We start from the raw sequence: 72,089 nt of genomic DNA on the forward strand, positions 1-72,089 counted from the left end.
GTGGCAGCATCTACGGAAGGCACTGTGGCAGCATCTACAGAGGCACTGTGGCAGTATGTACAGAGGACACTGTGGCATTATCTAGGGGTGAGTTGCATTATCTACAGAGGGCACTGTGGCATTATCTACAGAGGGCACTGTGGCATTATCTACAGAGGGCACTGTGGCATTATCTGCAGAGGGCACTGTGGCAGCATCCACAGAGGGCACTGTGGCAGCATCCACAGAGGGCACTGTGGCAGCATCCACAGAGGGCACTGTGGCAACATCCACAGAGGGCACTGTGGCAGCATCCACAGAGGGCACTGTGGCAGCATCCACAGAGGGCATTGTGGCAGCATCCACAGAGGGCACTGTGGCACTATCTAAAAAGGGGCTGCCCAATCTTGACATGTGTGTCTGCCAAACACTGCCAACTGAGCCACCGGACTGCATTTAGTGACACTTAACCTGGATTGTTGAAATAAACATGTGGAGAATTCTCTCAAACTTTAAACCCAACGCTATTATTATAGTAATATAGTGTTATAGCAGTTCAAATAACTAATTGATTAACAATAATTTTGTATTGTATCAAATTTTAAAGCAATGCGGCCCGTCAACTTCCCATTTTTTCTATATGTGGCTCATTTACCCGGCCGAGTTTGAGACCCCTGATTTAGATCAACATTTTTCATTTTCACAAGGAATAAAAAATAAAAAGCACCCCAACATTTGTAAAGCAATTTCTCCCGAGTATGGTGTATGTGGTTATAAACTGCTGTTTACATATATAGGAGAGTTCAGCAGTGGTATTTGACTTTTGGAGTGTAGATTTTGCTGGAATGGTTTGCAGGCGCCATGTCACATTCACAAAACTCCTGATGTACCAAATAAAAAAGCGTACCCCATTTTAGAAACGATACCCCTAAAGGCATTTATCAAGGGATGCAGTCAGAATTTTCAAAAATTAATATGCAGTGGATGATGCAAAGTAAAAATTGCAATTTTTCCACTGATATGCCTATTTACAGCACAATATGTGCCCAGCTTGTGCCAATGGAGAATCTTACCCCATAAAATGTTAAGTTGGGTCTCCCGGGTATGGCAATGCCTTACTTGTAGACATAAACTGCTATTTGGGCACACTGTAGGGTTAAGAAGGGAAGGAGAGCCATTTGGAAAATACATTTTGCTTGGTTTTGTTTGAGTATCACCGTTACTTCAGTTTATATTTTGGGGGGCGGCGTTAGGGGGGATAAACTGGGCAAATTGCCCAGGGCCCCATTCTCTTAGGACCCCACCCCCCCCGGCTGGGGCCTGGGGAAGCCTGCGCCGCCCGGCCCATAAATGTTATAAACATTTATGGGCCGGGCGTCACGGGCCCCCTCATGCTCGGTGGCGTCGCTAGCCAAGCAACAGCCACATTCACTTGTATCTGCATCCTCTGGACGCGGATACAAATGAATACTATAGGCTGCAGGCCACGTGAGGCCTGCAGCCTATAAGGTGCTGGGAAGTCTCCCTGCGCAGGCCGGCGTGATGACGTCACTGCATCATGCTGGTCTGCATATGAATCCCGACCGGAGCCTGTGCAGCGCTCCGTCCGTTGTAGGAACGGTGCAAGGTAAGTACAATATAATTTTTTGGGGGCGGCGGCTTTATGGCAACATACAGGGGGGGGGATTGCTCTGTAGCACTATATACAAGGGGGGAAGCTGTGTGGCACTATATACAAGGGTATCACTGGAAAAGGGGTGCACAACGGCGCAAACATAGGGAATTACCCACGTAGGATGTGGAACAGGCAAGATAGTGATACATATGCTCACCTGGTGATGTCGCGCTAGGAGCATGACAACCTTGTAGATATGGTCTTTGGAGTGGTGGATTCTTTCAGGGAACTGCAAGCCACGGGTTGTACCGGAAACAAAGGCTTTGTCCGGTCCTTAGAACGAGAGCAGTAGCGAAAATGGCACCTTGGATAGGTGATGATTCAAAATCAGCCCTTGGATCAGCGCTGTTCCCTTTGAGCCTGGTATAGTGCTGGTTTTTAGTGTCGCATGGCAAGGATGCAGACACTATGTAGATCAAAATTCTTTAATAACAAAAACAATACAGGCGACGTGTTTCGGAATCGAACCGGCTCCTTCCTCAGGCAGTATGAAAGAGATAAATAAAATGTGAGAAGCAATACATATATTTATACAGGAGAAAAGACCAGGAAAAAGCACTGTCAGTGAGAGGGGTCACAGGTCACCTGTCACATAAATCATCAATAATATATAATATGAAAAAATGAATGTGGCAGTGAAGAAATAACTGTGGTATGAGTATGTCATTATTACAAAACACCGTAGTAATGCTTATCAAGGGATAAAGTTACAAGATACTGATGAACGGCAGAATACCGTTCTTCTAGCATGGCTGGTGAATGGACCTGCTGAATAGCTTCTTTACGTATATAAATATATAAGAACAGACTCAAATGAATATGGGGTACAGGGGGGGTCGTTGAAGAAAGGGGGGAGGAAAATTTGTTTTGGGGAGAGGACTGCTTGATACAATAAGACGTCTGAGCGGCTAGTGTTTCTTGTGAATGCGCCGCAGCTAAGCGGCAGCGCTCCTTGGTCATAGGTGAGACGTCCTTAGCAGTTTTATTACCACTTTATAGCATTTTACCTAATTCAAAGTATTTATATTCCAAACCCCCAAATTTTTTTAAGATCATTCCTTCTTAAGTTTATTCTTTTATGTAAATATGATGGCATAATTTTATTTACACACGATGACATATACATCAACATATGCCTTTTTTGTTGTGATTTAGTCATTACTTTACTTTATTTGAAAATATTGCTATAACATTTATCTACGGATTATTTTTAACTTTCAATTTTCCACTTTATTTGGGACGTGATCTTCTCAAAACTGACACAGTTTAACACAATATAATGCAGAGATTTTTTCCTTATTCAATTTAGATACACAGTAATTAAAAAGGAATAGAAATCTGCCACTACGGACACAAAGTGTCGATTAATTACAAAACCCCTGTGTAATGCACAATAGATTTGAATACTGTTATTATCTAGACACCGCAATAATTTTTTTTTTGTCTATTTAGAAGAGTGTGAAGGATGATTTATTTGCTTATATTCTCTGTATGAAATTACATTGTGAATTATCAAGCACGATGCCGAATTACTAAGATATGTAATATGTGAAAGTGATGATAATGTTTAAATGATTTAGTTTCGTGCAGCAGCCATCTTGTCTGGAGTTCCCATCTTGGTTCTTTTGTAGTGAATAGAAAAGTCATTGTTCCTTTAATATAAGTAATGTTGATTTCGTATGTTTTATCTTTGACCTTGGTTCCCATGCAAAGATGGACAGGGAGTGAGATGGGAGGATGGCAAGTATGCGTGAGGGAAGGTCTCCCCCATCTCCACGAGAATATTCTGTCCAAGAGAGAGATAAGACACTTGTAAACATAATGTGTGAAGAATTATAATGATGTATTTTATTGTATGCTTTTTACTGAATAACAAATATTGTTACATTGTCTCTGATTGGTTTACCTCAAGCTTACACCCCTTCTGAATTTCAGTTTAACAGTTTGAGTTTGGTAATAAATCCTTCAGAGGAGCATTTTGAACATTTCAGCGTGTCTGTGTGTTTTCTTCTCCTCTCTCGATATATATCGGTGAAATATCCTAATTAGGATACTGACTAATGGAGTCTGGCCTTGAGAGTCTGTTGGGACTCGTATAAATTTCAGTCTAATATATTTTGAGCGATGGATTTCCACGACAGTAATGGTGCCGATAAAACCCAGGAAGATTGCACGTCTGATAAGCTGTCACTGGAGAGGTCTGGCTTTGCATCTGTGAATTACAAAAAACCGCGGTAGGTAAGGAGCTTATTCTTACACCATTCACACATGTATTGCGTAAGCCTTGGAATCTAGCTGTCAGACGTCACTTCTTTATGGACGAGACTCCTTAGTCAGAGGGTTGAAAGATGGATCCAAAAAGGTATGTTGAAGCTTTTTGTGTGATGAAGGATTGCAGGTGTGTACGTGATCTTAAACTGTTGATATGAAAGACATGAGAGAATTTTTGCCAGCAATTATATTGTTAACCAAGTAAATTGTAAGACCTCCGCCTTTGGAATGCAGTGACGTAGCGCATGGCGGAGAGAAGTCGTAACTCACATGTGAAGTATTTGAAATGAAAAGATTGTAGTCTGGACTGTAAGGAAAAAACAAAACTTCTGCTTGCTGCTTTATTGTAGTGTCATTTGTTATTTAGTTGTGTAAAATTGTTGAGGATTAATAGTTGTTCTGTTACCCGTTTGTTTGGGAGGTATTACTGTTTGTAGGTGAGATAGTTGTGAGTAATATCCTGTAGTACCACAGGGGCTTCAATGGTTAAGTCCTGATAATGTAGAATCCAGTGCAAGGAGAAGCAATTGTGTCTATATTGAATTTGCACTCAATACCATTACCCAGTGCAACAGGGAAAACTTTGAATACTGTATTAGAAAATCATTTATATTTTCCTAACGCATTGCCAGCCAGTGATATTGTGTGTAAGGGTCCATAAACCAGTTGTATGCATTGCCAGGCTGGCATAAGGTGGGAATCAGTACAGACTGATTTCTAGCACATGTGATAATCCGGCATATACACTTTGATGTAAAATAACATCCAAGTAATTAAGTCTGTAGTAGTATAACATCAGACCGCTGGATTGAATACCGTTGTAATATAACATCCTGTATTCAATGAATGACCCTGACACTTACCCCAGGTGCCACCTGTGTCGTAGTAGTAATTACAGTGAAGAACATTGGTATTGGCTCAGACCCATAGCCCGTAAAGAAATTATCACCAACATAGATAACAGCCCCCTAAACTACAACCCACAAAGTGAACGGCTGAGCGGGGAGGATAATATATATATGTTACCAAATATAATTTGCATGTGAAACCATTGCAAAGTGCTAGAGGAAAGAGTTTGGGATATATGCTATATCACGGGCTGTATGAACTGAAAGACACCCGCCGGCAGCAAGTGTTCTGCATAAGTGAAGTGTTACCAACTCCTGCTTGAATCAATGGAGGTTCATGAATGTCGATTGTGTTGAAGAATTTGCTCTTGTAATTGTTGATTGGCAGCATTTTGTCTGTTCTTGATGTTCAATACAGTGAGGGATCAGAGGATCCTACTGCTAGAATGTCTGGAGGAACGACTTTTGATATCGTATTGGTAAGACAGTCTAGGAGATAGACTGGTCTGAGATATCTGTCGGCAAACGTGGCATAGCCTGTTTGCCTGGAGGTGGGGGATTTACCGGAAATCACCCTACTGCTCTCCGACCATGGGGTCAGGAAGAAGTTGGACAAAGATGCTTTGGGGCACGGGTCCCGGCCAACATTAGAATGAGCAAAAGGAGCTGGGGCTTTAATTGTAAAGTATGTGAAGGCAAAATAACACACTGTAAAAAAAATTGTTGAAGAGGCTGGCAGCCGTAAGAAGGATGTTTGCATGTGATCAGGTGATTACAGGTAGTTACAAGTAAGATGATGTGAGAAAGAACAATTTAAATACAGGTGTAAATTTTCATTGGAAGAGTGTAGAAAACGGAGCAGCCAGGTACATTGCAGTGACTAACGTGGGTCAGAACGGGGGGAGTGTAATGTAACATGTGTGATGAGACATCTGTGTGATGTGTGTAATGTAACATGTGTGATGTGATGTGACATCTGTGTGATGTGTGTAATGTAACATGTCTGAAGTTTGAAACTAATGGCCACAATAAAAGCAGAACTATATTGTATGTTTCCTATTTTTAACAGAAGTAATGTCTAAAAATGTTAGTGTTTTGTGTATGGGGTTAAAATCAGTTCCATCCATTTTTTTCATTTTTTATGCAACGTGTCTTATCTTCGCGCACGCGCAGTCGTCTGTAACTACACCAAGCGAGGAAAATATTACAGCCGGCTGGATCTGTTTGTAAAAAGATAAAAGCTATACTGCAGATTAATGTGTTATAATGTGATAAGATTTAATGTTGGAATGTTTTGAAGTCGATTCAAATGAATTAAAATATAGATATTGTGAGACGGGGTTTTGAAAATGTATGTGCCCCCTCTGTTCCTTATTTTTATGTACAGCTTATTGGTTTGCAGTAATTAATATTACCAGATATATTATTTTCTGTGTTATTGAATAACTAATTACATTTGTCTTGTTTTTGTTTTCACACATGAGGCGCGTGCTATGGTGCTGCCTAAATGTTATTTTTGAAAATGTGAGATGTTTTACAGGTAAATGGTTGCAGGTCATTTTAAAGATAAAATGTATTTTTGTCAGGAGAAAGTAATCTTTTTTGTTCCAGGCTGTTGTGTATTACAGGGGGTTAAACTAGTGCCCCCCCCCCCCCCCGATAGAGTGTCTAATTTTATTATGTTGATATGTAGTTTTGAACCCTGCTACATTACTTTCGCAGAGTCCAAATAGGAGGGAATGTTGAAGGGACTGATCAGGTAGTTTTGTTTTGTGTTTTATTTTGTTTTGAATTAATGAATTTGGTTCTAGGAGATCTACAAAATGTGTATGAGCTTCAAGGAGTAACCCAGATTAAATGTGTATGACAGTAACCTACATTTTGAGGTTTTTCTGTGTAGATGGTTCCAGATCCTTCCAGAACGGTGAATATGGCACTGGGTAAGCTGTGCTGTAGTCTACCACCCAATATGAGGTATTGTGTAAGAGACCATCCCCCTCCAGCCAATTTACACAGGAGGCAGAGGTGACGTCACTCACAGATGAATCTTTACAGATTTAGATGGGGAGAAGGCAAAACAAAAAAAATGTTTGAATATTGTTTATTTTATGCCAGATTTTAGTAACATATTTTGTTTGTTTTTGTATTAATCAGGTATTTACAGGACCTGGTGGGTGGGATTTACAAGTGTTCTGGATTATCAGATGAATGTGGAAAAATAAAACTCCACCCTTTTGAAATGTTCTATCTATATGTGACATGGGTTTCCAATGTAAATTTGTAATGTAGACATACTTTATCATATACAGCATGTGTAGAACAGGATATGAGGCACAAGGTAAATTACCCAGAAACCACTCTCACCTTCTTGTTCATCTCAAGGAGCAGAGCTGGAGGTGCTCGCTGAGGCTTGTAACCTGGCAGAAGGTAAGACGGCCGACATTTACACTGACTCTAGGTACGCTTTTGGCATCGCCCACAATTATGGGCCCATTGGTAGTAGGAACTTTGTTGGATCATCGGGTAAGCCAATTGAGAGAGCAAGAGAAAACAGACCTGACAACAAGGATATGTGCGGCCAGGTGTCAGTAAATTGGCTTGTCCCTGGATACAATAATGCCACCACTAGGTTTGTAGCAGCCGGCATGATGTGCGCACGGCATGACATAGGTAAAACAGCAAAGGTACCTGTGAAAAGTGCAGCCCGGCCAGATTAACAGTCCCAGTGACTGCAGAACATACAACTACCCGAGGTAGAAGTGTATGACAATGTGCTCGTGTGTGTAGACCTGTTCTCAGGGGGGCCTGAAGCCCGGCCTGTATTTTCCCCACTGCAGACGTTGTGTGTAAGTGACAGGGGAACAATGTTATCCCAAGTATTGACCTGATGTTTGTACAATAAGATATCAGCAGTTCTCTAGATGTTATTCCAAAGTTAGTTTGTTTAATAATTGTATTTAAGAAGTGTTGTGGGAATATTAAATACTGAAGTTAAGTTTTATGTAAACTTCTGGACCAGCCTCAGCATTGGACTATTAGAGTCATGCGTCAGATAAAAGGTACAGAAGTGGAATATTCCCATTTGAAAACATTTTTAGTTATTTGTTTTTTGTCGTTGTTATTGTGAAAGGAAAATTCTGTGCAGTGTTTGTGTGTGTGTGTGTGTATATATATATATATATATATATATATATATGTATATATATATATATATATATATATATATATATATAAAAAGAAGAAAAATGAGTTTGCATGTATCATTTCTAGTTATTGCTCAATGTGAACGTTTGATGTAAAGATGTTATTTGTTAATGTTTTTCTTCAAATTAATTATTTGATTAAGATCAATTAATGTTTATACAATGAAAAAGCTTGTTCTCCACAGGAAGAGTCCAACTGGGAGCGGAAGGCGTGAGAACCAGATTCTAACAGAATGTGGACGGATAAGGGAACGTGAACCGGTAAGACCCAAGGCACTCTTGATGGCTTTTGCATTGATGGTGTATGACCTCACATATGCCCCAAGACTGCAAGGATCGATTTGGTAAGATCTAATTGGTATGTCCCAGGCTTTACAGCTGTTGCTGCTAAATTCTGTTAGAGCTGTTTGATTTGCCTACAGAACAGTCCTGGCAGACCGGTGCCAACCTTATCATACCCGCCTCCCACAAAGAGAACAGACCTTGAGAGGCCTTCCCATGCAATACAAATTAGAGTAAGAAATATTGGTTTGTGACATTTGTCAGATAAACATGTGGAATCTGTGTATATTTTGGTGAGCTGGAAATGTTCCAGGCAATCAGCTCAGATCAAGGTACAAATCCTGCTGGAAAGCGTGACACCAAGTGCAAATGAAATGTACCCAATAATTACACATCTTCTAGGTGCCCTGTCCGTTGGAACAGAGAAGTTTTTCTTATATAAAAGGTGTTTGTTTGATTTAGTTTAACCTCTTAACGCCGAAGGACGGATATATCCGTCCTCTGCAGCTGCTAGTTCGCGCAGGAGGACGGATATATCCGTCCTGTGATGGCGCGGGTACTGCCAGTGTACCCACGCGATCAGCGGCAGGAGCACGGCTGTTATACACAGCCTGGCTCCTGCTGCAACTGCCGGAATCGAAGCGCGCTCCGATTCCGGCAGTTTAACCCATTAAATGCCGCTGTCAATAGTGACAGCGGCATCTAATGTGTTTGACAGAGGGAGGGAGCTCCCTCTGTCACCCCATCGGCGCCCCCGCAAACAAATCGCGTGTCGCCGTCGGGTTTCCATGGCAGCGGGGGGTCTAACAAAGACCCCCAGGTCTGTCTTCCGCAACTGCCTGTTAGGCGATGCCGGAGGCATGACCTAACAGATTACCTGTCAGTTTTACACTGACAGGCAATAATGCTTTGGTATACGAAGTATACCAAAGCATTATATATGCGATCGGCACATCGCATAGTAAAGTCCACTGGTGGGACTAAAAAAAAAAATGTCAATCAGTTAAATAAAGTTGGGGGAAAAAAAAAATATAATAATTACAGTGAAAATCAAATAAAACGACTTTTTTTGCCCAAAAAGTGGTTTTATTTAGTAAAAGTGTCAAAACAAATCACACATACACATATATGGTATCCCCGCGATCGTAACTACTTGAACAATAAAATGAACACATTAATTAAACCGCCGGATGAACGGCGTCCAAAAAAACCTCAAAAAACAACGGCAAAATTCTCTCTTTTCTCCCATTCCCCCCATAAAAAATTAAATAAAAATGAATCTATAAGTCCTATGTACCCCAAAATAGTACTAATGAAAACGACACATTGGCCCGCAAAAATCAAGCCCACATACGGCCACATCGACGGAAAAATAAAAACGTTACAGCTCTTGGAATGCGGCGATGCAAAAACAAGTAATTTTTTTCTAAAAGGCTTTTTATTGTGCAAACATAGGAAAAACATATAAAACCTTTACATATTTGGTATCACTGTAATCGTGCCGACCCATAGAATAAAGTTAACATGTTATTTACGCTGCATAGTAAACGGCGTAAATTTGTAACGTGAAAATCAATGCTGGAATAGCTGCTTATTTTCAATTCTCTCCTAAAATAAAGTTAATAAAAGTTAATCAATATATTGTAAGCATCTAAAAATGGTACAATTACAAAATACAACTCGTCCCGCAAAAAACAAGCCCTTATACGGCTATGTCGACGGAATACAAAAACAGTTACGACTCTTGGAATGCGACCATGAAAAAGCAAAAAATAATCCTTGGTCATTAACGTGCAAAATGGCCCGGTCATTAAGGGGTTAAGGGCCTGACATTGTTATTGTATGTACTTAGAACAACTTTTATAGTACGTAGATGTTATCACCAGATTAGTAACAATTGACAAGGGTTGGGGTTCCAAAGCAAGTGCCATTAAACATGAACTAAAAGATTTTTAATACAATGAACTCCATTACTGAGGTGCGGCAGGCGCAGCCGGAGCCAGTACAACGCGTTTGTCATGAACTGACGGCAGTGTCACAATTCCAAGCAGCCGCCCAGACAAGTAACTTACCGGAGGAAGAAGACAGATTAGCGGAGGGTTTGCGGGTCATAATAACACTCCATTATCCGCCTACGTGGGATCTCACACCACTCTCACAGCATGAGGTGTTGTGTATAGCCCGGTGACGTAAACTAAAAGAGACGGTGTCTGACAGATGAAAAGGACCAAATCAAGTCCTGATGACATCAGCAAAGTTCAAAGTAAGGACCAAAGACCTGAGTGAATCCATCAGCAGTATCAAGTGTTTTAATCAGAAGACAGGAGAAGAAGAGGACGATAATATACATGACTTGTCAATACACTGGTGGGACCCCATACCCTAACCGGACATTGGTGATGGCATCATATTAGTTGTGGCCCTATTGATATATTGTTTGAGTTTCATAATCATAATATATAATTTCTGTAATTTAATATGAGAAAAAGGGAGGTTTGTGAAGGATGATTTATTTGCTTATATTCTCTGTATGAAATTACATTGTGAATTGTCAAGCAGGATGCCGAATTACTAAGATATGTAATATGTGAAAGTGATGATAATGTTTAAATGATTTAGTTTCGTGCAGCAGCCATCTTGTCTGGAGTTCCCATCTTGGTTCTTTTGTAGTGAATAGAAAAGTCATTGTTCCTTTAATATAAGTAATGTTGATTTCGTATGTTTTATCTTTGACCATGGTTCCCATGCAAATATGGACAGGGAGTGAGATGGGAGGATGGCAAGTATGCGTGAGGGAAGGTCTCCCCCATCTCCACGAGAATATTCTGTCCAAGAGAGAGATAAGACACTTGTAAACATAATGTGTGAAGAATTATAATGATATATTTTATTGTATGCTTTTTACTGAATAACAAATATTGTTACATTGTCTCTGATTGGTTTACCTCAAGCCTACACCCCTTCTGAATTTCAGTTTAACAGTTTGAGTTTGGTAATAAATCCTTCAGAGGAGCATTTTGAACATTTCAGCGTGTCTGTGTGTTTTCTTCTCCTCTCTCGATATATATCGGTGAAATATCCTAATTAGGATACTGACTAATGGAGTCTGGCCTTGAGAGTCTGTTGGGACTCGTATAAATTTCAGTCTAATATATTTTGAGCGATGGATTTCCACGACAAGAGCTATGTAAAAAAACAAAAACCTTACTAATAATGTTTCTTTCACTTATAGTACTAATCCTGTAGAGCCTAGCAACGGCTGCTAAGGACGCCTCACCTACGACCAAGGAGCGCTGACGCTAAGCTCCGGCGCATTCACAAGAAACACTAGCCGCTCAGACATCTTATTGTATCAAGCGGCTTCTCTCCCCAAAACAAATTTTCCTCCCTCCTTTCTTTAACAAATCCCCCAGTACCCCATATTCATTTGAGTCTGTTCTTATATATTTATATACGTAAAAAAGCTATTCAGCAGGTCCGTTCACCAGCCATGCTAGAAGAACGGTATTCTGCCGTTCATCAGAATCTTGTAACTTTATCTTTGATAAGCATTGCTACAGTGTTTTGTAACAATGACATACTCATACCACGGTTATTTCTTCACTACCACATTCATTTTTTCATTTGATATATTATTGAAGATTTATGTGACAGGTGACCTTTGACCCCTCTCACTGACAGTGCATATTCCCGGTCTTTTCTCCTGTATAAATATATGTATTGCTTCTCACATTTTTCTTATCTCTGTGATACTGCCTGAGGAAGGAGCCGGTTCGGCTCCGAAACGCGTCGCCTGTATCGTTCTTATTATTAAAGAATTTTGATCTACATAGTGCCTGCCTCCTTGCCATGTGACACTAAAAACCAGCACTATACCAGGCTCAAAGGGAACAGAACTGATCCAAGGGCTGATTTTGAGACATCTACACCTAACCAATGTGCCATTCTCGCTATTACTATAAACAAGGGGATAGCTGTGTGGCACTATATACAAGGGGAGAGCTGTCTGGCACTATACACAAGCGGGGTCTGTGTAGCACTATATACAAGAGTTGGCTGTGTAGCACTATATACAAGAGGGGGCTGTGTGGTACTATATACAAGAGAGGGCTGAGTGGCACTATATACAAGGGGGGCTGTGTGGCACTATATACAAGGAGGGCTGAGTGGCACTATATACAAGGGGGGCTGTGTGGCAATATATACAAGGGGGGCTGTGTGGCAATATGAACAAGGAGGGGCTGTGTGGCACTATATATAAGGGGGGCTGTATGACACTATATACAAGGAGGGCAGTGCGGCACTATATACAAGGGGGCTGTGTGGCACTATATACAAGGGAGGGGCTGTGTGGCACTATATACAAGGGGGGCTGTGGCCCTATATACAAGGAGGGGCTGTGTGGCACTATATACAAGGAAAGGCTGTGTGGCACTATACACACAGGGGGCTGTGTGGCACTATATACTAAGTGGGGCACTGTGTGGCACTATACTAAGTGGGGGTGCTGTGGCACTATTTACAAGGGGGGCTGTATGTCACTATTTACAAGGGAGGGCTGTGTGTGGCGCTATATGCAGGGGGGCTATGTGTGGCGCTATCTACAGGGGGCACAAAAGGGGCATCATTACTGTGGGGGCACTTTTATTGTGTCAAGCACTGAGGGATCATTATTACCATCTGGGGCACTGTGGTTAACGTGTTTGTTTGGAGGGTGGGGTATAGGTGTGGAGGGTGTTGGAAAAGCGAGAAACCAACATGTCTGTGTGTCAAATTCTGCAGAGACGATTTGTGGCTGGAATAAGTCTTCACAGTGGTCTGGGCCGAATGGAGAAAAAAGAGAAAGTGAACGACACTAATCAGAGAATACATCACCTGTGAGTCACAAGATAGAAATGTGCTGTAATCACTTATATAGTCTGCAGAGCTCCTGTCTATAACTGGCATCTATCACTATATGGTCACTATATGCTGGTAATATTGCTCTTTGTATAGTGGTTTTTATTCAGTAACAGTATAGGGGTATTTTTCCGTCACTATGTAGTTAAGGTGTGGCAGTATTATTCAGTAACTGTAGGGGGTATTATTCAGTCACTATGTTGCAATGTGTGGAGGTATTATTCAGTAACAGTATAGGGGTATTATTCAGTTACTATGTGGTTATGGTGTGACAATATTATTCAGTAACAGTATGGGGGCATTATTCAGTCACTATGTGGTTATTGTGTGGTGGTATTATTCAGTAACAGTATGGGGGTATTATTCAGTCACTATGTGGTTGTGGTGTGGAGGCATTATTCAGTAACATCATTGGGGTATTATTCAGTCACTATGTGGTTATGGGGTAGTGGTATTATTCAGTAACAGTATGGGTGTATTGTTTAGTCACTGTGGTTATCGTGTGGCGGTATTATTCAGTAACAGTATGAGGGTATTATTCATTCACTATGTGGTTGTGGTGTGGAGGTATTATTAAGTAACAGTATGGGGGTATTATTCAGTCACTATGTGGATATAGTGCGGCGGTATTATTCAGTAACAGTATGAGAGTATGAGGGTATTATTCCGTCACTGTGGTTATAGTGCAGTGGTATTATTCAGTAACAGTATGGTGGTATTATTCAGTCACTATGTGGTTGTGTTGTGGAGGTATTATTCAGTAACAGTATGGGAGTATTATTCGGTCACTATATGGCTATGGTGTGAATGAGTAAGAAATATGATCTCAGTGACAATGAAATAACTCTGCAGCAAATATATGATGCTATCATGTTAATATGGTTTAGATTCATCATTTGCGATAGTGTGCTATTTTGCAGGCCTCCCTTTGATTTCAATGGGAGGCGGAGGCAGAAAATAACCCTTGCGGGAAAAAGAAGCGACATGCCCTTTAATGAGGCGTTTCCGTCTCTGACCTCTCATTGACATCAATGGGAGGCAGAAAAATGCGGAAAACAGTGTGTAGGCAGGTCAAAATCAGCCTCAAAATCCTGACGGTAGTTTGAGGCAGATTTTTCTGCCTGCAAAAAACTCTGTGTGAACAGGGCCTAATCATGCCACCAGAAATTAGCTTCTAAATTGAACATTTATGTGGATTGCAATGATGCCATATGTAATCATCCAAGGAAGACTTCTGGTATATGGATGGCAAATATGTGCCACAGCCTGAACCGTATTTACACTACATGCAAGGTAGCAGAAAAAACGATTTGCGCCTCCATGGGCAGGTGGCTGATCACACTTGAGCACACCCTTCTGGGGCAACCTATTTTAATAAGGGCCTGTCAGTACAGCTCGTGCTGTGAGTTTATTACCGAGTCCAAATCCTGCCACTAAGGCACTGTGGTTTCTTTAAGACTTGTTCGCCAACATGTACAGGTACAGTGAGAATATTACTCTTCAACAGGTGGTTCTAATTTGTGTCCCAAGTGTGGGTTAGGGCCAGGCAATTTCCTTCACCTAATCTGAAGCCTTTGGGTGAGAGGTTTTTGGAAATAGGTAGTAAAATTTCTGCATGATAATATTAGGGCATCGGTATCTGTTCTGCTAATGTTCAAATTGCCCTTGCAAATTACCAGCCTGGTACTTGCACACGTGGCTTCTACATTGGGAAAGTGGAAGGATGTCATGAACAACTCCATCCTGTACAAATGACTGATATATAAACATCAAGGAACGCTGGACAAGTTTAGGGGTTATATGGGGCACATGGTTGTCTCACGTCCTTTCAAAACTGCGTGGGGACTCCATTTACTCTAAAATGAGAGGCAAACATGTTGTCACAAATACACCTCTGACATAGCACTCCCAGTCTATAACTTTGTATACAGATCACAATAAATTATTTTCTTTATTTAAAAGCCTATCTAGACCCTCCTAACCAGGATCTACCATGGAAACTATGATTTTTGGCAATATATATTTCTTTTACTATACTTCTTTAGTCTCTTCGTGCAACACTTTAATATAAGTATGTTCATATCGTTCACTCTAATGCCAAATGCACACAATGCGTATTACGTGCGGATTTGCCATGCAGATTTTCGTGCGGGAAAATCTGCAGGGTAATACAGTACCAGCAAAGTAAATGAGATTTTAAAAAAATCTCATTTACTCGGTGCGAATTTTAAAATGGCCACAGGCTAATTTATCTTGCGTTTCAGCTTGCGAATTGTATCTGACTAAAGAAAATGGACCAAAATCCGCAGCATAAAGCTGCACCTAGTTCCGCATCAAAATGTAAAAACTGCAACTAAAAACGCATTGAAAAACGCACTATTAGGGTACACTACCGTTCAAAAGTTTGGGGTCACTCAGACAATTTTGTGTTTTCCATGAAAACTCACACTTACACTACCGTTCAAAAGTTTAGGGTCACTTAGAAATTTCCTTATTTTTGAAAGAAAAGCACAGTTTTTTTCAATGAAGATAACATTAAATTAATCAGAAATACACTCTATACATTGTTAATGTGCTAAATGACTATTCTAGCTGCAAACGTCTGGTCTTTAATGTAATATCTACATAGGTGTATATAGGCCCATTTCCAGCAACCATCACTCCAGTGTTCTAATGGTGCATTGTGTTTGCTAACTGTGTTAGAAGGCTAATGGATGATTTGAAAACCCTTGTGCAATTATGTTAGCACCGCTGTAAACAGTTTTGCTGTTTAAAGGAGCTATAAAACTGACCTTCCTTTGAGCTAGCTGAGAATCTGGAGCATTACATTTGTGGGTTCGATTAAACTCTCAAAATGGCTAGAAAAAGAGAATTTTCATGTGAAACTCGACAGTCTATTCTTGTTCTTAGAAATGAAGGCTATTCCATGTGAGAAATTGCCAAGAAACTGAAGATTTCCTACAACGGTGTGTACTACTCCCTTCAGAGGACAGCACAAACAGGCTCTAACCAGACTAGAAAGAGAAGTGGGAGGCCCCGCTGCACAACTGAGCAACAAGACAAGTACATTAGAGTCCCTAGTTTGAGAAATAGACGCCTCACAGGTCCTCAACTGGCAGCTTCATTAAATAGTACCCGCAAAACGCCAGTGTCAACGTCTACAGTGAAGAGGCGACTCCGGGATGCTGGCCTTCAGGGCAGAGTGGCAAAGAAAAAGCCATATCTGAGACTGGCTAATAAAAGGAAAAGATTAATATGGGCAAAAGCACACAGACATTGGACAGAGGAAGATTGGAAAAAAGTGTTATGGACAGACGAATCGAAGTTTGAGGTGTTTGGATCACACAGAAGAACATTTGTGAGACGCAGAACAACTGAAAAGATGCTGGAAGAGTGCCTGACGCCATTTGTCAAGCATGGTGGAGGTAATGTGATGGTCTGGGGTTGCTTTGGTGCTGGTAAAGTGGAAGATTTGTACAAGGTAAAAGGGATTTTGAATAAGGAAGGCTATCACTCCATTTTGCAACGCCATGCCATACCCTGTGGACAGCGCTTGATTGGAGCCAATTTCATCCTACAACAGGACAATGACCCAAAGCACACCTCCAAATTATGCAAGAACTATTTAGGGAAGAAGCAGGCAGCTGGTATTCTATCTGTAATGGAGTGGCCAGCGCAGTCACCAGATCTCAACCCCATAGAGCTGTTGTGGGAGCAGCTTGACCGTATGGTAGGCAAGAAGTGCCCATCAAGCCAATCCAACTTGTGGGAGGGGCTTCTGGAAGCATGGGGTGAAATTTCTCCCGATTACCTCAGCAAATTAACAGTTAGAATGCCAAAGGTCTGCAATTCTGTAATTGCTGCAAATGGAGCATTCTTTGACGAAAGCAAAGTTTGAAGGAGAAAATTATTATTTCAAATAAAAATCATTATTTCTAACCTTGTCAATGTCTTGACTTTATTTTCTAGTCATTTTGCAACTCATTTGATAAATATAAGTGTGAGTTTTCATGGAAAACACAAAATTGTCTGGGTGACCCCAAACTTTTGAACGGTAGTGTAGATTACAGCAGTGGTTTTTATTTAGAAAAGCAATCTATTTTCACCAAGTTATGACCTATTTTAGCTTTATGCTAATGACTTTCTTAATAGACAACTGTTCACTATGTGCAGTCACATACACACACATTAACGATACTGAAGTGTCATGACAGTAAATAGACATCGCGTCCAACCGGGACGCGATGTCTAATCACAATCCGACACTTACAGCACAGCAAACGGAATCTCGCTGTAAGCTGTCATTTACAGCGAGATCTCGTGAGATTACGCTTGCTGTGCTGTAAAAACGACCATGTAAAAAACGCCCCGTCGGAACAGAATGCCGTTTTCCCATTGAAATCAATGGGCAGATGTTTGGAGACGTTCTGCTTCTGATTCTTCGGGCCGAAAAACGTCCAAAAAAAAGCTGCTTGAACATACCCTAAGGGTATGTTCACATGCAAACTCAAAAACGGCTGTAAATATGGAGCTGTTTTCAAGGGAAAACAGCCCCTGATTTTCAGCCGTTTTTTAAGCAAATAGCGTTTTTTGCTGCGTTTTTTACGGCTCCAAAAACGTCCCAAGAAGTGACCTGCACTTCTTTTTTGCGCCCGTTTTTCTAAACGACCGCGTAAAAAAACGGCCCTTCGGAACAGAACTCAGTTTTTCACATTGAAATCAATTGGCAGATGTTTGGAGGCGTTCTGCTTCCGATTTTCCGTCCGTTGTTCGGGCGTTTACGCCGTGTGAACAGATCCTAATACAGACTGTATAACCCTTTCAATGCTGGAGTGTAATTGATTGTGTACCTGCAAAATATATGGTGCAAAATATATGGTGGAATAAAAGCACAGTGTAAATCATCAAAACAATGAGTGTTAAATAAAGTAATAAAAAAATCATCTTCTGGAAGAAAAATGCTGCTTATTTACACATTTATATTAGGTAGAAGAAAAATTTGGAGGGGTGAATGTTGTGCTTGGCCTAAGGCACTAAACATTTCAGACAATTCAAAGGGCTTTCTGTGTTTTCAGGATCACTCCTTGAAAAAGCTGTGTCTGGAATGATCATCAAACAGGATAATCTCTTCTCAAGGTTGTTTCGTGTGCTTTCAATAAGACATTTACTCAATTAGGGATTTTCTGTATATAACGATTCACGAGAAAAAGGAAAGATCATAGATTAATGCAACACTAGGGATAAAATATTAGAGGTCACTGAAGAAATCGGTAACAATAATAATTAACATGGTGTTAGGTCAAGTACTATTACATAGTTTATGGACTCCTAGGAACATTAGGTTATTTTTCTGCTTATAGATTAACGTGTGGCTGATAAAATTATAATTGCCTAAGGCTTCGTTCACATCTGCCCCGTTAGCATTACCAGTGGTTTTAATGGTAACACTTCCATTGCTTATGGTTTCCGTTTGTCTCCGTTCCGTAAGGTTTCCGGAAAACTTACTGAACCTTGTCAGAACCTGACAATTATACAGAGATGAGCGGTACTACATACACTACTTATCTCTTCCTGCAGATTACGTTTGCAAGTTCCCTCTGCTATGCCAACCGCTGGTTGACTGACAGCAAATGCTATCTTAAAAAAGAGGTTTTTTCAGTAATTGCAATGTATATAATAAAGGACTGGGCTGTTACAGATCAATGAGGGTTTCAATCAGTGGTATAAAGCAGGGGTAGGGAACCTTTTTTCTGCCAAGGACCATTTGGATATTTATAACATCATTCGCGGGCCATACAATATTATCAACTTAAAAATGAGCCTGCTATATTTGGTCAAATATTTAATAAACTCACCCCTTATGTGATGGCTGGAACTGCTTCTCTTTGGTGAGGCGTGTGATGTTTGCCGGTATTGATGATCCTGCTTGAGCGTTGGTCAGTCTGGAGCGCAGCCGACTCTTTGCAATGGTACGTTTTGAAAAGAACTGTTCGCAGCAGTACGTTTTTCCGACTTACCTTTAGGGGTTTTCCCATCAGGGACATTTATGACATAGCCACTGGATATGTCATAAATGTCAGATAGATGCGGGTCCCAGCCCTGGGATCTGCACCTATCTCAAGAACGGGGCCCCCTAAACCCCATTCTACCACTCTGTGTTCTGGCTAATTTCCGACCATGAAAAAGAAAACAGCGTAGCTCGCTGAGCTGCACTGTTTCCGTAACTCCCATAGTAGTGAATGGCAGTTACGGAAGCAGCGTAGCATGCGAGTTACGCTGTTTCCGTAACAACTATTCAGTTCTATAGGACTTATGGAAACAGCGTAGCTCAGCGAGTTATGCCGTTTTCTTCTTCATGGTCGGAAATCACACGTCAGCCACAACACAGAGGTAGAACGGGGATTAGGGGGCCAGAGGTGAGACCCACATCTATCTGAAATTTATGACACATCCTGTGGATGTATCATAAATGTCCTTGATGAAAAAAAAAACGTTGTCACCTCACCTCGCTTCATGCGTTTAGGACAGGTCCTATGTCTACACTACAGCTACATTTCGGCCTCAGCTATATTTCTAAATTTTAGGTCAGGAGGAGGAGGGCAGATGGAGCCAAGTACTGTCATTCACTACTAGTGAATGAGGATGCAGCGATCTGAGTGAGGAGTTCAGTGCGTGCTGGCTCGGGAGTGGACCAGCCCAGTCACCTGACCTCACGTTAGGTGACTGGACCACTCCCGGGCCGGCACGCACCGGCCTCACTCAGACCGCCGCCACACTTGGCTCAGACCGCCGCCATACTTGGCTCAGGCAGCCGCCTTCTGCCTGCTCCTAAATATGAGTGAGTAGGGCGGGCAGGCGGAGCCAAAAAGGGAATGACATGGCAGCAGCGGCGGTCTGAGTGAGGTTGGAGAATGCTGTGATGGGAGTGGACCAGTCCAGTCACCTGACCTCACGTCTGTGACGTGAGGCCAGGTGACTGGACTGTGCCAGCCCGGGAGTGGACCAGTCCAGTCACCTGACCTCACGTCACTGACTCAGGTCAGGTGACCGGACTGGTCCAATCTTGGGCCGACACGCACTCAGACCACCGCCATACCTGGCTTTGCCGCCCGTCTCCTAAATGTGAGTAGGGCGGATGTAGCCAAGAAGCGAATGACGCGGTCTGAGTGCGGTCAGGCTGGACCAACTGATCTTGCGCGACTTATACGGCCCGCGGGCCAGATGTTCTCCACCCCTGGTATAAAGGAAACTCCTTAAAAAAAGTGTTCTTCAGCAGCTGAAGTGTGTCTTATAAGTAATAATGTACCCCCTACTATAAAATAGTAATATTATTACACTACTCAGTGAAATATATGGTCACCAAACTCCTCTGTAACTATAGTATTCTTATAAAGGGAAACATTTCATCATGTTTTATATAAGATGTAGAATGGTGAACATACCCTGAAGTAAAGAATACAGACCTGCAGTAACAATGTATATACTCTGAAAAGCAATATAATAAAATGGAAGCGTTTTACTAACAGGAGGTGAACTGGACACTAAACTGCCTTCTCCTCATTTTCTATGTAGTTGGACACAAACTGCTTGTAAGCAGCCATTGTAGGTTGGGTGGAGGTGACTGTAGTGTTCCTCTATGGGGCTGCCCACAGAATCACACAAAATGTCTGCCTGCTCGTCTTTACCTCACAGATCTCCAACTCTGAGGTATTTTACATACATTGAATGAGATTATAAACTCTTTTGACTGTGGAGTTTTCATGACTATCTATATTTATAATATATATGCTCAGAGTGAGTTATATGCTGATCTGACAGGGAGAGACTCATTTAGTGCACCATTTCCATCCTCGCTACAGACATGCACAAAAAAGGGAAGGAGGCAGCGGCACGTCCCTGTCCTGGTTGCCTCAGACGACCTCTGCTGCAGGTTTCCGATTACAGTATGCCCCCCTCCCTCGCCTGGCAGTCAGCCACGTCTGTGCAGCAGCCTGGCGATGGTTCATGACTGGGCTCCTAACCAATCTCTTCTCTCTGAATGTGTAGGAGGGGGAGGGGGAGCCCCCCCGCCTCCTGACTGATGCTTCAAGGCGCCAATCACTGCGTGCAAAGACTGTAGAGGCGGCTCTAAGTCTGCGGAATGGGGATCATACGAGGACTGAGCTCGCAGTGGAGGGGGCTCCGGCACCCCACCCGCAACACGCAGGAGGAGGAGCTGCTGCATCCCGGGAAGGGCCGGCCTGCAGGCGGCGCCAGTGCGCATGATTGGCTGCGAGATTCTGGCTGCCAGACAGTGGGAGACTTTGAGTTGCAGATTATTGCAGACTAAGCAGTCTGGCTCTGCAGCAGCACAAGAAGAGGCGCTGGGAAGCCGGCCAGAGAACCAGCTCATTAATACACAATTACTGAGGAGAGGAGGGCACGTCCTGAACCCTCTCCTCTGTGCTGCACCTCTTCTTCCTAGAAGTCCCAGCACTTCTCCGTGCAGGAGCATGCCCCCTGTGCGGCCACCTCCCTGCTAGCTATGTATAAGTGAGAACAGAGCGGAGCCCGTCTGCCTGTGAGTATCCCTATATTTGTGCCTGCTTTTTCATGTACCGCCCGGTGCGGCATTGTCAGCTCTTGTGCAGGGAAATGGCTTTAGCCGGCTGCTATTAGTTGCGGAACAGCAGGATGACGTCATCCCCTACTTTCTATGCTTTAGATTGCTGTGTGCTCTATGGGCACCTCCGCTTCTCATACCTGTATGTTTCTATATAATATACGCTTATACGGTCTTCCTTTTAGCATAGCTATTCATTTGTTATGCATGTAGAACATTTGCTTACATTGTTGCATTTTATGTATATACTGTATGACCTTTTAGATTATATATCGGAGGATTTTAAATGGAGTAGCATGACATGACTGTTGCTCCATTTATGCAGTGTAACCTGTGATGGAGTTCGACAACTGACAGATATACAGTAGATATTTACAATTCGAATATCCCTTCGGATTTTGCCAGCTGAGGTCGTTGGCGCATATAATGGTTATGTAGACTGGCATTTCCTAAAATAACCTCCAGTGTCAGGATCTGAGTGATGGCCAGGCTGTTGCTATCTGGGGTGATGTTGGATGGGGATTGTGGGGGATTATAATTTTGTCTGAATCACTGGGTGCACTTGAAAGTTGCTATTAATAGAGCAGCTCTGCAAGGACTGCTCTCAGTGGAGGGGGGAGGGGAGGGGAGGGGAGGGGGTCTTTAGCATTCAATGGATGGAATACAGAATAATCTCACCATTTGTGTTTACATCTGGGAATGCTATAATTGCATGTTGGCAGAATAGCCATTGTCTGATCAATGTATTTTATCCTTGCTGATTGGTTACGGAAGGATTCCCACAACTTACATCTATGTATTTTATTTCTGCAGGTTGTTCTCCTTGTGGTAATAAGCACAATGCAGCCCCCACACTGCTGCCAGGTTGTTAGCGTGGTAAGATCACTCAGCCATATATATCTATATATTTTTTTTTTTTTTTATATATATATAATATTATATTGTTTGTTTTATTATGATTAATAAACATTGAATGTTTATGCATTAACCCTTTTGTTATATTTTGTAATGTTTGCCATTTTCCTTCCCGTTTGGTCCTGCCTCCTTATGTATAATGTTGTCTAGCCCCTCCCCCTTCAGGAGCTGGTTCCTTCAGGGACAATAGCTGCTCTCCGTCTTCTCTCAGCATGATGCAATGTTTATTTTATGAACACAAAGATGAATAGGGAGAAGTATCATAACATAGCTTGTCGTTCTTTCAGAATTAGGTCAACAGGGCAGAATGAAAGAGGTATGTGACCTTAGATGTATTTCACTTATGTGTGCACACGTCATTTATTGGAATTCCTTGGGTAATTTAACACTTAACTCTCACAATAGCAATACAGCTATAAATACATACACTGTAACAAAGCCTTGGCTGCATTAGTTACATGTCTTGCCCGTTACCTGAGGTCCACACGTTCATATATTCTATTAATAATAAAATGACTTTAAATTATTATGAACATTGTTTGCTCCTCTTTAAATATTATGTAAGGAAATGACATCATCATGCATTGATATTAAAGCTGTAATGATTCAAGTTAGCACAAGGGGGCAGCCTCTCTGAGTGGTTCATTGACAGACCACAGGCTGCTGTAAATGGCACCTTCATTCTCCTGGCAGTGTCCGCAGGGGTATATTACAGCAATGCTCCAACTTGTAAAGGGATTAATGGTAATAAGAACATATAAGGTAACTTCTGATAACAGAATTCCAGCGCATATTATTTCAATAGCACCAAAACCAAGCAATGGTCCCAATAACGAAGTGTCAGGATCTAAACAAACACTCCTAAATCCAAATGAACACCTATAGAGACATGAGTGCTAGACCAAAGAAATGCAATAAGAAAAAAGTATAACGTTTATTTCTATACATTAAAAACAAATCTATTGTAGAAAGAGAAAAGGTGCAGACCACATAAAACAGAAATGGGGATCATGGCCTAAATGTCTGGTCACATAAGTAAGGAAGATGATCAATCCACCAGACCTGTAATTCAAGTTATAATAGTAGGGGCAGGATGGTCAAGCTGCAAATAAATGAGTAAAAAAATGAAACCTTATGAATCCTTACTTAAAAACCTGCAGGCTTATCAAGGGGAAGTAAGGTGCGCGCTCACGGGTTGAGTGCGCTCTATACTCAGCGGGTGACGGCTGTTTTATACAGCTGACACCTCACTCCAGCAGGCGGAATCAAAGTTCACTTTGATTCCGCCCATTTAACACTTTAAATGCCCCCAGGTCTGCCATCTTTGTACTCCTTTGAAGCTCTGCTTCTGGCAGGGCTTCAAAGGAGCCCGTCCGTATCACAATATACTGCAATACATTAGTATTGCAGTATGTCATACAAGCGATCCAACGATCACTGGTTCAAGTCTCCTAGGGGGTCTAATAAAAAAGGTAAAAAATGGTTATATAAAGTTTTTTTGTGTTACGTTTTTTTTTAAACAAAAAAAAAATGAGTTAAAAAAACCCCCGTTCCAATTTTTTTCCCCATAAGTAATGTTAAAAAATAAAATAAATAAAAGTTAACATAACTGGTATGTAAAAGTCTGAACTATCACAACATAGCGTTGTTTAACCCACTCGGTGATCGTCATAAAAAATTATAAAACACACAAATTGCTGTTTTTTGGTCACTTTAGCTCTCCAAAAAAATGAAATAAAAAGTGATCAAAAAGTCACATATACAGTGGAGGAAATAAGTATTTGGATCCCTTGCTGATTTTGTAAGTTTGCCCACTGTCAAAGACATGAACAGTCTAGAATTTTTAGGCTAGGTTAATTTTACCAGTGAGAGATAGATTATATATATAAAAAAAAAAGAAAATCACATTGTCACAATTATATATATTTATTTGCATTGTGCACAGAGAAATAAGTATTTGATCCCCTACCAACCATTAAGAGTTCAGCCTCCTCCAGACCAGTTACACGCTCCAAATCAACTTGGTGCCTGCATTAAAGACAGCTGTCTTACATGGTCACCTGTATAAAAGACTCCTGTCCACAGACTCAATTAATCAGTCTGACTCTAACCTCTACAACATGGGCAAGACCAAAGAGCTTTCTAAGGATGTCAGGGACAAGATCATAGACCTGCACAAGGCTGGAATGGGCTACAAAACCATAAGTAAGACGCTGGGTGAGAAGGAGACAACTGTTGGTGCAATAGTAAGAAAATGGAAGACATACAACATGACTGTCAATCGACATTGATCTGGGGCTCCATGCAAAATCTCACCTCGTGGGGTATCCTTGATCCTGAGGAAGGTGAGAGCTCAGCCGAAACCTACACGGGGGAACTTGTTAATGATCTCAAGGCAGCTGGGACCACAGTCACCAAGAAAACCATTGGTAACACATTACGCCGTAATGGATCAAAATCCTACAGTGCCCGCAAGGCCCCCTTGCTCAAGAAGGCACATGTACAGGCCTGTCTGAAGTTTGAAAATGAACATCTGGATGATTCTGAGAGTGATTGGGAGAAGGTGCTGTGGTCAGATGAGACAAAAATTGAGCTCTTTGGCATTAACTCAACTCGCTGTTCTTGGAGGAAGAGAAATGCTGCATATGACCCAAAGAACACCGTCCCCACTGTCAAGCATGGAGGTGGACACATTATGTTTTGGGGGTGTTTCTCTGCTAAGGGCACAGGACTACTTCACCGCATCAATGGGAGAATGGATGGAGCCATATACCGTCAAATCCTGAGTGACAACCTCCTTCCCTCCACCAGGACATTAAAAATGGCTCGTGGCTGGGTCTTCCAGCATGACAATTACCCAAAACATACAGCCAAGGCAACAAAGGAGTGGCTCAAAAAGAAGCACATTAAGGTCATGGAGTGGCCTAGCCAGTCTCCAGACCTTAATCCCATCGAAAACTTATGGAGGGAGCTGAAGATCCGAGTTGCCAAGCGACAGCCTCGAAATCTTAATGATTTACAGATGATCTGCAAAGAGGAGTGGGCCAAAATTCCATCTAACATGTGTGCAAACCTCACCATCAACTACAAAAAAAGTCTGACCGCTGTGCTTGCCAACAAGGGTTTTGCCACCAAGTATTAAGTCTTGTTTGCCAAAGGGATCAAATACTTATTTCTCTAAGCACAATGCAAATAAATATATATAATTTTGACAATGTGATTTTTTTTTATATAATCTGTCTCTCACTGGTAAAATTAACCTAGCCTAAAAATTCTAGACTGTTCATGTCTTTGACAGTGGGCAAACTTACAAAATCAGCAAGGGATCAAATACTTATTTCCTTCACTGTACCACGAAATGGTATATGTGAGAACTACAGCTTGCCTCGCAAAAATAAATCCCTCACATCACTAAATTGACAGAAAAGTAAAAAAAGTTATGGCTTTCAGAACATGGCAACACAAAACCTTCTTTTTTTTTTTTTTTTTTTTTTTCTTAGCAAATAGTTTATCAAATAGTTTTTTTTAAAGTGATAAAACAAAATGTATATAAATTTGGTATCTCCTTAATCCTATCAACCTGTAGAATAAGGTGCACTTATAGTTTTTACCGCCTGATGGACGCCGCAAAAACACTCCCCCCCCCCCCCCCAAAAAAAAATGGTGTAGTTGCTGTTTTTTATCATATTTCACCCCACATTTCAGCTTCCTAGTACATTATGTGGTGCAATAAATGGTGCCATGACAAACTACAACTTCTCCCGCAAAAAATAAGCCCTCATACAGCTATGTCGACAAAAAACAAAAGAAGTTATGGCTTTTGGAAGGCGGGGAGGAAAAAATGAAAACTGAAATTGGCCGTGTCTCTAAGGTGTTAAAAGATACAAAAGTATGAGGCAAGTGCCTGAGACCAGAAGCACCCGACGTACATTTCGCTTAAAAAAGCTTTGTCAAGTTGGAGCCTGAAGGTCATCTGCAATTCTTCCTTGTAAGCTGTGTACTGAACTTGGAAGTTGGCTAATACTATAATAAAACTGGCTATATTTTATTGCGTGAACCCAACTATATCACACTGAGAATTTCTGACATGAAATGATATCGGACCCCTACTTGCCAGGTCATTTTTGATAAGACATTGCCACCCTTGGTTTTTACCACACACATTTACAATTTGCAAATCTCATGAAGTTTGAAATAAAGATAAAATGGGGTGTTTCAGTTCACTAGAACATTTGAAACCTTTAAAATTGCATAGAGTCAAAAGGTATATCTGCATTCTCAACCATTCCTTCTATTGTTCCAATGCATATAAAAAAACGTTGTAAATAGGTCTCGATTAAAAATTTGTCTGCGTGTCGCTAACTTGCCAAATTTTTGTTGCCAAAAATTAGGGGACAGAATAGAAGAGAGCAGGACTGTAAGATCTGACTACACATTGTTTGTCGTCTGTTACCGTGGAGATACATAGGTTTGCATAGGAGCTATTGAAACAAAGCAGAAGGTACATTTTAATAAAGGTGTATTGCAGAGTAGCTTAATTTTTAATTTTAGACACTTTGTAACAAAAAAATAAATAATTTGTGGCCACTTCTTTGTAACCAAAGAGCGCTTACTGTGTAGACCACAGATATGGAGTGTATACTGCTTCCCCTAGACAGTATATAACATACTTACCCTACAAACTTTCATCTGGAGAGTTGTACATTGGGCCCTCTTTGTGCTTTAACTCGTAGGGGCAGACTGTATCCTGTAGATGGCATTTTTTAAAGCGCACCTGTCTCATGGTTCAGCAGAAAATGTTACTTATGCATCTTTCATTCAGGTAAGTAGCCGTGTACAAGACTTAAACCACAACAATTACAATCTAAACTTTGAAGGTTTCCTGTATAAGCATTTCATTTTACCTTTTAGGGTATGTGCACACGCTAGCTTGCTTTTACGTCTGAAAAGACAGACTGTTTTCAGGAGAAAACAGCTGCCTCGTTTCAGACGTAAAAGCTCCTCCTCGCATTATTCGAGGCGTCTTTGACGCCCGTAATCTTGAGATGTTCTTCATTGACTTCAATGAAGAACGGCTCAAATTACGTCTGAAAGAAGTGTCCTGCACTTCTTTGCCGAGGCAGTCAATTTACGCGTCGTTGTTTGACAGCTGTCAAACGACGACGCATAAATGACAGGTCGTCGGCAAACCCATTCAGATGAATGGGCAGATGTTTGGCGACGTATTGGAGCCGTATTTTCAGACGTAAAACGAGACATAATACGCCTCGTTTACACCTGAAAATAGGTCGTGTGAACCCAGCCTAACAATTCTGCACACACCTTTAAAAAAAAAAAAAAAAAAACTCCAGGCAAAACTGATATAGTGTGTTAGGCCTAATGCAGGGCCAGAGCATGATTTAGGCTCTGTTCACATCACGTCTGAGCCCTACGTCGGGGGTATAAGTCGGGATTATTTCCTGACCTATACCTCTGATGGAAAGCTGCAACGTATACTACTGTATGCCTAAATGTCGTCCATAGGACAACATTGTAGAAAAAATAAATATATATATATACACCACACAGTGTTTGTTTTTTTTTTTTTTACTGTATACTTTTATATAGAATAGTGTAGTTTACTACACTATTTCATATTGAAAAAACAAGGTATGCTGACAAATAGCATCCCGGAGTATGCCAAAAGGACACACTTTTGAAATACACTGGATTAGTGGGGGCCTCTGGATAGCTCGGCCTATGTATTTGGGAGAGTTTCTGGCCCATATCCTGAGTGTGTGATTCTGAAGTGATGTGAACAGAGCCTAATCTCTTTGGTGTTCTTTGAAACCTCAAGTCATGCTCTGCCCCCTTAGGTCCTTCACTAGGCATAACCAAGTGTATCCGTTTTCCCTGGCATGTTCCTTAAAAATAAAATTAAAAAAATGGCATGTTATTGGCATTTGGACTTTTTCAAACTTCATGGCCTAACCCAAAACAAAAACATTAAAAAAAGCCAAATGGGCAAAATAAAAACTTTTTATTTTGTTTTTGTTATAAAAGGACTTGTCTGGGATAACAGTAACCCGAAGCCTAAAAATCCAAGTTTGATGTAATTTACCTAAAGTCCGTTCACTCCTTCAATTCACGTTTGCAGGGGTCCATGAAGCTGAGATCTGTGCTACTGTTTGACCGGATCCTCCCACTGGAGAGCTGCAATTACTGCGTCTTCTAAGGAAAGTGTAGACCAATACATATTTTTGACTCTTGACACTTGTGAGTATGTCTTGAGGGGTGTGCGAAAAAAAAAAAACATGGTATCGCAACGTCCTTGTAAGTTAGAACAATCACAATATAACATTATTTAACCATCACAGTGAATGGCATAAAAAAAAATCAAGATGCCAGAATCACTGTTTGTCACCTCCTCTCCCACAAAAAATTGAATAAAAAGTAATCATAAACTGCATGTACCCCAAAATGGTACCATTAAAAACTACAGCTCGTCCTGCAAAAAAATAAGCCCTCACACCGCTCAATCAATGGAAAAATAAAACTAATTTTGTGTCGCCACATTCTGAGAGCCATAACTTTTTCATTTTTGACAATTTTTAGTTTTTCCCATGTAAAATATAAAAAAAATAATAATAATTTGCAATCGTATTGACCGGCAGAATAAAGTTAACATGCCGTTTTTATTGCACGGTGAACGCCGTAAAAACAAAACCCAAAAAACAATGGAGGTTAGCTGTATTCTGTTTCCCACTCCACCCCACAAATATTTTTTTTTTCCTGTTCCCTAGTAAATTATACGGTACAATAAATGGTGCCATGAAAGACTACAACTTGTCCCGCAAAAATGAGCCATCATACGGCTAGATCGACGGAAAAATAAAAAAAGTTATGGCCTTTGGAAAGTGAGGAGGAAAAAATGAAAATCCTGCCACAGCCATTTTTCCAGAAGGGGTTAAAACATCTTTTAGCTCGCACGGTGTATAAATGACTGGCGTTGCATTCATGTTTAACATGCACAATTGTCCGATACGCTGATTTCTCTGGAAGTGGTAGATGGGAGCAGGTATCTGACTCTTCTAGTGCTATTGACAAAAAGAAAAACAAAAAAAGTTCCCGGACAAAACCAGCACTCTCGGTAGCAATGATTAAGTATCTTCTAGCGCTACTTCACTTGGGATTAAAGTGGTCTCCTTAGGAAATGTATCTACTATGAGCATATATGCAATACATATGCATTACATTCTGATCTAATAAGGCATTGTAGAAGTTGGATGCTCTAACTATTTTATTGTTCCGCCGATGCAGTTGTATGAGGGCTTGTTTTTTGCGGGACGACTTGTAGTTTTTATTGGTACCATTTGAGAGTAGATGCGACTCTTTGATCACTTTTTATCACATTTTTTTTAAGTCCGGATTAACAGAAAACAGCAATTTTTCCATTGTTTTTTATTTTATTTTTTTACAGCGTTCACCGTGCGGGTTAAATAATGTAACCGCTTTATAGTCGGGGTCATTACGGACGCGGCGATACCAAATATGCGTAACCTTTTTGCTTTATTGTTTTTTTTTAATAATAAAGCAGTTTTTCATTTATTTTTTTTTCACATTTTTTTTATTAACTTTATTCAACTGTTTTTTTTTTTTTTTTTTTTACTTGTCCTACTAGGGGACTTTCATATGCGATCATCCGATCGCATTTATAATACACTGCAATACTTTTGTATTGCAGTGTATTACTGCCTGTCCGTTTAAAACGGACAGGCATCTGCTAGGTCATGCCTCCGGCATGACCTAGCAGGCATTCGTTACAGGCAGACCTGGGGGCCTTTATTAGGCCCCCGGCTGCCATCGCAGACACAGACACTCGGCGATCTTATCGCCGGGTGTCAGTGGGATGAGAGGGAGCTCCTTCCTCTCTCCAAAACCACTCAGATGCGGTGCACGCTATTGTGCACCGCATCTGACGGGTTAAACGGGTGAGATCGATACAAATATCGATCTCACCCGGCAGAGCAGGGATGTCCCCAGCCCTCAGCTGCCTCTGGCAGCTGAGAGCAGGGAGATTTCACGGCTCCCTGCTCTGTTTACTTCTAATGCAGCGCCGTGGAATAGCGGCGATGTAGAATAAAGCCCATTAATGACCGCCGTGAAAAGGCTAATCGGCGGTCATTAAGAGGTTAAGGAACATTAGTCTGGTTACCGTTCCTCAAATAGAAATGTTTTGTAATTCTGCTGGTTAGATCAAATGAGACTAATAATTTTACAAGGTAATTATGCAAATGTGTGAAAGAGGAATTGAAATCTTATGCCTAAACTGTGCCCACACAGACAAACAACATCAGGATATTATCATAATTGTAACAAAATAACTAATCTGTAGGCATATTAAACGCAATAAAAGGGCTTGTACCAAGTGTTATGCATATATAGAACATTAGAATGGATAGCTGCCACATGGTGAATCAGCTGGCTACCTACACTCCGATATTAACCTGTTAACGCTGAAAACGCTGAAGGACGGATATATCCGTCCTCTGCAGCTGCTAGTTCGCGCAGGACGGCGGATATATCCGTCCTCTGATCGCGCGGGTACTGATACTGTACCCACGCGATCAGCGGCAGGAGCACGGCTGTTATACACATCCTGGCTCCTGCTGCAACTGCCGTAATCTAAGCACGCTTCGATTCCGGCAATTTAACCCATTAAATGCCGCTTTCCATAGCGACCGCGATATCTAATGTGTTTGACAAAGAGCGGGAGCTCCCTCTGTCACCCCATCGGCGCCCCCCGCAAAGAAATCGTGGGTCGCCGTCGGGTTTCCATGGCAGCTGGGGGCCTAACAAAGACCCCCAGGTCTGTCTCCAGCAAATGCCTGTTAGGCCATGCCGGAGGCATGACCTAATAGATTGCCTGTCAGTTTTACACTGACAGGCAATAATGCTTTGGTATACGAAGTATACCAAAGCATTATATATGCGATCAGCAGATCGCATAGTGAAGTCCCCTGGTGGGGCTAAAAATAAATGTAAAGCAGTTAAATAAAGTTTGTGGGAAAAAAAAAAATTTGTCAAAATAAAATAACTTTTTTTTTGCCCAAAAAGTGGTTTTATTTAGTAAGTGTCAAAACAAATAACACATACACATATATGGTATCCCCGCGATCGTAACAACTTGAACAATAAAATGAACACATTAATTAAACCGCCGGATGAAAGACGTAAAAAAATAACAGAAAAATTCTCTCTCCTCCCATTTCCCCCTTAAAAAATTAAATGAAAGTTAATCTATAAGTCCTATGCACCCCAAAATAGTACTAACGAAAACTACACATTGCCCCGCAAAAATCAAGCCCACATACTGCCACATTGACGGAAAAATAAAAAAATTACTCTGCAAACGTAGGAAAACATACAAAACCTTTACATATTTGGTATCCCCATAATTGTGCCGACCCATAGAATAAAGTTAACATGTTATTTACGCGCATAGTAAACAGCGTAAATTTCTAACGTGAAAATCAATGCTGGAATAGCTGCTTATTTTCAACTTCCTCCTAAAATAAAGTTTAATAAAAGTTAATCGATATATTATAAGCATCTAAAAATGGTACAATTACAAAATATAACTCGTCCTGCAAAAAACAAGCCCTTATACGGCTATGTCGACGGAATAAAAGAAAAGTTACGACTCTTGGAATGCGACCATGAAAAAACAAAAAATAATCCTTGGTCATTAACGCGCAAAATGGCCCGGTCATTAAGGGGTTAAGGAACTGAAAACTTAGCAATTATAATATATACTCCTTACCAGAATTGCTCCTTTTGTGAGCAGAAATGATGTAACAATAGAACAGGGAATCCATGGAAAATGAGGTGATAAAGATACCTCTGCAGGCCAAGCAACCTCCCACCGATCTGCCTCTGCGGAGAACCGCTGACGTAGTAGAGGAGGAGCAGGGGAGGTTCGTCAGCAGCAGGGCTGCGTTTCCAGATTTTGGGAAGTGGTAATAACGATGCAGATTTGAAGGCTGCCGCTGAATGGCATTTGCCGGAGATTTGGGGCACAGGCCTAATAACACCAGTATTCTGAGAGAAAATTTATGTGAGTAGGACTGTTAAAATAAATTGCAAGAATTCAGTAAAATGGCCACTCTTATGTGGGACAGTAGAGACAGTAATTGTCATCTAAAGGGGTTGTGTGAAGTCATGAATGTTACTAAAATGCCTTGTATTGTACAGTGAAAAATGTGCAACCAATCCGATGACACCTTTTTTTATCGTGCTCAGCCAAGATAGAAGTTGGAATGTAATTGGCTATGACTAATTGCTTCATTTGGGACTGCACGTGTTTTCATTCATGAGGCCAACAATATAGTGAAATCATAGAGGCAATTCCACTGTACTAACAGAAGTTTATTTGATGTACATTTGCGGTTTCATATTTCCTATCTTTTATTAGGTCTGGTATATGTTTGTTCTTGTAACCTTGTAGTATTATCAACATGATTCCCTCTGTAACAAAGAATGGCTTGCTCAGCAAGTCCTTTACAAAGCAGACCAAATGTAAAATCCACTTGTCATTCTCATTCTCCACATGACTGCAATTATATCAACACTACAAAGCAAACTTCACACTCATATAGTATTACTTAATATATACACCTGATGCATACAACCCCATAAATGTGGGGAAAAAAGTGTACCCTAGGCATGTAACATTTTCTGCTTGACACTGGTGAATGTAACTGTTAGGGTATGTTCACACGCAGAGTCAAAAATGTCTCAAAATACGGAGCTGTTTTCAAGAGATTTTCAGACTTTTTTGTGCCACTCGCGTTTTTTTTACGGCCGTTTTTGGAGCGTTTTTCAATAGTCTGGAAAACTGCTCCAAAAATATCCCAAGAAGTGACATTCACTACTTTTTCGCGGCCGTTTTTTTACGTGCCGTCTTTTGACAGCCACGCGTAAAATTACACCTCGTCTGAACAGAACATCGTAAAACCCATTGCAAGCAATGGGCAGATGTTTGCAGACCTAATGGAGCCGTCTTTTCAGGTGTAATTCGAGGCATAAAACACCTGAATTACGTCTGAAAATAGGTCGTGTGAACATACCCTTATAAATGCATTGATTTATGTATGTATATGATTGCACTTGCACTTCCAGTCCTTTTACGGCACATTACGACTACGGTCTTGTAGTTATGAGATCACTTGTAACAGTGGGATCAAACATTTCTGTAACGTGCACACTTTACTAAATTATATGTATTACCTTCTTCATTGCAAAGCAGTGTAACAGTATTGTAGTAATTGTCATTACAGGTGTATACCATCCGCGTTTAGCAGTCTGTGGTACCGGTGACCCATGTGATACCACACTGATAGATGGAGGGTTGCCCAAGGTAAACTAAGCATGTGTGTGAACTAAGTATTTGCTGTATGTTGTAGCACAGTGGTTGGGTGATTGGGTCATGTACCCACAAGAGCATGTTCTCCAAGTCTGCAACAACCATAAAACTGTACAGCATCAATGTAAATTTTACATTGTGTGTAGACTGGAGTCTCTGCTTGACGTTGGCAACTACTGGCGTTTAACAGAGCTGATGATCATTATATATGTATTGCAATTATTAAAAGCATCATCTGTTTTAGACATTCCTTTTTGTTGGAATGACCTACAGAAAATAAGCTATTTACAGAGTGCCCTGCTGCTGGGCACCCCAGCAATCCGGTGTAATTGGCAGGGGAATCTCGGCAGCACCACCACAGGAGAAATGAAGCATTACATGATGCCCATTTAAATCCTTCTAATATATGGACTCGCCGGGTCCTACAGAGAGGCACTCTTTGTAGTTGCTCGTCACTCAGCTAATTGATGAAATTTCTCTCTATTAGCTCACAATGCCCTAATAGGGTATTTAAAGGGAATGTGTCGCGAATTAAGCCTTTTTTTTTTTTTTAAGTAAGTTACTTCTATTATATTTAAGTTTTTTGCTGTATTTTTTATTTTTTTTCTTCCACATGGTGGAAAGATTTAAATAATAATTTGACATGTTTTCCTATGTTGGCCACCAGAGTGAGCACTCCCCAGAATTACAGCAAGGTGAATAAGGCAATGCATCCTGACTCACAGCTGCCGTAAATGTGGGAGGGATTCTCACCCCTCCCTCTCTATTTTTGGCTACGCGCCAGGAAAAGGTGTCTTCAAATTGCTAAGCATTGTTCGGCTGCCATTTTGGGAGTGATTGTACAAATGGCAGCTGGCAGAAGCTATAGGGCACACCAAATGGCTAAGGGTATGTTCACACGCTTACTAAAAAAACATCTGAAAATACGGAGCTGTTTTCATGGGAAAACGGCTCCTGATTTTCAGCAGTTTTTTTAATCAAACTCGCGTTTTTACAGCTGTTTTTTTAGCCGTTTTTCGATGGTCCATGGAAAAACTGCTCCAAAAACATCCCAAGAAGTGACATGCACTTCATTTTCGCAGGCGTCCTTTTACATGCCGATTTTTTTAAAATGAGGTGTAAAAAAAACGCCCTGTCGGAACAGAACGCCGTATTTCCCCATTGAAATCAATGGGCAGATGTTTGCAGGCGTTCTACTTCTGATTTTTCAGCTGTTTCTCCGGATGTTTACGGCCAGAAAAACGGCTGAAAACACTACGTGTGCACATACCCTAAGGGTATGTTCACACTGCTTATTTTCGGCCGTTTTTCGGGCCATAAAAATCGGAAGCATAACTCCTCCAAACATCTGCCCATTGATTTCAAAGGGAAATACGGCATTCTGTTCCGACGTGGAGTTGCTAAAAAAAAAAGTCTGAAAATCAGGAGCAGTTTTCCCTTGAAAACCGCTCCGTATCTTCAGACGTTTTTGACTTTGTGTGTGCACATACCCTAAGAATGCTGAAAGTGAAGTGAATGACTGACTTTTCAGTTGACCAATTCACACGGCATCTATTTGACACTTTTTTTTGCTAATTTTACGTACAAAAAATGCATCAAACGCTTGATTACGCTTTTCATTTACATAATTGGTAAAGTGCGCTGTTAGTATATACAACGCGCTCTTTTATACACGCGTATTTAAAAAAACACTTGTAAATAAAGAAGTCGAGTCAATTCCTTTGCATGTAAAACGTGCCAAATGTTCCCATAGTCAATGGGAGTCCTAATTATGAGTAAAAAAACAAGCGAAAAAAGCGTCAAACGCTTGATTACGCTTCCCATTTACATCAATGGGAAAGCGAGCCGTCAGTTTTTTTTACGCAAGCGTTTTTAAAAAAACGTGTTGCGTAAAAAAAACGAAGTGCGGTTGTGTGTGGCGCAGTTGCATGTTGTGCGGGGGGGGGGGGTGCTCGCAACTGATTCTTCAAAACAGCTGATAAGCTGGTATAAAGGATCAGCGGCGCCTGTGCATACTCCGCTGCGCAAAAATAGGACACAGCTCTGCTGCGCACACTACACACACAGCTCTGCTGCACGCGCACACACAGCTCTACTGCGCCCGGTTAAAGCTTGTTTTTTAGATGGCAGTAATATCGCTTTTTTTTTGTAGGCGAAAGACAAGATGGGTTATTAAGGAGATGGGAGGTAAATATAGAATAACGAAGTAACATTAGTTCATGAATATAACACAACACAATTTTCTGAAAGTACTCAACTATCGCTTACACCTCTTGCACACGACTAAGTTTGGGCCGTGAAAAACGGTCCGTGTGTCGGCCGCATTTCCCGACCGCGGTACAGATGAAAGACACCTGGCATCAGACATTTTATGATGCTAGGAGTCCCTGCCTCCCCACGGAACTACTGTTTCTTACTGAAAAAATTTTATACAGTACGGAACAGTAGTTCCGTGGGGAGGAAGAGACTCCTAGCAGCATAAAGGTCTGTGATGGCAGGAGTCCCGTTCAGCTGTACCGCGGTCGTGAAATGCAGCCAACACACAGCCTGTTTTTCACGGCCCGAACTCGGTTGTGAGCAAGAGGTGTTAGGGTATGTTCACACGCTGAGCCAAAAACGTCTGAAAATACGGAGCCGTTTTCAAGGGAAAACGGCACCTGATTTTCAGACGTTTTTTGAGCAACTCACGTTTTTCGCACTGTTTTCGCGCCGTGTTTTTGGAGCTGTTTTCAATAGTCTGAGAAAACTGCTCCAAAAACGTCCCAAGAAATGTCCTGCACTTCTTTTGACGAGGCTGTAATTTTACGCGTCGTCTTTTGACAGCTGTCAAACGACGACGCGTAAATTACAGGTCGTCGGCACAGTACGTCGGCAAACCCATTCAAATGAATGGGCAGATGTTTGCCGACGTATTGGAGCCGTATTTTCAGTCGTAAATCGAGGCATAATACGCCTCGTTTACGCCTGAAAATAGGTTGTGTGAACCCAGCCTAAGGCAACTTTCACATAGCAGTATTTGTAAGAAAAAACCAGGAGTGGAACCTGCACAGAGAAAAAGTAACATGGAAAGATTTGTACCTCCTTACAAATACTGCCCAAAATATGGCCGTGTGAAAGTGGTCTTATTCTGCATTAGAAGTAGATGTATTTGTTGAGGGGTTTAATGACAGATCTGTGTAACTTTTGTTCTCAGAGTCTTTTTGTCGAATGACTCATCTTGGCTTTCAGTTATTCTGGAAGATTATCTGGCAGATATCTCAAAATGTGACTAAACCAAACAGAATGATTCTATTTTTTTATTTTATTTTTTGTCTTTTTTTCTTTCCTGTTTGTGGTCTGGGTGATTTTACTAACCAGTCTGTCAGTTTATGATATTGAAAGCAAATTGCTAGGCTTAAAGGGAATGTGTTGCCAGCAAAACATGTTTTTTTTTTTTTTTAATTAAACATTTAGTGTGTAGGTGATTAAACATTGTTCAAATTTTTTTTATTTTTTTCACGAGTCAGGAAATATTATAAATTAGATTCTAATTTATAATTCCCATTGCTGGTCACTAGATGGAGCTATTCCCAAAATTGCAGCATTGCATGTGGTAAAGCAACCACATTGCTTTTTGCTGCAAAATTGGGAAAAAAGCACTCGCTCTAGTGAGCTCTGAGAATCCCCCCCTCCTTTATCCTGGCTAGTGCCGGGATAAACGAGGGGATTGAACGGTCTAACCTCCTACACTGTGTCGCCATTTTTTGAGCTAACACACAGTGTAGTAGGTTTACATACAGTAGTAAACACACACAAACACGAACATACATAGAAATCTCTTACCTGCTCCTGCCGCCGCGGCTCCCTCCGGCCCGTCCGCTCCGTCTGCTGCCGCTGGTCCAAGTGCACAAGTCCGGAAGCCGCGACCGGAAGTAGTAATCTTACTGTCCGGCCGCGACTTACTGTCCACAGGAAAATGGCGCCGGACGGCGCGCATTTCAAATTGGACTGTGTGGGAGCGGCGCATTCGCAGTTCCCACACAGACGGCGTACACAGAAGTGGATGGGACGGGACCCGTTCGCAGTCCCTATGGGACTGTGGCTGCCGTATTCCATGTCTGTATGTGTCGTTAATCGACACATACAGAAATGGAAAAAAAATGGCAGCCCCCGTAGGGAAGAAAAAGTGTAAAAATAAGAAAAAGTAACACACAAACACACAAATTAATCCAAACGTTTTTTATATAGCACTAACATCTTTAACATATTAAAAAAAAAAAATTGTGATGACACTGTTCCTTTAAAGACATGTGTAAGCTTATGGTTCTATTTTCTATTCACTTGGGACCATCCCCTTCGTTAATTAACCTGGACTTAATTTGCTCACATTAAAAAAGCAGATTAGAGTAAGGGCATCATGCCATACACTCCGTTTTAGTCAAGAAAGTGGGTGAAAAGAAACTAAGAAAAAAATAATTTTGGCATACTTTGAATAGTAAATCTTTTGTTTCCAATTTGGCCAAATTGGACTAGTTCCATGCCAAGAAAGAGGATGAAAGACCGGCCTTATTGGTGTGGTCTTAAGATAAATGTGCAATTTAGAACATGGACTACTCAACGATGAAAATTTGTACCCCAAACATCCATTGGTCCAGGATTAAAAAGTGTATGTATGTAGGGAGCAAGAATGTTTTCAATGGGGATAAACTGCATTCTGTTCCCATGGGGCGTTTTTTACGCGGCCATTTTTAAAAAGGCGCGTAAAAAACCGCCCCGTAAAAAAAGTGCATGTCACTTCTTGAGCCTGTTTTTGGAGCTGTTTTTCATTGACTCAATAGAAAAACAGCTCCAAAAACGGCCGCTAAAAACAAAAGTTGCTTAAACGGCTGAAAATCAGAGGCTGTTTTCCCTTTGAAAACAGCTCTGTATTTTCAGCAGTGTTTTTTTTTTTTTTTTTTTTTCTTTGTTCAGCGAGTGCACATAGCCTAAACTTGTGGTCTGATCATTAATAATCAGCAGAGAATGAATATTATTGTCCTGTTCTGTTTTTGTTTTTTGTTAGTGTTTATGGCCATTTTATTTTATTACATGGAAAATGTTACAACTTCTTATGTGGAAAGGTCCCATCACATTTGAGCAAACTATTACTTTTTTTATCTCCCTAAATATTTTCACAGCTGAAAGGAACTGCCCCTCTGGGAGCTTTTCCCAGACTGCAGTCTGTATGCAGTTGATGTTTTGTTGCTGCCACGCACATCCTGCAGGAAGAAAAAAAACCTACGCTATAAACTCTCTATTTTCTGACCAGAAAGACAGCTCTGTTGATTTAATCATTTTTTAATGAGAAATACATATTAGTGTACTTCTGGCTTATTTGGATGACCATTTCTAATTTGTATAAACTGTTAAAGATTATTTATTTGCCACAGCATTGATCTGTGCTCTGGATACTATTCTAGGAGTAAAGTGGGTCATGGAATGGGCTGATAATCTAATGTGTTTGGAGGCAGTCTGACCGTCTCGCTAAGGATAATCGGGAATCTTGCGTTTCAAAATGCTTGATTCTTTGTTCCCCCAGGAGACAAGCTACTGCCAAAGGTATCTGGCCCCAGCGTATCCTATCCCATCTAGGCTGATACTGGGAGAGAGATTTCCTCTGATCGCTACTTAATGTTACACTAGTGATTTTAATAGACCGCAGATTTAGACCATCGGTATCAGTCAGCCTTCAAACGCAAAATGAAGACCGATATCTGTCCAAAAACTTTATCTGACATGTTGGAAATTTCAGCTAGCTGTAGATATTCGGCCATGTTCACACATTGTGGATTCTGTAATGATTTAGGAATGGATTCCATGCCTAAATCCTGACCGAATCTGCTAGCATTCCACCAACAATGCATGTAAAGGGTAAATTGTACGCCCCATTCAGATGCTCCAGAACAATGATGATTTCAAAATCTACCACATGTTCATTATTGGAGAGGATTCCACATTGAAAATCTGTGGATTAGTTCCATTCAATTACAATGGAACAAATCCGAGTTTGGGCTGTGGATTTCTGCTGCTCATTATCTTTAAAGTCCATAGAGGATTTGCCTTGTGCAACCCCTCACCATGTGGACCTATCCTATGATTGATCTTACAAACTCGCACATGTTTATGCTTATGGCTATCATAAGGCAGTATCTGGTACATTTGTTTTCTGGACATCGGATTTCCATGTAATTAAATAAGGCCATTATACATCTTAACTGTACTTACAGACCAAACTATTTACTAGAGTCATGAAAGCGATCAGTGGGTTTGGGGTCCACGTTGTGAACCTAAACCATTATGAACCTCGGGTTTTGAAGTTTAACACATTATAAAATAGTTGGTCAAAGAAAAATTAGGCTAAGTTTGCTAGGAGTTAGGGTATGTTCACATGCAGTGTTTTCAGACGTAATTCTGGCCTTTTACGCCTCGAATTACGCTTGAAAAAACGCCCCTAATACGCCTACAAACATCTGCACATTGCTTGCAAAGGGTTTTACGGTGGTGTTTTCCCACGACGTGTAATTTTACGCATCGCTGTCAAAATACGGTGTGTAAAAAGACGCCCGCGAAAAAGAAGTGCATGTCACTTCTTGGGAAGTTTTTGGATCTGTTTTTCATTGACTCCATTGAAAAACAGCTCCAATAACGTCCGTAAAATACGCCGAGAAAAACGCGAGTTGCTACAAAAACGTCTGAAAATCAGGAGCTGTTTTCGCCTGAAAAGAGCTCCGTATTTTCAGACTTTTTTGGTTACTGCGTGTGAACATACCCTAAGGCCCTGTTCACACTGAGTTTTTTGACGCGGCAACCGCGCTGCAAAACTCCTCAAAAATTGCCCGAAAATACCTCCCATTGATTTCAATGGGAGTTGGACAAGTTTTTTTTACCGCGAGTAAAAAAAACGCATCGCGGTGAAAAGAAGCGTCATGACCCATCTTGAGGCGGTTTCGGCCTCCAAAGCCCCATTTCAATTAGTCAGAAAGAGGAAAAAAACGCCTCGACGAGTGTTTTGACGAGTTTTTGTCAAACCACTGTGCAAAAACCGTCTGGAGCAGTTTTTGCAGGAGCAATGTTCCTCCTGCAAAAAACTCAGGGTGAACACAGCCTAAAGATTATTTTTGATACTTTTGCTTGTGTTGAACCCTATAGAGGTGGATGTGGGATTAGCAAATATTTTAGTACTTCTTTTTTTTTTTTTTTTACTTTTCATTTTCGTTTTTCACTCCCCGCGTTCCAAGAGCCACAACTTTTTGTTTTTATTCCGTCAATAGTGGTGTGAGGGCTTATTTTTTGCGGGAGGAGTTGTAGTTTCTTTTGGTACCATTTATAGTTTCCCATAGTGTATTGGGAAACTGGAAAAAAAAATTTGCGGGCTGAAGTTGGGGAAAAAAACTGCGATTCTTCAATTGTTTTGTGGATTTAGTTTTTCCGGTTTTTACCGGTAAAAACAACAACTTATCTTTATTCTGTGGCTCAATACGGTTTTGTTAAAGAAAAAAACATTTCGTCACATTCTGAGAGCCATAACTTTTGTTTTGTTTTTGTTTTTTCACAGATTGAGTTGTGTGAGGGCTTATTTTTGCAGGACTAGCTGTCGTTTTTATCGGTACCGTTTTTTTAGTACGTAGAACTTTTTGATCACTTTTTTTATGATGTGTGTTTTTTTTAGAGCTAATGTGACTAAAAAACAGATTTTCGGCGGTTTCCTTTTGTTTACGGCGTTCACCGTGCGCATTAAATAACACTATATTGTAATAGTTCAGCCTTTTACAGATGCAGCGATTTCAATTTTGTGTTATTTTTTTCACTACTTAGAGGCTCTGTCACCAGATTATCAAATCCCTATCTCCTATTGCATGTGATCGGCGCTGCAATGTAGATAACAGTAATGTTTTTTTGTTTTTGTTTTTTTTTAAACGATCATTTTTGGCTAAGTTATGAGCAATTTTATATTTATGCAAATGAGCCTTTCTAATGGACAACTGGGCGTGTATTGTGTTTTTAGCAACTGGGCGTGTTTACTTCTTAAACTGCACAATCACACTGTGTTGTGGATCATGCTGGGCTGGAACAATGAGAAGTGTAGGACGCTGATTAGTCACTGATTGGTCAGCCTCATACACTCCTCTACAACACCCAGTTGGTAAAAAGTAAAAACACGCCCAGTTGTCCATTGAGAAACTAATTAGCATAAATCTAAACTAGTTCATAACTTGCTCAAAAATGATCGTTTTTCAAAATAAAAACCACTGCTGTTATCTACATTACAGCGCTAATCAGATTATGTAGGAGATAGGTCACTTATAATCTGGTGACAGAGCCTCTTTAAAGAGGCTCTGTCACCACATTATAAATGGCCTATCTTGTACGTAATGTGATCGGCGCTGTATTGTAGATTACAGCAGAGTTATGACCTATTTTAGCTTTATGCTAATGAGTTTCTTAATGACCCTCTGGGCGTGTTTTACTTTTTGACCAAGTGGGGCACTTACAATGTGGTGACCGAGCCTCTTTAAGGGGGAAAAGGGTGGTTTCTTTTGAACTTTTTTAAGAATTTTTTTTACTAAACTTTTTTTTTTTCCCCACACTTTATCAGCCCTTTATCGTTAGGTCGCTGGTACAATATACTGAAATACTAAAGTATATCGTCCTTTTTACAGGCAGGGCTTAACAGAGGCAGAGTGAAGGCAGCCCTGGGGGCGTTCATTAGGCCCATGGGCTGCCATAACAACAGTAGTCATATGTCGTACACGTTGTGCATTCCACAAACTGTAAGACTTGGGGTATTTTCACACACTAAACTAAAAACAGCTTTTAAATTATGGAGCTATTTTCAAGGGAAAACAGCCTCTGGTTTTCAGCAGTTTTTTTATGCATCAGTTGCATAAAATTATGCATAGTTTTTTTGCTGCGTTTTTTTTACGGCTATGTTTGGTGCGGTTTTTCTATTGATCCAACCAAAAATGGCCCAAGAAGTGACATGCACTTTTTTACGGGGCGTTTTTATACGTGCCGTTTTTACACACGGCCATGTGAAAAAACGCCCCATGGGAACGAAATACAGTCTTTCCCACTGAAACCAATGGGCAGATGTTTGGAGGCATTTCCACCCACGTATTTTCAGCCATTTTTCAGGGCGTTTACGGCCCGAAAAACGGCTGAAAATAAGCAGTGTGAACGTACCCTCAAGGTAGCTTCCTGTGTAAATCGCAATTACTGGACATGTGTGTTATTCTTCATTACAATTCTTCTGTTCCGGTGAATATTTTGACTTTTTATATGTTGCAAAAAAAGGTAATGAGCTTTATTCTTAACAGGCAACTCTCCAACTATCCAGAAGGGTCAACCACAAAGAGAACAATGAGGCAGACAGACTCCTGACTCAAGAAAATGGTCGCGGACATCATTTCACCAAAATAAATTACCTCTTTTTTTTTTTTTTTTTTTGTTGTATCTCTTCCATGTGTAGTGCATTTGGTTTATGGTTGTTGACACACTCATGATGTCATATATTGGAAAATGTGTGTATCACTGTGTAAGAAAATTTGGGACTCTGGGCCTTGCTTTAGAGAATTACCACAGATAAAGTTGTACAATAACTCAGTTTTGACAGTGTAGGTCAGGTGAATCTCTTTACACTGTGAATCCATGTTTACACACAGTACAGGTGGGCCTTGCGGCCTGTTTCTACCACAGCAATGTCTTCCTCTTCTCAAACACCTCTGTTTACAATAAGCCGGTCACTTATCACCTTCAATTTAGTACCAGTTTAGTACTTTTTTGTACCTGTTAATACTTACTTACAGTCGAGGCAGCCATTTTCTGGGCCAAAACAAGCAACCTATAAATTCAGTAAGAACTAATGAAAACCATGACATGTCGTGTGCATTCTGTCTGGTCCTTGAATACCTGACGATGTTATTGGTACCTAGTGAACTGTCCGTATTAACATGAATACTTGGTTACCCCCAGGAAATGTCCGCTGCCACTGTGTGTAAGTGATGGATGCAGTTTGGCACTTAACAACCCTCTCTGAGGCTAAGAGTCCCCCTTATATCATGTATTACTTTCACCTAGATGTAGCATAATTGCTTTTTTGTATTTTCATCCATTGTCTGTATATCTCTATATTTTATCCATGTACACTTTTTAATGTATAGAAATAGTTGTTTGAAACACATTGTTTCCTTGTGGTAAGTGAAAGAGAAGCTGCCACAGGATTTGAGACACTGATGAATGGTGCTATTTTGGACTTTTAAACATGCTCCTCGGAAAGGTAACTCTGATGGGAGTTTTTTTTTTTTTCATGTTCTAAGAAGGTGTTGGTATATTTTCCTGATTGTTCTATGGGCGGGACTGACTCTTTCTTGTTTTCAGTGTGCCTTTTATAGAGTAAATAACTGCTAACAAATCGAGTCAGACAAGTAAAACATTTTTATTTACTTTGTTTTTACAATTCGGGGTAGATACACCAACAAACCGCTATTGTTGTGGGAGCAATCGCAAAACTGTAATTTACCTGATCTCGGTAATCCAAAACCCTGTCCCTACATTTGAGAAATATAGCCATAATATGTTGCTCAACTTGTAGAAATCTTTAAAAAAAAAAAAAATTCTGGTTTAGAAGGTTTGTGTATAAGGACAGGGCATGTTTATGGAAATGTCCTGGGGTCTGTGGCAGGTATTAATTTTAGGAACGAGGCAGCTAATAATTTTGCATACTTTTCCTTTTTTATGTTGCGATGGGGGGAGTAAATTTTTTTTTTTTTTTGTTTGTTTATTTTACACTTTTGTTCTTGCTCTCAGTGACAAAGTAACCTACTCTTGAAATGCTGTTAGAAACAATCTGGAAGCCCACCTTAACTTTTTTTTTTCCGTTTTCTATATATAGCCTAGTCTTTAGCTCTTCCTCCACGGTACAGACTATGTTCTGAACTGTTTTAGCTTTTGACTGTTACTAGATAATGCATGCTTAGCCTATAATTTTCTTAATCTTGTAAAAAAAAAATCCTCTGTTTTGAGTGTCCTATTGTATGAGTAGAAGATATCAGCTGTGCTGTATATAATAGTGCAATTTAATAAATATTAAGCAGATGTGGTATATATGTATGGTTGCAGTTGTGTATTGATAAAAAGGCAAGCTTTTGTAATAATGTGATCTCTAATAATGCACTTCTAGTACCTTATGTATTTGAACTATTTTAGTAGAATTTATTCAATAAACATGCAAGCGCTAATGGTTTTAAGATGTGTTCTTATTTTTCCTATCTTTATCTTTAGTTGTACTAAGGACTATAGGTCTGTTCTAGGACTCTTCTATAGCGCATTAAAGGGATTGTCCTTTTTGAAGACGACCATTTTAAACACAAGCCGACGCAGCATTCAGCTGATCAGCAGATGAAACTGCCTGGCTACAGGGGAAATGTAGCCTTCTATGCCGGCCATTCATATAAATAGTTGAAAATGTAGTGCATAGATGGGCAAGATCTGTCTGAGAATCCCCATTCTGGCACTTAAAGTGGCTCTGTCACCAGATTATAAGTGCTCTATCTCCTACATAATGTGATCTGCGCTGTAATGTAGATAACAGCAGTGGTTTTTATTTTGAAAAACGATCATTTTTGAGCAAGTTATGAGCTAGTTTAGATTTATGCTAATGAGTTTCTCAATGGAAAATGTGGGGGGGGGGGGTCCTTTATAGAACCGACCATTGAGGACTCTATTCATGCTGGCTCTTTTTCTGTACGCTATTCTGTTATGCTGTTTTTTATGTGTCTGCATTGCCATGCCTGTTGATATTAAGGGGAATTTTCTGGTGGTAATTGCCTTCAGTTGGTATCAGTTTGCCTCAATTCCTTTATTGACAGAATAACCCAGCATTGTATACCATTCTACTCCGAAAAAAAAAAAAAAAGTCCCTACCTTATTTATTAAAATGACACCACTAATTATAAATGTTTAATATTAAAGACCGCTCGAAGACCAGCTCAGGGATAAACCTCTCACAAGCAATGCCTCCACCATACCTCTTTTGCATTATTCTTTATATGCCTTATTTAGTGCCACAGTGTTTTCACTTAATGGAAGAAAATGTAGCACATAGGGCATGGTGCAGTTTTAACCTTTTCACTACCATGGGTTTCTGGACATTTTGCACCACTGGTAGCCAGTAGAATTTCACACTTCTGACATGTACAAATAAAACCTGAATTTTAGAATACAAAAATCATATTTATACCCATGTATTTTTCCAAAAAGACACCTTTCACATTGTCTAAATTCCACCTAATACTTTGTATGGAGGTGCATCTAAGTGTTATGTTGCATAAAATCCAAATTTTCTATAAAAATTACATGAATTCATGTTTGTCACAAAGTCTAACACGAGCAGAGCTTTAGTCACACCAACTAACCATTTTAATAATGTGCATATGATAGAATTATCATTAAGGCCATGTAACGGCTGCATCCCCCTTTTACCAGCAACCGCAGGGCTATGTCTTGTCGCTGGGGGCTCCCTTCACAGGAACGCTGGCGCATTGTGCTCTCTGCCTACTCTCCCTGGCTCGTGCCAAGTCATTAGAGGGCCGGAGCGCATCAGTAAAATCCCCAACCTATGCCTGAGCACCCTGGCCCTTAAAAGGAATCTTGCTCCTTTCCCCAGTGCCTGAGCAATGTTGTGTCTTCCCACTGTTGGTCCTGCAAAGTTCCCAAACTGTATCCTTGTCAAGTGTCTGAGACGACTTCTGTGTTCAGTGCAGTAATCCGGCACAAACCAGCTTCCGATAGTTCGGCACAAGCCAGGTATTCTTATTCTAGTGTCTGTCATTGACTTTTCGTTTGACCAGCTGCTACTCCGCTACGACAGAGCGGCTCAGTGGGCCCACATACCCCAGTTGTGACAGTTTGCTCAGGCCATGGATCCTGCTGGTCAATCCAAGACGCTGGTCCAATTAATGCAAGCGGATATGTGTGACCTCCAAGCACGACAAGAGCAGCTTCTACAAGCTGTCAATTCTTTTGCCACACGTTTTGGGTCTTAATTCTATTGCTGCTTCTACTCTTCCACCCGCTATCACTCCAGTCTGTTCTGGGTCTGGAATTTCATTGCCACTTCCACCTAGTTACAATGGAGATGCAAAAACCAGTAGAGGCTTTATCAACCAGTTAAGATCCATTTCCAGTTGCACGCAGAAGTTTTTCCCTCTGATTCGACCAGGGTTGCCTTTGTTTCCCTCGTCTCTGGCAAAGCCTTTGCATGGGCGAACCCTATCTGGGAACCGGAGGGGCCAGAATCTTCCAACCTGCAATTATTTTTGGAGAGTTTTCGTACTCTATTGAAGAACCGGGCCGAATGTCTTCTGCAGCTGCCTCACTTCTGACTGTCGGAATCAACGGTAGGGGAGTACGCCATCCAGTTCAGTGCTTTGGCAGCAGAGGAATAATGGGGCCTTGATGGCAACCTTTGGCAAGGATTAGCCCCTCAAGTAAAAGATTAGCTGGCGGCTCATGACCTCCTGTCTAACTTGGATGCCCTAATTCTTCTGGGTACACGGATCGACGTGAGGTTTCAAGAACGCGCCCTGAAGTTCATCGGGAAAAAAGGTCCTACAGCCTGGCGCCTAAGTTCCAGAGACCTCTACTGCTTCCAACGGTGCTTCCCCCTGAACAGTCTATATAGGTGGACAGACTTCGACTTTCTGAGCAGGAGTGACAGCGCAGATGTACAGCATGATTATTTGTACTGTGGCCACAAGGGTCATTTTGTTCGTCAATGTCCTCAGAAACCGGGAAACTCCAGCACCTAGGGTTGATGGGAGAGACTACCCTAGCTGGATCGACAGCAACTGCATAATACTCTCCCAAACTATCAATTCCTGTGACAATCTCCTCTGGTGAAGAATCACTCTATTTCTGCTTATCTGGATTCTGGAGCGGCTGCAAATTTCATCCAACAGGCCTTAGTAGACTGTCGCCACTTGCCCAAAATTCCTCTTAAAGAAACTTCTGGTGGTCGCTTCAGTGAATGGTTAACTTCTGCCAGATCCAAATTTCTCCATCACTAAATGTCTCAAGTTGCAAGTGGGAGTTCTTCACTCAGAACAAATAGCTTCTTATGTCCTGCCAAAAGCTATTAACTCTCTATCCTGCTGGGACTGCAATGGCTTCGCCAACACACTCCTGTCATTGACTGGAATTCCGGAGATATGCAGTGGGGATCCCGTTTTCTTTACTGCTGCCTGCCTCAGGTTCGTCCTGTCCTTTCCCTGATGCCTCAGTCACTCTCTCTAGTCTGCCCCCACAGTATGCTTGTTTTGCAGACATCTTCATCAAGAAGGAGGCTGAGGTTCTTACTCCTCATCGTCCTTTCGATTGTCCAATCAAACTGCTCCCTGAAGCTTCACCTCCTCGTGGACGGGTTTATCCTCTCTCCTTGCCTGAAACCCAGGCCATATTGGCATATGTCAAAGAGAACCTTGAGAGGGGGTTTATCAGGAAGTCTACTTCTCTAGCCGGAGCCGGATTCTTCTTCGTAGAAAAGAAAGATGGACCTCTCCGGCCATGTATCGACAGTGATTTAAACCAAATCACTGTCAAGAACAAACACCCCTTACCGCTAATCTCTGAGCTCTTCGAAAGAATTTGTGGGGCCGAGATTTTCACAAAGCTGGATCTACGCAGGGCTTATAACTTGATCCGTATCTGCAAAGGTGCCAAATGGAAAACCGCAATTAACACCCGAGACAGTCACTACGAATATCTTGTGATGCCCTTTGGACTGTGTGACGCTCCAGCTGTGTTCCAGGAATTTGTAAACGACGTCATCTACTGTATGTCTGTGTGGTGGTATATCGGGACATCTTGATTTACTGACCAGATCTGATAACGCATCGGAGGCATGTTTGCCAAGTCCTGTTGCGGTTAAGGGGGAATAACCTTTATGCCAAACTCAAAGTGCGTATTTAAAAATAAATCTTTGACCTTTCTGGACTATATAATTTCTGATCGTTTACTCAAGACGGACTTCACTTTCTTAAAATCCATCTGAAGAGTGGCCATATCCTCAAGGTCTCTTTGCCATAAAGAAATTTCTTGGTTTCGCAACTTTCTACCGTCAGTTCAGCCCTATTTTTCTCTTCCCTTACTGCTCCAATCTCCGCTTTCTCCAAGAAGGGAGTGAACGCTAAGGTCTGGACCCCTGGGGAGAGTCAGCATTCACCAACCTCGAGAGAGCCTTCCCTTCAGCTTCCATTCTTCACCATCCTGATGTGTCTCGGCAGTTCTCATTGGAGGTTGAGGCTTCTTCCGTTGGTGCTGGAGCACTTCTTTCTCAAAAACTCCAAGGGTAAGGCAGTATCCTGTGGCTTCTTCTCGAAACTCTTCTCTCCTGGAGAACCTAACTACTCCATTGGGGACGGTGAGTTACTGGCCATCAAATTAGCCTTAAGGTAGATTCACACAAGCGTTGCCGTTTTGTGTCTGCAAAAAAACTGACGTGTTTTTTATGCTTTGCAGTTCTGTGTGGCATCAGTTGTTGATGTCCGAGTTGGTGCACATTTTATTTTTAATTTTTTCGCCATTTCAAGGAACTGGTGTGAATCACGGACAGCACACGGATTTGTGTCCATGTGCTGTCTAATTGTCATGCAGCCATTGACTTCAATGGGTGCGATGTTCGCAAAATACAAGAATAGGACATGCAGTGAGTTTCACGCAACGGAAACACGATGCGTGAAAAACGCCATGTCTGAATGGCCCCATTGAATTGCATAAGTCTGTGTGACGGCCGTTGTTTTAACGGCCGTCACACGGACGTATTCAACGTTCGTGTGAATAAGGCTGCTGCTCATCCTATTATCATCTACACCGATCACAAGAGTCTCAATTATTTACAGTCTGCACAGAGAGTCAAGCCAGATGGTTACTGTTCTTTGCCAGATTCTAGTTCCTACTTCACTTCCTTCCTGCTGAGAAAAATATAAATTCGGATGCACTGTCTCGGTTGTTTGAAACAGATGGTTTAAAAGAGAACCCTCCTCAGATCATTGATCGTTCTAGGATTGCTTCTGTTAACCCTCTTTAGATTAGAGACATTTCCTCCTGGAAAAAAAATTTGTTCATCCTGCTCTCATCTGGGGTCATAATTCCAAGTTGGCTGTGCACACTGCTGTCCGTAAGACTCAGGACTTTATTTCTTGTAACTACTGTTGGTCCACGCTGCCTAAAGATGTTGTGGACTATGTCTCATCTTGTACCAACTGTGCCCAAAACAAAGCTACCCATTCCAAGCCTGCTAGTCTACTCCAACCTCTGCCTGTTCCTGGTGGCCCCTGGTAACATATTGACTTGGATTTTATTATGGACCTTCCTCCTTCTGCTGGATGTACCACTGTCTCGGTCGTGGTGGATCGTTTCTCTAACATGGCACATTTCGTCCCTCGGTCCAACCTTCCCTCCGCTTCTCATCTGGCAAATTTGTTTGTTCAACATATTTTTCGTCTACACAGACTACCCCTCCATATAGTTTCTGATCAGGGTGTACAATTTATGTCCAAATTCTGGAGAGCCCTGTGTAAACTTTTGTATGTGAAATTTGACTTTTCTTCTGCTTATCACTGACAATCTAATGGCCAAGTTGAAAGGATTAAGCAAGTAATAGAAAATTATCTTCGCCACTTTATATCTGTTCAACATGACAATTGGGTACATCTTCCATTTGCTAAATTGTCTTACAATAATCACAAGAGTGAGTCTACTGCTTCTTCTCCATTCTTTGTTTACAGCCAACATCCCCGTGTTCCTCTTCCTGTACCGGCTACAACTCAAGTGCTGCAGCCAATTGTTCTTTCAGAAGCTTTCTTCACATCTGGCAGCAAACCAAGTCCGTGGTCCTACAGGCAGTGGATCGCATGAGGAATTATGCTGATTGGAAGAGAAGACTTCCTCCTCAATTTCTTCCCGGGGTCAAAGTCTGGTTATCTTTAAAAAAAAATATATTCATCTGAAAATCCCCTCCTACAAATTCGCTCCCTGATTTCCTTGTCCCTTTGAAATTCTACAACAAATCAGCCCTGTGGCTTACAAGCTACGGCTACCCCCCACTCTAAAGATTCAAAACTCTCTTTCCATGTTTCCCTCCTGAAGCCTGTGGTCTTAAATTACTCCCAGTGGTGCTTCTAATGTCTTCTTCGCGATAAAGGAGATCCTGGACTACAAGAAGGTAGGAGGGAAAACCTTTTATCTGCTAGATTGGAACGGTTTTGGTCCTGAGGAAAGGTTTTGGGAGTCAGAAGAAAATGTGGATGCTCCAACTCCTGTAAAAAACTTCTACTATGCTCTGGATCTAAGAAGAGAGGGCTTAAGGGTGTAATGCCTATAGCTGCGGACCACCGGCATTCCCCTCTTACCAGCGGCCGTGACCGCAGGACTGTGTTTCTTCGCTGGCGTCTTCCTTCTCAGGGATGCTGGCGTGCTGAGCACTCTGCTTCCTCTCCCCGGCTGTTCCATAGGATGCTCGTGCCAAATCTTAAAGGGCCTGCGCGCACCATCTAAAATTATCCCCAACCTATTCCTGAGCACCATTGTCCTTAAAAGGAATTATGCCCCTTTCCCCAGTGCCTGAGCAATGTTGTCTTCTTAGTGTTTGTACTGCAAAGGTTCCCTAGCTGTATCCCGTATTTGTGTCCATGCCAAGTCCAGTGTACGAGACAACTGCACTATCCATGTCCGGTGTCCCTGCCAAATCGAGTGTCCGAGACTACTTCACTATCCGTGTCCGGTGTCCTTGCCAAGTCCAGTGTCCGAGAATACTTCACTATCCGTGTCCAGTGTCCAAGATTACTTCACTATCCGTGTCCAGTGTCCTTGCCAAGTCCAGTGTCCATGACGACTGCACTATCCGTGTCCGTGTCAAGTCAAATGTTCGAGCCCAGTGTCCGTGTCAAGTCAGGTGTCTTAGACGACTTCTCTGTTTAAGTCCAGTAATCCGGCACAAGCCTGCTTCCGATAGTCCGGCACAAGCCAGCGCTACCCAGATACTCTCATCCTAGTGTTTGTCATTGACTTTCCATTTGACCAGCTGCTACTCCTCTACGGCGCAGCAGCTCAGTGGGTCCCCATACCCCATAATCGTGACAGGCCACACTCCAGACAATAACCAATACCTGCAGCGAAAATTACTGCTAACAGCCAAAACTTTATTAAACATTTCCTCTTTAACTACTGCAAAACAATTAAATAAAAATGTCTATCAGTGTGTTTTGTTCAACTTTCTAAATACTTTTTATTAAAAATTATTTTTACTTTTTGAAATACAGCTGCTTTGTATTCTGAATCCGTCAGGTCAGCGGCACTGACTGGTTCAGTGTCAGCAGGTCCAGCATGTTTGACACACCGGGTTCACCTGTTATCGATCACATTTAAATTCATACTTTAGATGTGATCGATAACCACTCGATCCTGCGTGTCGATCCGCTGTCACTGAGATAGTCCGTGCCGCTGACCTAACTGATGCAGGTTTCAGCGCTAGATTATGGTTGTCACGATACCAGAATTTGGATTTCGATACCGATACTTAGAGTAGTACTGCGATACTCGAAAACCAAAACGATACTTTGCCAACATTTAAAAAACCCTCAAATATATAAAGTCCTTCCATTTTCTGATGTAATGCATGTGGTGTTATCAATTTAGTACCTCTATGTGCCTCACATTAATAGTAATTGACCCCATCATTAACCTCACACACTAACCCAATGTTGCCCATTATGACTGTGAGCGAGATACTTCCTGAGATCTTACTATAGTGATTATAATGGGTACCATTGGGTTAATGTGTGAGGGAAATTATGTGGTTAATTCACATGGCTGTGTTCGGTGCGTGAGATACTGACTGTCTGTCGTCCGCTTCTCCTGGATCCAACATAGTTCAGAAAGCCGGGCTCCTAGCATCGTAGTGTCGCTGCAGAATTTACATTGTCCGTTAACGTTGGACATTATCTGCATTTGTCTATGAGTTCCAAATTAGTGAATGCTTTCTCAAAGGTGGATCTGAGAGAGGCCGGCCGGGGAGAGACCATGACATGCAGCGTCAGTGTTCAAACAGTCTCTGCCCCGAGGGGGCGGATCCATCTTTATTTATAAGAAAATTAGAGTAGGCGTTAGCCTTTAAGTTGCAAACATAAACCTTCTAATTATGGTAATATCCAAACTCCCCATATAGCTTTAGCCATAAGGAATACAATGTTATCACGTTTTGCCATGTTGCCTTTGTAACAGCTGAATGCAAAGCCATAAACCAAACGACTTGGAATTGAATAGCCATCCCCCCTATAGGCTGTTGTGTCAGCAGTTCTTTGAGCTTTAGTGACAACTGTCCGTCCATGTTGAGCAATTTAGGTTCACACATATAAAGATATTAAAATATCTTTGACAGTAGTGATGTATGATTTTAGGATACCCTGCCTCCCCACGGGAAGACTGTCCTGTAGTGTTTTCAGTACGGGACAGTATTCCCCCGGGGAGACAGTGGATGACTGATGCTAGGAGCCCGGCTTTCTGAACTTAGTTGGGTCCAGGAAAAGCGGGCGACATACGGTCCATATCTCATGCACCAAACACAGCCATGTGAATTAACCACGTAATTTACCTCGCACATTTAGGGCCCATTCACACGAACGTGATTCGCGTGAAACTCGCTGCGTATCCTATATTGAAAAACACAGAAAAAGGCCATACTTGCAAAAGGACACAGGTTAGAAACGCTGATGAAGGAGAGTGAACAGGTGCATTAAATAATAATAATAGCCACTCCCACTAGCCTTGAGGGGAGTGGCGTGTGGTGCATGGGAAAAATAATATATGAATTGTGTATGTGCAAGTGATAATAATATGAGTGAAATATAGGGGGCAGTAATGAGTATAGTGCCTAAATAAAAATAAATTAATAGTGGGGTGCAAGTGTGTGAAACATGGAGGGATAGTGTGTAGGTCATGAGGCGCAGCGTGTATAGCCAGGTAGAAGCCTATTTGTAACGCCTTTTTTAGTACATAGAGCGGGCTACCCTGCTTGCTATGCCAAACAACAACACACCATACTCTCCCAGCATCAAAGAGCTGGCTGTGTCCAAAAGAAGCAAATATAACACAAAATAAAGGCCATACTTACAAAAGGACGAAGACAGGTCAGAAACGCTGATGAAGGAGAGTGAATAGGTGCATTAAATAATAATAATAGCCACTCCCACTAGTCTTGAGGGGAGTGGCTTGTGGTGCATGGGAAAAATAATATATGAATTGTGTATGTGCAAGTGATAATAATATGAGTGAAATATAGGGTGCAGTAATCCTATATTGGTGCGTTTTCAAGCACCTATGCGCCCATTGAAGTCAATAAAAAAAAAAAATGCTTTGCAAGTGCCTGAAAAACGCATGCCACTCGCAAAGCATACCGATGCAATAACGCAAAGCACACGGATAGATTTACGCGCGTAAATCTATCACGCTAGTGGGAATGTAGCCTAACCCAATGGTGCCCATTATGATCATTCTAGTAAGTGATCCCATCATGTACCTAGCCCACAGTTGTAATGGGCAACATTGGGTTAATGTGTAAGGTACGCGATGGGGTTAATTACTATTAGGGCAGATACAGACGGATGTTGCGTTTTTGCACGCGCAAACAACGCGGCGTTTTGCGCGCGCAAAAACCATTTGACAGCTGCGTGTGTCATCCGTGTATGATGCGCGGCTGCGTGATTTTCGCGCAGCCGCCATCATAGAGATGAGGCTAGTCGACGCCCGTCACTGTCCAAGGTGCTGAAAGAGCTAACTCTTTCAGCACTCTCGACAGTGAATGCCGAACACAATATCGAAAAAAAAGAAAAAGTTCGTACTTACCGAGAACTTCCCGGCCGTTGCCTTGGTGACGCGTCCTTGGTGACGCGCCTCTCGACATCGGGCCCCACCTCCCTGCATGACGCGCCAGTCCATGTGACCGCTGCAGCCTGTGCTTGGCCTGTGATTGGCTGGAGCTATCACTTGGACTGAATTGTCATCCCGGGAGGTCAGACTGGAGGAAGAAGCCGGGAGTTATCGGTAAGTCAGAACTTCGTTTTTTTTCTACAGGTTCATGTATATTGGGATCGGAAGTCACTGTCCATGGTGCTGAAACAGTTTAACTCTTTCAGCACCATGGACAGTGACTATCTCCTGACGTCGCGTACCGATAATTTTTTTGCCGGGTTCGGCCAAAACTTGTTCGGCCGAACCCGGTGAAGTTCGGTTCGCTTGTCCGGCTTCGCTCATCGCAAAGACACTCCGTTTGGATGTTCGGAAACAGAAAAGCTTGTGTGGTGCTTTTCTGTTTACATTCATCCTTTTGACAGCTGGTGCGCTGTTTCAGTCGGTTCGCACGGAAGTGCTTCCGTGCAACCTGCGTGGTTTTCACGCACCCATTGACTTCAATGGGTGCGTGATGCGCGAAATACGCAGAGTTATTGAACCTGTCGCGCTTTTTGCACAGCAGACAAACGCTGCGCAAAAAGCACGGACTGTCTGTACTGCCCCATAGACTTGTATTGGTCCATGCGTGCTGCGTGAAAACCGCACGGACCGAATACACGCTCGTGTGAATCCCCCCTTAATGTGAGGCATAGAGAGGTACTAAATTCAAAACACCATGTGCCTCGCATTAATCGACTTCATTAGTTTCCCTCACATAATGGCAACATTGGGGTTAATGTGGGTGAGATTAACCCCAATGTTCCTCAATGCTGGCTGCAAAAAAATAGTAGTGCCTTTATTTCAGTCTTTTTCTCTGCTCTAATACCTGCCTGGGGCTGGTCTGTCACTGTAAACTGCAGTGCGAGCTACACTGGCATGTCATCAGGAAACCTGTGCCGCTCACGACAGTCTCCTCCCTGCCTTTTTCGCACGTACCCAGCTTATCATTAGTGGCAGTAGAGAAAGGAGGGAGGAGCATTCCTCTCTCCTAATAAGACGTGGCCGGCACTAATGAGGAGCGGGGAGGTCACTGAAGGAAGAGAACATTGCGGCCAATGTGTAGTGCGCGCCATGTTCCCTTCATTTATTTCAATACTAAAATGCGGCCACACTGCTTAGTATCGAAATACATAAATTTACGTTATTGAACCCTTTGCCCCCGCACAGCATCGAAATAGTATTGAAATTTCGATGCATCGTGCATCCCTACGCTAGATACAGCTGCTCTTTATACAAATGTGTACATGGCGTTTAAGTATATTATCCATAAAGTGCTTAACCCCTTACCAACATTTGCCGTATGGGTACGCCATGGAAAGCCATGACTTCCCTCAAATTGCCGTATCCATACGCCAAATGTTTGGCACCGGCTCAGAAGCTGAGCCGGTACCATCATCGCCGGATCTCAGCGGTATCTTACAGCTGACATCCGGCTGTAATGGCGGGGACCGAAATTGGCTTCGATCCCCGCCATTAACCCCTTAAGTGCAGCGCTCAAACGCGATCAATGCACTTAAGGCGTTTGCAGCTAATCGGAACCCCAGCAATGAAATTGCCAGGGTTCCGGTGGCTGCAATGGCAACCAGAGGCCTAATACTGGACTCCCGTTCTGCCTAGCACGGAAGTCGGTCAGGACCCGCACAGCGGCGGAGCCTGATCGGCTTCCGTAGCCACCGGCAAGATGGCGCTGGCTCAGGAGCTGATCCGGCATCATCAGCGGTGGAAGTCAGCTGTATGTTGCAGCTGACATCCACCTGTAATGGCAGGAACCGGAGTTACCTCCGATCCCTGCCATTAACCCCTTCGATGCAGCAATCGAAAGCGATCGCTGCATCTTAGCGGTTGCTAGCAGATCGCCAGCGCTGACGGGCAATCAGGACTGGTGACTTCTGCTATGGCAACAGGAGACATAATGGCCTCCTGCTCTGCCATTCCGGAAGACGATTACGCCCCGCCGGGATGCGAAGCCTAATCGGCTTGCTGTCAGTGAATAACTGACAGATCTAATACATTGCACTACATAGGTAGTGCAATGTATTAGAAAAAAAACATCAGACAGTTGGACCTTCAAGTCCCCTAGTGGGACTTGAAAAAAAGTGTAAAAAAAAGTGAAAAAAAAAAAACGTTTGAAAACAATAAAAGTTTCAAGTAATAAAGTAAAACACAATCCCCCTTTTTCTCTTATCAAGTCCTTTTATTATTGAAAAAAAATAATAAACCATACGTATTTGGTATCGCCACGACCGTAACGACCTGAGGTATCAAAATATTATATTATTTATTGCACGCGGTGAACAGCGTAAAAAATCCCGTAAAAAACGATACCAGAGTTTCCGTTTTTTGGTCACATTGCCCTACAAATATTGGAATAAAAAGTGATCAAAAAGTCGCACGTATCCAAAAATGGTACCTATAAAAACTATAGCTCGTCTCGCAAAAAAAACAAGCCCTCATACAGCTCCATCGACAAAAAAGTTAAAAAGTTATGGTTCTCACAACTGGGCGACAGAAAAAATACATTCTTTTTACAAAAGTAATTTTATTGTGCAAAAAGTTGTAAAACATAAGAAAGTTCTATAAATTAGGTATCACCGGAATCGTTCTGACCCGCAGAATAAAGTTAACATGTAATTTATAACGCATGGTGAACGCTGTATAAAAAAAACAAAAAAAAATGATGCCAGAATTGCGTTTTTTTGTTTACCTGGCCTCCCAAAAAATAGGATAAAAGGTGATAAAAAGTCGCATGTACACCAAAATGGTACCAATAATAACTACAGCTTGTCCTGCAAAAAAAGCCCTCATATAACTATGTCTATGAAAAAATAAAATTAGTTACGGCTCCAATAAGTCAGGAAATAAAAAATATGCGGTTGTGCCGGCCCGAGGGGAACATTTCATCTGTTTCAAGGGGCGATTTATCAAGGACCTAAAATTAGGGAACCAGGACGGGGAGGGCCCAAACATATCCGCTGGAAGCGACGGTGCCCGTATTATACCAGGACACCACATTCCCAGCAATATTCCCCAAACTGCAAAGGTGCGGAGTGTGGACCAAAAGGGGCATAAGAAAGGATGCCATATATCAGTGCGACACCGGCCTGTGCAGAAAGGATTGTGTCACAGCGTAACACACATCTATGGATAATTTTATTGTTTTTTTTTACCCCATTATTATACCACCTGACAATGTCCCTGATGTACTCTGCCCAGCTTACATTTACCCCCACATTATAAACGGAAACACCAACAATACTCAAACAAAACTACTACCAAGCAAAATCCGCTCTCCAAAAGCCAAATGGCGCTCCCTCCGCTCTGAACCCTACAGTGTGCCCAAACAGCAGTTTCCTTCCACATATATGGCATCGTCATACCCGGGAGAACCCTTTTAACAATTTTTGGGGTGTGTGTCTCCAGTGGCATAAGCTGAGCATGACATATTTGCCACTGAAATGGCATATCTAGGGAAAAATATTTTTTTTTAATTTGCACCATCTGCAGCGCATTCATTTATGGAAAAGACCTGTGGGGTGAAAATGCTCACTACATCCCTTAATAAATGCCTTGAGGGGTGTAGTTTCCAAATGGGGTCACTTCTCAGGGGTTTCTTTTATTATTTCACATCAGAGCCTCTGCAATTGTGAACTAATACTTTGTAAATCACCAAATTAGGCCTCAATTTTACATGGTACGCTTTCACTCCTGAGCCTGGTCGAATGTCCAGCCAAAAGATTTTGGCCACATGTAGGGTGTTTTTAAAACCGGGAAACACTGCATAATAATTAGAGAGCAGTCTTGTTATGGTGGCACAAGCTGGGCACCACATATTGGCATATCTATGGAAAAAATCACATTTTCACTTTTCAACATCGAGTGCACACTAATTTCTACAAAACACCTGCATGGTTAACATGCTCACTACACCCCTAGGTAGATGCATTGAGGGGTGTAGTTTCCAAAATGGGGTCACTTCTGGGGGGTTTCCACTGTTTTGGTCCCACAGGCGCCCAGAAACCAATCCAGCAAAATCTGCACTCCAAATGGCGCTCCTTCCCTTCTGAGCCCTGCTGTGTGCCCAAACAGCAGTTTATGACCACATATGGGGTATGGCCGTACTCAGGAGAAATTGCTTTACAAATGTTGTGTTATTTTTTTCCTTTATTTGTTAAGAAAATGAAAAATTTTGCGCTAAAGCTATGTCTTATTGAAGAAAAAGGATTGTTTTTATTTTCACTGCCCTATTCTAATAAATTCTATTAAACATCTGTGGGGTCAAAATGCTTACTACACCCCTAGATGAATTCCTCAAGGGGTGTAGTTTCCTAAATGGAGTGCCTTTTGGGCGTTTTCATTGTTTTGCCCCCTCAGGGGCTTTGCAAATGCGACATGGCCTCCGCAAATCATTCCTGCTAAATGTGATCTCCAAAAGCCAAATAGCGCTCTTTCCGTTCTAAGCCCTGCCGATTATCCAAACAGCCGTTTATTACCACATATGGGGTATTGTTTTACTCGGGAGAAATTGCTTTACAAATTTTGCGGTGCTTTTTCTCCTTCAGTCCTTGTGGAAATGAGAAAAAATTAGCTAAACCTAAATTTTCTTTGAAAAAATGTAGATTTTCATTTTCAGGGCCTATTTCCAATAATTTCTGCAAAAAAACTGTGGGGTCAAAACGCTCACTATACCCCTATATAATATCCTCAATGGGTGTAGTTTCCAAAATTGGGTCAGTTGTGGGCGGTTTCCACTGTTTTGTCCCCTCAGGGGCTTTGTAAATGTGACATGGCCTCCCTTCTAAGTCCTGCCGTGTGTCCAAACAGCCATCTATGACCACACCTGGGGTATTGTTTTACTCGGAAGAAATTGCCTTACAAATTTGGTGGTGCTTTTTCTCCTTTAGTCCTTGTGGAAATGAGAAAAAAAATCGCTATACCTACATTTTCTTTGAAAATGTCTATTTTTATTTTCTCGGCCTACTTTCAATAATTTCTCCAAAAAAACTGTGCGGTCAAAATGCTCACTATACCCCTAGATAATTTCCTTGAGGTGTGTAGTTTCCCAAATGGGGTCACTTTTGGGAGATTTTTACTTTTTTGGCACCGCAAGAGCCCTTCAAACCTGACATGGTGCCTAAAATATATTGTAATAAAAATAAGGCCCCAAAATCCACTAGGTGCTCCTTTGCTTCTGTGGCCGGTGCTTCAGTCCAGTAGCACGCTACGACCACATGTTGGATATTTCCTAAAACTGCAAAACCTGGGCAATAAATATTGAGTTGCATTTCTCCGGTAAAACTTTCTGTGTTATAAAGAAAATTGGATTAAAAATTAATTTCTGCAAAAAAATATGAAATTTGTACATTTCACCTCTACTTTGCTTTAATTCCTGTGAAAAGTCTAAAGCATTAATACATTTTCTAAATGCTGTTTTGAATACTTTGAGGGGTGAAGTTTTTTAAATGGGGTGACTTTATGGGGGTTTATAATATATAAGGCCCTCAAAGCCACTTCACGGCTGAACTGGCCCCTTTAAAAATAGCGTTTTGAAATTTTCTTGAAAATGTGAGAAATTGCTGCTAAAGTTCAAAGCCTTGTAACGTCCTAGAAAAATAAAAGGATGTTCGAGAAATGATGCCAATCTAAAGTAGACATATGGGGGATGTTAGTTAGCAACTATTTTGTGTGTTATAATTGCCTGTCTTACAAGCAGATACATTTAAGTTGAGAAAAATGCACATTTTTTCAAAATTTGGGTGTTTTTCACAATTAAATACTAAACATATCGAGCAATTTTGCCAGTACCATAAAGTCCAATGTGTCACGAGAAAACAATCTCAGAATCGCTTGGATAGGTAAAAGCATTCTGACGTTATTACCACATAAAGTGAAACATGTCAGATTTGAAAAATGAGGCTCTGTCAGGAAGGTCAAAAGTGGCTAAAAAGGGAAGGGGTTAAAGGGGTTTTCCTACTAAGCACATTAATAACCTATGCACAGGTTAGTTGATAAATTAATGATTGCTGAGAGTCCCATCACTGAGGCCCTCACCAATCACTGGAACGGGGGCCTGACTCACATTCCTCCTCACTGCGCCATCGCAGAGAGAGTATTTTCACGCTGGCGGTGGTTAAGTATGTGCGCTGCCGCTTAATTCAATGTCTATGGGGCTGACGGAAACAGCCTAGTACAGCCCTCTTAATGGGGACAACGCATAGATCTATCACGCTATTAAAGAGAACCTTTCACCTCCCCATACATGTGCAGCATGTAATGGGGAGGGCTGAACAAACCCTGGGGCACTTTACATTTTTTTTCTACCTCCCTCCGTTATTTAGATATCGGTGCCGTTATATTTGGTGCTCGATATTTAAATAACCTCCTGAACAGTCAACGGGGCGTGTACTGGCAAGGGGGCGTGTTACTATGGCTGTGACACCGTCCAATCGGATATGGACAGTGTTACCGCAAGAACGAGGAGAGAGCGTGTGCGCGAGCACATGCTCTCACTCTCACTCTTCAGCTACCAAGATTAGTCTTCTACTGAACTGGCAAGGGGGAGTGCCCCCTTGCCAGTTCGGCAGACAAAGTATAAGACTAATCTCTTACACTGTCCGTAGCAGTGACACGCCCCCTTGCCAATTCGGGTGAAAAAACTGCAATCGCACATTTTCTCCCTTCGCTCTTGCTGTGGCACTGTCCATATCTGATTGGACAGTGTCACAGCCATAGTAACACGCCCCTTGCCAGTACACGCCCCGTTGACTCTTCAGGGGGTTATTTAAATATTGGGCGCCAAATATAACGGCCCCGATATCTAAATAACGGAGGGAGGTAGAAAAAAAAATGTAAAGTGCCCCAGGGTTTGTGCAGCCCTCCCCATTACCAGCTGCACATGTATGGGGAGGTGAAAGGTTCTCTTTAAAAGCTGTTACACATTGATCCCCTGTCATGTTTCGGCGTCCTCAGAGGACCGGGATCTTAGATATGTATATAGTTGTTGGCCCACGTTTCTGTCACATGTTTTTTTCTACCATGACACTACCACATTGATGACAAGGATCTGCATTTTGTGGTGCATCAAAAATGATTGATTTTACGTAAAAGTGGAATTGCAGTTTCTTCTTTCAAGATAACACTTCTATAGAAATCTTTTAACAGCACTACAGCTGTGTAAAACATTTTACTCTAGACAACCCAAACGTCGGCTATCTACGCTAAAGTAGATAATAGTGTTGTGGTAGACACACGAGGGAGGCTAGAGATTAACAGTAGACTGCACCTGTTCGGCTGAGGTAGTGTAGAAGTTATTGTCCTGGTAGACTGCACGCTATAGTAGCACCAAAAAATCTCTATAGAGGAATAGGAAAAAGTTTCTCGCAATTGATGTCAGTCTGGTTGACCACTATAATAAATGCCTGCTGGGGGTTGTTTGTGCGAAAGGGGGCAATACCTTTGCCACAGAAGGAAATGGCATATCTGATTTTTTTTTTTTTTTGTTTTGTTTATTAAATGTCTTAATCTTTATACAGTTAGAATGAAGATCAAATATTGATTTGTCCACATATATTGTGTTTTATAAACTTCATTGAGTAAGACAGAACTGAAGAATTTAAAAAAAAATAAACATTTTCAGAATAACCATTGTGATTCTTATAAAGACCCCAGTGACGACTTTTTCTTCATGCACCGCAATCTACTTGTATGAGAAATTGCATCTGGACAATGAAGGAGTTAACAATGTAAATTAATCTAGGATCAAATAAATTAGAATAGACTGCTTTTCATATAGGGCAATAAGCCAGGTCAGTTTCAGTTATTGGCTCCACATTGTGAAAGTGATTAGAATATGTTTAAAAGATAACATTTTGCATGGACTCCATCTTGTATAGTAGGCATCCATTTTGGATAATTGGAATCCATCTTTTGGCCTGAAGGAGCCATCTTGAGATTAATAAGTAGAAAGTAAATGTCAGCAGATGTCCTGAAGCAATTCTATGTTATGTGTTCTTGAATTGAATGTTTTATTACTCTTGTAAGGAGCAGATCAAATAGCCTTGGCCGAATGGACAATGACATTGTTTACCAGAGGGAGGGGATTCAGCCCTGGAAGAAGCGCTCTGTTTAAAAGATTTAAACTTGTCTGCAGTCTCCATTCTCTAGTGAGATAAGAAGTAGAGACAAATTAACTTGTGTATCTGAAATGTGTGTCTTCCCATGGGACAAGGTTCAGGCCACCTGGGGCTTGGAGGGTGAAGAATTATTATAATGCATTGAAATATTCTCATTGGCTGAATCAGAGTCATTATCATATTGTGGATGATTGGCTGAAACCAAAGCCTACATGTAAAGGATCTGCCAGGCACAGCTTCAGAGTTAACTCCCAGAACTAATCAGTCAGCACCTGAGAATACATCCCTGAGACTGACTCCTGCTTCCACCATTCAGGCTGGCAGGCTTAGGAGTGGGAGAGCCTATCGTAACCTGGCCAGACTCAGCTAGCTCCCGCCCTCGGTCTATTTAAGCCTGCACTTCCTGTCCCTCGGTGCTTGTTATTGCTTGTGTTTCTTTCCTTGTGGTTTCCTGGCCAAGCTACAGCTCCTGCTATTTTTGATCCTGCTCCATACAGACCCTGGCTTACCGACTACTCTTCTGCTTTTCGTTTTGTACCTCGCACACTCCTGGCTTGACTCGGCTCGTTCACCACTCTGGTTGCTCACGGTGTTGCCGTGGGCAACGGCCCCTTTTCCTTGCTTGTGTTCCTTTGTATGTTTGTCGTGTTTGTCGTGCACTTACTGAGCGCAGGGACCGCCACCCAGTTGTACCCCGTCGCCTAGGGCGGGTCGTTGCAAGTAGGCAGGGACAGAGTGGCGGGTAGATTAGGGCTCACTTGTCCGTCTCCCTACCCCCTGCCATTACATAATAACAAGCCCATACCTAGTCTACCCCTGGTCCCTGACACCACTATGGATCCCCGTGAGACCCTGGCTCAGCAAATGCAGGGTCTCTCCCTACAGGTCCAGGCCCTGGCTCAGAGGGTCAACCAGCCTGATGCTACCCTGGTAGTTCCCCTCACCGCACCTCTTGAACCCCACCTCAAGTTGCCCGACCGGTTCTCAGGGGACCGGAGGGCTTTTCTCTCCTTTCGGGAGAGTTGTAGGCTTTACTTTCGTTTAAAGACTCATTCCTCAGGTTCTGAGAGCCAGCGGGTGGGTATAATTATGTCCCGGCTCCAGGAAGGGCCCCAAGAGTGGGCCTTCTCCTTGGCTCCTGACGCCCCTGAACTTTCCTCCATTGATTGTTTCTTTTCTGCTCTCGGACTTATTTATGACGAGACTGACAGGACTGCCTTTGCCGAGAGTCAGCTGGTGACCTTAAGTCAGGGTAAGAGACCTGTTGAGGAGTATTGCTCTGACTTTCGGAAGTGGTGCGTAGCTTCTCGGTGGAATGACCCTGCCTTAAGGTGCCAGTTTAGGTTGGGTCTGTCGAATGCCCTGAAAGACCTGCTAGTTAGCTATCCCTCTTCTGACTCCCTAGACCAGGTTATGGCTTTAGCGATACGACTTGACCGACGTCTCAGGGAACGACAACGTGAACGTTTATGTGTTTTCTCCTCCGACTCCCCCATGATGCCTCCCGAAGCTCCGTTGCCTCGTTCCTCCCCGAAAGATTCAGAGATACCTATGCAACTCGGGGCCTCCGTGTCCCCCCAACAACGTAGAGAATTCCTCAGGAAGAATGGTCTCTGCTTCTACTGTGGGGACGACAAGCATCAAGTGAACAACTGTCCTAAGCGTAAGATTGCAGCCAGAGAACTTCCGCGTCTAAGTGATCATTCCGGGAGGTCACTTGGGCGCACAGGTATTTCCCGTAAATATGAAACTTACTAAGATCTTGCTTCCCTTTCAGGTCTCTTTTGGTGGTAGGTCTGCTACCGGCAGTGCCTTCGTGGATTCAGGGTCCTCTACTAATATCATGTCTGTGGAATTTGCTATGTCCCTTGCTATGCCTCTGATTGATTTGCCTAAACCTGTCCCGGTAGTGGGTATCGACTCCACTCCTCTTGCTAATGGTTATTTTACACAGCATACCCCTGTTTTTGAACTCCTTGTTGGCTCCATGCATTTGGAGCAATGCTCTGTACCGTTGATGCAGGGATTATCGTACGATTTGGTTCTAGGTCTTCCCTGGTTGCAGTTGCATAATCCTACGTTTGACTGGAATACTGGGGAGCTAACCAAATGGGGTAATGAATGTTGTACGTCATGTTTTTCTGTTAATTCTATTTCTCCCCCTAAGGAGGCGAATATGCTACCCGAGTTTGTTCAGGACTTCGCTGATGTTTTCTCTAGGGAGGCCTCCGAAGTGTTACCTCCTCATAGAGAATACGATTGCGCTATCGAATTGGTACCAGGAGCTAAGCTTCCTAAGGGTAGGATATTTAATCTTTCTTGTCCCGAACGTGAAGCTATGAGAGTGTATATCCAGGAATCCCTGGCCAAGGGTTACATTCGTCCCTCTTCTTCTCCGGTAGGTGCTGGCTTCTTCTTCGTGGGGAAGAAGGATGGTGGTCTTAGGCCATGCATTGACTACCGTAGCCTGAATAAGGTCACGGTAAGGAACCAGTATCCCCTTCCTTTGATTCCTGATCTCTTTAATCAGGTTCAGGGGGCCCAATGGTTTTCTAAATTGGATCTACGGGGGGCGTATAACCTTATTCGCATCAAAGAGGGGGATGAGTGGAAGACTGCGTTTAACACGCCCGAAGGCCATTTCGAATACCTCGTCATGCCCTTTGGGTTGTGTAATGCCCCTGCGGTCTTCCAGAATTTCATAAATGAGATTTTGAGAAATTACCTGGGGATTTTTCTGGTAGTGTACCTTGATGACATACTGGTGTTTTCCAAGGACTGGTCCTCCCACATTGAGCATGTCAGGAAGGTGCTCCAGGTCCTTCGGGAAAACAAACTGTTTGCCAAAACCGAAAAATGTGTGTTTGGGGTACAGGAGATTCCATTTTTGGGTCAAATCCTCACTCCTCATGAATTTCGCATGGACCCCGCCAAGGTTCAGGCTGTGGCGGAATGGGTCCAACCTGCCTCCCTGAAGGCGTTACAGTGTTTTTTGGGGTTCGCTAATTATTACAGGAGATTTATTGCTAACTTCTCGGTCATCGCTAAGCCCCTTACGGACCTCACTTGCAAAGGTGCTGATCTCCTCCACTGGCCTCCTGAGGCTGTCCAGGCTTTTGAGGTCCTTAAGAAGTGCTTTGTCTCGGCCCCGGTGCTGGTTCAGCCCAACCAAATGGAGCCATTTATCGTGGAAGTTGACGCATCTGAGGTGGGAGTGGGGGCTGTCTTGTCCCAGGGTACCAGGTCCCTCACCCATCTCCGCCCCTGTGCCTACTTCTCCAGGAAGTTTTCGCCAACTGAAAGTAACTATGATATTGGCAACCGCGAACTCTTAGCCATTAAATGGGCATTTGAAGAGTGGCGCCACTTCCTGGAGGGGGCTAGGCACCAGGTAACGGTCCTTACCGACCACAAGAATCTGGTTTTCCTAGAATCTGCCCGGAGGCTAAACCCGAGACAAGCTCGATGGGCGTTATTTTTTACCAGATTCAATTTTTTGGTTACCTATAGGGCTGGGTCTAAAAATATTAAGGCTGATGCACTGTCGCGTAGCTTCATGGCCAGCCCTCCTTCGGAGGAAGATCCTGCTTGTATTTTGCCTCCAGGTATAATCATTTCCTCAACAGATTCTGATTTAGTCTCTGATATTGCTGCTGATCAAGGTGCAGCTCCCGGGAACCTTCCTGAGAACAAGCTGTTTGTTCCCCTGCAATTCCGGCTAAGGGTACTTAGGGAAAATCATGACTCCGCACTATCTGGCCATCCAGGCACCCTGGGTACCAAACACCTCATTACCAGAAATTATTGGTGGCCTGGGTTGCCTAAAGACGTTAAGGCCTACGTCGCCGCTTGTGAGGTTTGTGCTAGGTCCAAGACTCCCAGGTCCCGACCAGCGGGCTTACTGCGTTCGTTGCCCATTCCCCAGAGACCTTGGACACATATCTCCATGGATTTTATCACCGATTTGCCTCCATCCCAAGGCAAGTCGGTGGTGTGGGTGGTGGTGGACCGCTTCAGTAAGATGTGCCACTTTGTGCCCCTCAAGAAACTACCTAACGCCAAAACGTTGGCTACCTTGTTTGTCAAACACATCCTGCGTCTCCATGGGGTCCCTGTCAATATTGTTTCGGACAGAGGGGTACAATTTGTTTCATTGTTTTGGAGAGCCTTCTGTATGAAGTTGGGGATTGATCTGTCCTTCTCCTCTGCCTTCCATCCTGAAACCAATGGCCAAACGGAGAGGACTAATCAGTCTCTAGAACAATACTTAAGGTGTTTTGTCTCTGACTGTCAATTTGATTGGGTCTCTTTCATTCCCCTCGCCGAATTTTCCCTTAATAACCGGGTCAGTAACTCGTCAGGGGTCTCTCCTTTTTTTTGTAATTTTGGGTTTAATCCACGGTTCTCCTCCGTATCACCTGGTAGTTCCAACAATCCCGAGGTAGAGGTCGTTCATCGGGAACTGTGCACAGTCTGGGCCCAGGTTCAGAAAAACCTAGAGGTGTCCCAGAGCGTACAAAAAACTCAGGCTGATAAAAAACGTTCTGCTAACCCCCTGTTTATGGTCGGGGATCTGGTGTGGTTGTCGTCTAGGAACTTGCGTCTCAAGGTTCCGTCCAAGAAGTTTGCTCCCCGGTTTATTGGGCCGTATAAGGTCATTGAGATCCTCAATCCTGTCTCCTTCCGGCTGGAGTTACCCCCGTCTTTTCGGATACACGACGTGTTTCATGCCTCCCTCCTCAAACGCTGCTCCCCGTCCTTGGCTCCCTCGAGGAGACCTCCTGTTCCCATCCTCACCCCGGAGGGGGTGGAATTTGAGGTGGCCAGGATTGTGGACAGCAAGATGGTCCAAGGCTCCCTCCAGTACCTGGTCCATTGGAGAGGATACGGGCCCGAGGAGAGGACTTGGGTACCCGCCCGGGATGTTCACGCTGGGGTATTGGTCAGGAGGTTCCACCTGCGTTTCCCCAGTAAGCCAGGTCCACTTAGAAAGGGTCCGGTGGCCCCTCATAAAAGGGGGGGTACTGTAAAGGATCTGCCAGGCACAGCTTCAGGGTTAACTCCCAGAACTAATCAGTCAGCACCTGAGAATACATCCCTGAGACTGACTCCTGCTTCCACCATTCAGGCTGGCAGGCTTAGGAGTGGGAGAGCCTATCGTAACCTGGCCAGACTCAGCTAGCTCCCACCCTCGGTCTATTTAAGCCTGCACTTCCTGTCCCTCGGTGCTTGTTATTGCTTGTGTTTCTTTCCTTGTGGTTTCCTGGCCAAGCTACAGCTCCTGCTATTTTTGATCCTGCTCCATACAGACCCTGGCTTACCGACTACTCTTCTGCTTTTCGTTTTGTACCTCGCACACTCCTGGCTTGACTCGGCTCGTTCACCACTGTGGTTGCTCACGGTGTTGCCGTGGGCAACGGCCCCTTTTCCTTGCTTGTGTTCCTTTGTATGTTTGTCGTGTTTGTCGTGCACTTACTGAGCGCAGGGACCGCCGCCCAGTTGTACCCCGTCGCCTAGGGCGGGTCGTTGCAAGTAGGCAGGGACAGAGTGGCGGGTAGATTAGGGCTCACTTGTCCGTCTCCCTACCCCCTGCCATTACACTACACCTTTCCTGTCATTATACTTATATACTTGTTTGGATCAATAAAGAGCAGAGAAGGATTTTGAGCATACAAGCATGGTTTCTTGTGTCATCTTTTCTCTCAGATATATATATATCTATCATCTATGATTTGGAAACTGGATAAATCACTGGAGGGCGGGTATTGGTTGACATACCCATTACAAATTTCAGTCTAATATATTTTGGCCCATGATTGCGTTAACAACTTACAGCTCAGTATTAATAGTTACTCCGGTTTATGACAAATTTCCTCATATGAAACTACAAACTTGCTTTTAGAACAGTCAGCAAATATAAATACGTGTGGTTTGAAATACACAGTATGTTTTAACCACTAATACCAAAGGTATTTTAAACCTTAAAGGGTTATTCCCATCTAAAAAAAAATGTTGTTATTAAGATCACCCTTCTAAAGTTAATAATTTTTCTAATTACCTGTCTGTAGCCCAGCAATGTCGTTTTCGTGCTATTCTTCACTGAAGTCGCTGCGCCGATATGCGCTTTCATGAGATAAATTACATCCTCTACTAAGGACGGAGAGGATATCATTGCGCATGCGCGGCCACCGCTAAAGGTAAATAGCGGTGGCCGGATCAGCTCTTTGTTTGTAGCTCGTTGTCTAGGGATCTGGCCACAGCTATTTACCTTTAGCGAAAGCCGCGCATGCGCAATGATATCCTCTCCGTCCTTAGTAGAGGATGTACACTACCGTTCAAAAGTTTAGGGTGACTTAGAGATTTCCTTATTTTTGAAAGAAAAACACAGTTTTTTTCAATGAAGATAACATTAAATGAATCAGAAATACACTCTATACATTGTTAATGTGCTAAATGACTATTCTAGCTGCAAACGTCTGGTTTTTAATGCAATATCTACATAGGTGTATAGAGGCCCATTTCCAGCAACCATCACTCCAGTGTTCTAATGGTACATTGTGTTTGCTAACTGTGTTAGAAGGCTAACGGATGATTAGAAAACACTTGAAAACCCTTGTGCAATTATGTTAGCACCGCTGTAAACAGTTTTGCTGTTTAGTGGAGCTATAAAACTGACCTTCCTTTGAGCTAGTTGAGAATCTGGAGCATTACATTTGTGGGTTCGATTAAACTCTCCAAATGGCTAGACAAAGAGAGCTTTCATGTGAAACTCGACAGTCTATTCTTGTTCTTAGAAATGAAGGCTATTCCATGCGAGAAATTGCCAGGAAACTGAAGATTTCCTACAACGGTGTGTACTACTCCCTTCAGGGGACAGCACAAACAGGCTCTAACCAGAGTAGAAAGAGAAGTGGGAGGCCCCGCTGCACAACTGAGCAACAAGACAAGTACATTAGAGTCTCTAGTTTGAGAAATAGACCCCTCACAGGTCCTCAACTGGCAGCTTCATTAAATAGTACCCGCAAAACGCCAGTGTCAACATCTACAGTGAAGAGGCGACACCGGGATGCTGGCCGTCAGGGCAGAGTGGCAAAGAAAAAGCCATATCTGAGACTGGCTAATAAAAGGAAAAGATTAATATGGGCAAAAGCACACAGACATTGGACAGAGGAAGATTGGAAAAAAGTGTTATGGACAGACGAATCGAAGTTTGAGGTGTTTGGATCACACAGAAGAACATTTGTGAGACGCAGAACAACTGAAAAGATGCTGGAAGAGTGCCTGACGCCATCTGTCAAGCATGGTGGAGGTAATGTGATGGTCTGGGGTCGCTTTGGTGCTGGTAAAGTGGGAGATTTGTACAAGGTAAAATGGATTTTGAATAAGGAAGGCTATCACTCCATTTTGAAACGCCATGCCATACCCTGTGGACAGCGCTTGATTGGAGCCAATTTCATCCTACAACAGGACAATGACCCAAAGCACACCTCCAAATTATGCAAGAACTATTTAGGGAAGAAGCAGGCAGCTGGTATTCTATCTGTAATGGAGTGGCCAGCGCAGTCACCAGATCTCAACCCCATAGAGCTGTTGTGGGAGCAGCTTGACCGTATGGTACACAAGAAGTGCCCATCAAGCCGATCCAACTTGTGGGAGGGCCTTCTGGAAGCATGGGGTGAAATTTCTCCCGATTACCTCAGCAAATTAACAGCTAGAATGCCAAAGGTCTGCAATGCTGAATTGCTGCAAATGGAGCATTCTTTGACGAAAGCAAAGTTTGAAGGAGAAAATTATTATTTCAAATAAAAATCATTATTTCTAACCTTGTCAATGTCTTGACTATATTTTCTAGTCATTTTGCAACTCATTTGATAAATATAAGTGTGAGCTTTCATGGAAAACAAAATTGTCTGGGTGACCCCAAACTTTTGAACGGTAGTGTAATTTATCTCATGAACGCGCATATCGGCGCATGCACAGTAGATGCAGGGCACGGCACCAGTCGTGAGGAGAAGTCTGCAGTCCGCCAAAGGTACTACATTCACAGCTGTACTTATGCTGAAATATTACATACAGTGGACAGTTTGAAAACCATCAGCTGTTCGGTGTATGTAATCAGAAAAATGTCAGGCTTTAGATACAATTGCCAATGTGTGAAATATTATCAAGGCAAGCGTATCTAAGTATAAAAGATTATATGCTTGCATACACGACCTGTTTATTTTTATTTTTTTGGACAATGTGTGTGTTTGTGTGTATATGTGTGTGTTTGTGTGTATGTGTGTGTGTTTGTTTGTGTGTATGTGTGTGTGTTTGTGTGTATATGTGTGTTTGTGTATATGTGTGTGTTTGTGTATATATGGGGGTGTTTGTATGTATATGTGTGTGTTTGTGTATATGTGTTTGTGTGTATATGTGTGTATGTGTTTGTGTGTATATGTGTGTGTTTGTGTATGTATGTGTGTGTGTTTGTGTATATGTGTGTGTTTGTGTGTATATGTGTGTCTGTGTGTATATATGTGTGTGTGTGTTTGGGTATATGTTTGTTTGTTTGTTTGTTTGTGTGTGCATGTATATATGTGTGTAGTTGATTGGTATTGTAATGTCAGGATAGGAGACAGACAGATGAGCCCTAATCTACCCGCCACTCAGTCCCTGCCTACTTGCACAGCCCGTCCTAGGCGACGGCGTACAACTGGGCGACGGTCCCTGCGCTCAATATGTGCACAACAGACAAAACAAGACAAGGGTACACAGAAGCAAGGGAAGTGGGACAGTTGCCCACACCAACACCGTGAGCAACAGAGTAGTGGACGAGCCGAGTCAAACCAGGAGTGTACGTGGTAACAAATGCAGAGCAG

General features: G+C 42.3%; 1 long non-coding RNA gene across 3 annotated transcripts; it reads left to right on the forward strand.

The window, feature by feature from the left end:
* The first annotated feature begins 21,334 nt into the window (after positions 1 to 21,334).
* On the forward strand, positions 21,335 to 45,342 carry LOC142660076 (uncharacterized). 3 transcript variants are annotated; one of them, XR_012850410.1, is made up of 6 exons: positions 21,335 to 21,717; positions 22,573 to 22,635; positions 27,408 to 27,496; positions 28,811 to 28,929; positions 33,993 to 34,072; positions 43,414 to 45,342. It is a non-coding gene; the product is annotated as an uncharacterized LOC142660076 (long non-coding RNA). The 3 variants fall into 3 exon arrangements; XR_012850405.1 differs by lacking the exon at positions 28,811 to 28,929 and having other exon boundaries at positions 21,339 to 21,717; XR_012850404.1 differs by lacking the exons at positions 27,408 to 27,496; positions 28,811 to 28,929 and having other exon boundaries at positions 21,357 to 21,717.
* Positions 45,343 to 72,089: the final 26,747 nt, after the last annotated feature.

Source organism: Rhinoderma darwinii, chromosome 1 (assembly GCF_050947455.1).
Source record: "Rhinoderma darwinii isolate aRhiDar2 chromosome 1, aRhiDar2.hap1, whole genome shotgun sequence".
In the NCBI taxonomy this organism is placed as follows: domain Eukaryota; kingdom Metazoa; phylum Chordata; class Amphibia; order Anura; family Rhinodermatidae; genus Rhinoderma; species Rhinoderma darwinii.